General features: G+C 39.2%; 4 protein-coding genes across 4 annotated transcripts; all 4 read left to right on the top strand.

The window, feature by feature from the left end:
- The first annotated feature begins 15538 nt into the window (after window positions 1-15538).
- Window positions 15539-22995, top strand: LOC127180828 (extracellular calcium-sensing receptor-like). Its single transcript, XM_051135133.1, has 6 exons — window positions 15539-15750; window positions 16024-16312; window positions 16392-17147; window positions 17235-17462; window positions 21844-21967; window positions 22088-22995. The coding sequence occupies exons 1-6, from the start codon at window positions 15542-15544 to the stop codon at window positions 22993-22995; spliced, it is 2514 nt and encodes an 837-aa protein (XP_050991090.1). The 5' UTR covers window positions 15539-15541.
- A 6585-nt stretch (window positions 22996-29580) lies between these two features.
- On the top strand, window positions 29581-34321 carry LOC127181144 (extracellular calcium-sensing receptor-like). The gene is made up of 6 exons (XM_051135692.1): window positions 29581-29820; window positions 30107-30395; window positions 30474-31229; window positions 31328-31555; window positions 33207-33330; window positions 33408-34321. The coding sequence occupies exons 1-6, from the start codon at window positions 29612-29614 to the stop codon at window positions 34319-34321; spliced, it is 2520 nt and encodes an 839-aa protein (XP_050991649.1). The 5' UTR covers window positions 29581-29611.
- Window positions 34322-50040: 15719 nt separating this feature from the next.
- LOC127180826 (extracellular calcium-sensing receptor-like) lies at window positions 50041-58510 on the top strand. Its single transcript, XM_051135132.1, has 6 exons — window positions 50041-50264; window positions 50540-50828; window positions 50911-51666; window positions 51765-51992; window positions 57365-57488; window positions 57597-58510. Exons 1-6 carry the CDS (start codon window positions 50056-50058, stop codon window positions 58508-58510), a joined length of 2520 nt encoding a protein of 839 aa, XP_050991089.1. The 5' UTR covers window positions 50041-50055.
- Window positions 58511-65073: 6563 nt separating this feature from the next.
- On the top strand, window positions 65074-69736 carry LOC127180806 (extracellular calcium-sensing receptor-like). The gene is made up of 7 exons (XM_051135112.1): window positions 65074-65096; window positions 65726-65935; window positions 66142-66430; window positions 66509-67264; window positions 67378-67605; window positions 68567-68690; window positions 68823-69736. The coding sequence occupies exons 1-7, from the start codon at window positions 65074-65076 to the stop codon at window positions 69734-69736; spliced, it is 2544 nt and encodes an 847-aa protein (XP_050991069.1).
- The last annotated feature ends 2353 nt before the right edge of the window (window positions 69737-72089 follow it).

Here is a 72089-nt window from a genome sequence, read left to right as displayed (position 1 = left end):
TATTATGCACCGTACAAAACAGTCTTAATACTTTAATGGGGAGAGACCAAGTAAATTGCTAGCGTGACGGATTAAGCAGATGGACTCTAGAGCAAATATATGTGCTATAAAGACGGATGGCATCTTACCGACCCAAACTAAAGATATAAATCAGATCATTAAATCTTACTATGAACAACCACATACCTCTAATTCTTCCTCTAGTTATCAGCAAAATGTATCTTTTCTTCAGCAGCTTCCCCTCCCCAAATTTTACGAACATCACTCAGAGATGCTAAATGGGCCTCTGTCACTAGATAACCTCTGTAACTGGCTCTAGACTCCATGCCAAAGAATAAAGCTCCTGGCAGTGATGGAATTCCCCCTGAACTAATTTCCGCCATCTGGGATATAGTATGTCACTTATTCTTAACTCTTTTAATTATGGGATAGAAAATGGAACCCTTCACAGGGATCAAAACACAGCTCTCATAACCCTTTTACTCAAGAAGGGCAAAGATCCCTTAGAATGTGCCAGTTATCGGCCTGTCAGTTTAATAACTACAGATGCGAAACTCTTTGCTAAAACTTTAGCTGATAGACTAAGTAATTGTATAGATAAAGTTATAAACTATGACCAGTCCAGTTTTCTCAAAGATCGGTTTGCCTCCGACAACATCAGGTGACTTCTACATATTACTCATAGGTCCAGCTCCTATCTGGCCTCCTCCACAGTCATTTCGTTGGACGCGGAGAAGGCCTTTGATAGGATTGAGTGGAGTTTTCTTTGGGCGGTTCTTGATCATGTAGGGGCTGGAGAGGGATTTAGCAAAATGGTTAAAATGCTTTACAACTGCTGTTTACCGCGGGTTCTTACAGGCTCTTTAGTATCTTCCTCTTTTTCTCTTGGCCGGGGCACCTGTCAAGGATCCCCGTTGTCACCCTTGCTCTTTACTTTATCAGTGGAACCTTTGGCACAGGCAGTACGGCAAACCTTAACAATACAATCTTTTATCTGCGTATATATGTCACATAAAATCTCTCTCTATGCTGACAATATTCTATTCTATGTTTCTAATATTTCTGTGTCCGTTCCTGAGTTAGAAAATAATCTAATAGTTTACCTTCCCTGATCCCTATAGTCAAAGAGTTCACATATTTGGGTATTACTACATTCCCCTCATTACATCTCATTTCTAATTTTAATTATAAAACTCTCCTGAATAAGATCAAGGAGGACTTAGACAGGTGGTCCCCCTTATGTTTAGCTCTTCACGGAACAATATCCACAATTAAAATGAATGTGCTCCCCAGGGTTAATTTTTTATTCTCCATATTGCCTCTTTAACCACCTGAAGGTTTTTTCAAGGAGCTCAATACGGCTATTTCTGGATTTATATGGATGAAGAAAAAACCCAGAATTTGACTTAAAACGATGCAGTGTAAGAATTAGATGGAGGTCTGTCATTTCCTAATTTTGATTTATATAATTTAGCTTTTTAAATAAGAGGAATCAAAACCTGGGTTAACTCCCTATAGTCGATGGCCGGCGTGACCAGCTCACTTTTTTTAAGATCAGTGCGAAAGACACTAAAAATACTCTGCCGATTTTGGTCACTCAAATAAGTGTTATACATCAGTAGAAACCAAGTGTATGCTTTTATTTGTGCACACTCACAATAAAAATTTAACTGTGTGGTTCTTTAAATTAAAGAAAATAGACAGGGTGCTTTCTCAGTCTTCACTGTCTCTGCGAACGGCTTTTAGAAATGCGTCAACAAAATGAACCTAAACTCAGCAAATACTTGGCACAGAGACAGGAGAGATGTGTCTATAGAAAGCTTGATACTTTCTATACAGGGGAATCGCTCTCTCGAGGACCACACCAAAGACTTTATGTTCCTCGCCCCCATGACACACTACCTGGACAGCAGCCTTTGCTCGTTTTTCCGAACTGGACTTAACCCCACCACACGAGCGCAGCTGTCCGGGGATGGTCCTCGAGAGAGCCTCGCCTGTTGAGTGGGTGCTGGTGTCCAGCAGATCTTCGCCGACCGTGGAGGACGACACCAGCCCCACTCCAGAGCCAGAGCCCAGCCAAACCACACCTAAACTCGTGGAGCCTGAGCCCGAGCCCACCGCAGACAGAGAACCAGAGCCAAGAGCGACAGTGCCATCGCCAACGGGAGCAACAGCGCAAAAGATCGCCACGGAGCCTGAGCCTATCGAGTCCGACCAGGTGCGAGAGTCGGCCACAGAGCCCGCGACGGTGGATGTTCCTGATGGGCGTGAGGGTGCTGAGGACAGCACCGCCCACTGCACCACCGCTGAGGGTGAGCAATGCCTGGATCTGGGAAAAATTAAATATGGAAGTGGATTTGAATTTTTCTAGGGATATAGAAATGGAACTTACTGCCTGCCCTGAACTGTCTACCTACCTGAATTTCCCACCCACCCACCCTCCCACCCTCTGTTATCTCCAAGCAACCTTGCTGCTTCAGCCCTGCCACCGTTGTCTCCTGACAGCCCCTCAGCTCACCCTCAGCCCACCATCTGTGCGGTGGGCTCGCCGCGGGTCTGCCAGTCTCCATCGGCGTCATGGCTGGAGGATCCCTCGTCTTCGCCTCCAGCCTCCAGCCTCAGAGTCCTGGACTCCGCCTCGGCCCTCCGACCCAGCGGCTCCACCCCGGCTCTCAGCTCCCTCGTCTCCACCGTCGCCCATCGGCCCACCAGCTCCACCGGGCACCCTCGTCCCTCCGGCTCCACCTTGGTCAGTCGTCATCCCGCCATCGCCTCAGGACTCCGCTTGCGGACCTCCGGAGCTCGGTGTCGCCCAGGATCATCGGCTCTCCGTCTCCACCTCAGGCTCCACCTCCACCTGCTCTGCCCAACTCTCAGTCCAACTCCACACCGAGAAAAGAGATCCTTTGCACCGGGGAGAGTTTGCTCCATCTCCTGGAGAGCAGATCCTCCCATCTTTGGGTCGCTTGCCTCTACGCCTGCTGCCTGGTTTGGCGGGGGGCTGGACGGGCTGGGCGCTCGCCTCCGTCTGCTTCTGTGCCGCTGAAAACTGCTGGGCGAAGTTTTCAACGGCGTCGCCGAAGAGGCTGGCCTGACAGACAGGGGCGTTGAGGAACCGAACTTTGTCAGGCTCATGCATATCTGCCAGGTTCAGCCATAGGTGGCGTTCCTGGACCACTAAGGTGGACATCGCCCGACCCAGGGAGCGTGCAGAGACTTTCGTCGCCCGTAGGGCGAGGTCCGTTGCTGCCCGCAGTTCCTACATAACGCCTGGGTCGGAACTACCCTCGTGCAGTTCCTTGAGCGCTTTGGCCTGGTGGACTTGCAGGAGCACCATGGCATGCAGGGTGGAGGCGGCTTCTCCACAAGCTGTGTAAGCCTTGCCTGCCAGGGAGGACGAGAACTTACACAGACGCGGATTACCCCGCCAAGAGTTAGCGGTCTTGGGACACAACTGCATCGCCACAGACCGCTCCATTGGGGGGAGCTCCACGTACCACCGCCACTGACTCCGCCATCGAGGGTAGTGAGGATGGAGAAAGGACCAGATCGGCTTCGGGCAGAAAAAGGTGCAGTCCACGACTTGGTCACTTCCTCATGCACGTCTGTAAAGAAAGGAACTGCGCTGAGAACCAGCCCGGGCCGCCCCAAGAAACCAATTGTCCAGCCACGAGGGTTCGGGACACGGTGGAGGATTCCACTCGAGCCCGACACTCATGGCAGCCCGGGAAAGCATAGCAGCCATTTCTGGGTCTGACTCGGGCAACGCTGCCACACCCGAAGGGGGCAACGCAGCCAAATCTTCATCCCCGGAAGACATACGCTCACCCTCCGATGCAGCGATCGACATCTGGTCGTCCGGAGGAACCCCAAAAGTGACGACTGGTACCGCACAAGACGGATCAGTACGCCCTTCTGGAAGCTCCACAGGTTGCAGTGTCATGGAGGAGTGAGGAGCCCGAGGAGGTTGACCCGGCGGGGTGTTCCTCACTGTAACCCTCAGGTCACCTGGGTTATTAACCGAAGTAGGCTTCTTCTGAGCTGGCCCAGAAGATCACCTAGATAGGGGAATATACGCAGGGGCTCCAGACCTCTCCAGATACTGGAGTCTCGACCTTAACACTGAGACGGTCATATTTCCGCAGTGAAAACATGAACCATCCATGAGTGCTACCTCAGCATGTCCGAGGCCCAAACATGTGAGGCAGTAATCATGACCATCACCCGGGTCCAGATAGCGACCGCATCCAGTATCACACGGTCTGAATGTCATGACTGACAAGGACGCAGCGTCAGACTGTGTATTTCTCTTTTAGGAATGCTCCCACTGGTGATGAGGCGCAAAGGGAAATGGCCGTGGCCACACAACAGTTCGTTAGTGCAAGCCTGTTGTGAGCACTCCCACTCGTCTTCACGACCCGCTGTTCGCGCCATCACACCCGCACCAACACGCAGAGAGACCTCCCACAAGCTCGTTCTCCGCCACTCCGATAAAGAAAGCACACGCAGCATACAGCACATGTGCTCGGCTCCAAAGCGAAAGGCAAATATGCGACGCACCTGCTGCTCGTTAAATACTTGTGCTGCAGCGTAGACCAGCTGGTGCAATTATCGCATGCCAACAGACACTGGCTCGTTTTCTTACACTCAAAGTAGATTGGTCTCCCAAAGCGATCCCCAATTTGTCGGTCAGTTCCGACGTACGTTGAACGAGACCGACTGAAGGGGAACTTATGCATCCACTGAGAGAGAGAGAAAGAGAGAGAGAGAGAGAGATAAGGTGTTGTGAGCATTAGTGAGCGCACACATGCAATGCAATGTCTGTTTCATTCTTACTGGTAGCCAGAGGGCACCCTTGCACAATAAATCCATAAATGAAACTCATAGAAATCATAGGATCATATAAGATGTTCAAGGAAATCCCTAGCATGGTCAAAGGCATACAGTGTGCTATCGCTGTAGCTGAATAAAACGCATAGAGACGTGAAAAATGACAGTAAACATACGATTGCATAAAAATGGTTTATCTCTGCTCTTCAAGCTATCTCGGGTATTTTTATATGAAGAAACTATATTTATAATGCAGTGCTAATCAACATAGCCTTTATCACTGTATAGAATACTACAGTTGCAAAATTATTCAACCCCCTTGACCTGCAAGACATTTTGCTGCCGAGAACAAAATTTGTGAAAACAATTGAACAAACGCATCAGTACACTATTAGAGAAAGTTTATTAATACACATTTGAGTAATTCTGAGAACGCAAGTTGAGGAATAATGGAAAAAAAATAAAAATCTAATTGGCTCTAAACGTTTATGTTTAAAATGATTTAATCCCCAAAAGTAACATTTGGTGAAGAATGTTTTATTCTTTATAACCACCAATAAATGCTGCTTGGAAGTACGTAGAAGCTTCTGTCACCTCTCTACTGCAATCTTGGCCCATTCCTCACCTGAAAAAAAACTTTCAGATCACTGATAATATTTGGTTTTCACTTCGCCACTGCTTTCTTCAAATTCAACCAAAAAAATTTCAATGAGAATTAAATCAGGAGACTGAATGTGCCACTCAAGAACATTCTATGACTGATTCCTGAACCAAGCATAAGCAGATTTTAGATGTATACTTTGGGATGATTGTCCTGCAGGAAAGTCCTTTGATCATTAGCTTCAGTCATTGCACCAGAGGCATTACAATTCTTGCCAAAATGCCCTGATACTTCAAAGAATCTATGATATCCTTCATACGGTCATGATTTCCACTTCCTGTTTGACAATGGAGTTTGTGCTTCTGCTTATAAGATTTGCCTTTTTTGCACCAGATATACTGCTGGTCCACAGGTTCAGAAAGTTCCAGTTGGGTCACACTACTCCATAAAACATTCTTCCAGAACTCAACAGGTCTATCCAATAGAATTTTAGCATGTTCAAGTTGGCCTTTTTGTTATTTTTGTCAAGATGCCTCAACAAGGTGGCCATACTTGTCTACTGTTCTTTTTATACACTGCAGTGAAATGTTTCTCCTCCTTTTGTCAGGTCATCTTGCAAGTTTTTTGCTGTACATTGCAGGTTTTTCTCTGTTGCTCTGATCAACCATTTTATGATATTGTGCTTTTTTTTTTGTTCAACACCCTCAAAGGTTTTTTGATACAACACACTTTAAACCAAGTAAAAATGCTGTCAGCTGTGTCTCTAGGAACATTTAATGCCTTTGAAATCTTAGATTGCCTTAGAAGCCTTAGATTGTCTAATAAAAGCTTTATAGCTTTATAGCTATAGCTATAGTTCGCTAGAGCTTTCCCTCTATTCCTCGATTTTCAATAGCTTGTAAATGCATGTGCGCATTTTACTTTCACTTTCAAATTAGTGGTAATTCTGCGTCAATTGATAAAACAGTGAGACAAACTCACTTATATTAAACATAGAATGATTCATTTATTAACAAAATGAATAAAAATACTCCATGCTATACATTTTGTCTCTAAAGCGCATGTTTCGACCATTCACGTTCGCTCACAACATCAAATGGAGTATACTTCATACATTAGTGTAAAAGTACAAAGTATACTTTGGGCTTAACTCCGCCCACCAACATTTCACAGGGGTAGTCAGGTATACAAAAGATGGTAGTCAAATGACAGCTTCAGTGGCGTAAGTGGTAAAGCGTGTGTCGGAGTCAGTGGAGGGTAGCTTTATTACGTTGCATCAAATTTATTTTTAAACGCGGTCTGCAGCATTGAGCATTATAACCAATCCCGTTTTTTTTTAAGCATATAAATGCAATATCTAAGCAGAGACGTTTTGATTCGTCACCGCAGAGAACTCCGGAGTTGCTCACTGTGCGCGCTCATTGACTGAATTCTAATGAATATGCATTTGCATTCTCTCATCAGCCTAAACAATCTCAGTAATTATAACAAGAAAATGTGAAAATGCATAACTCACAATCACAGTTTTAGACCGTAGTCATGGTGTGCTTCTGTGTTTCTTTACATCATTTACTCCCAGTTTGAATAACAGTTTTGTTTTTCATGCTACTGAAATAACAATATGTGAAGTCTTGATTGTCTAATCTGTAAAAAGGCATTCATAAACCATTCATGATTTCCCCCTTTATTAGGCCTAATCGACATTAATGATCATTATTACAATATTACAACAATCAGAATTGTTTTTTTTTTTTTTTTTTTTTTTTTTTTTTTTTCCATGACATCGCAGCTACACCCTTTAATGAGAGATGAAGAAATGCCCCTGGGGAAATCAGTTAATTTCAGCTATATAGGCTATACATCCAAAGTAACTAGTAACTCAATACTTGAGTAGATTTTTCATTGGATACTTTTTTTACTCTTACTCAAGTAACTATTAGGATTGTTACTTTTACTGGAGTAATTATTTATATAAGTACCTGCACTTTTACCTGAGTACAATTTTTGGCTACTCTACCCACCTCCGGTCATAGTCTTTTTGATGCGATCGACCCGGGTTCAAATCCACCTTTTTCCTCCCTTTTCAAATGTCATACCACATCGGAAAGGCATTTATGTTCAATAAAAATGATAAAAATACTGTTATTTTCACTTAGTGTAATGTCAGGGAACAGGGCAGTAAAAACAACAGTAAAGGAAACTCAATGTAGATTTATTCAACAAAAGGAGTCCAGCAAAACAAAACAGGCAAGTTCAAAAAGCAATCATCATCATAACTAAACTGAGGAAGATATAATTGAAAGTCTCTGATTAATTTTCAGGAACGGAATAGGACGAAGCCAGGGGCAAACAAAAACAAGATGGTTTCACTTATCCTGATGATCATTTTTATCTCTTTTCCAGGTTTATGGAGTTAAGGGCAGACAGGCAGAGTGATGGTAGGCCAGGTGAGTACACGGGTATCTATCCACAGAGTCCTATTCTTTCAGAGGGTAGAAGGCGGGTGAAGAGATGGGCTGGAGGACTAAAGACACGTGACCAGAAGGGAGACCATAAAGGCACTGGCCACTCAGGTGGACATGGAGGCAATTCTGGAGTGAGCTCCGGAAGGCGCTCTAAAGGAGTGGACGCTGGAGGGCATTCAGGAGTGGACAACCACAAGAGTACAAGAGTCAAGGTTTGGGATTTGAATTTTATGGAAGGAACTAGATTTACTGGAGCAGGGAACAACACTCCTGGCCGTGACGAAGGAAATGGATTCATGGATTTTTTTTTTGTCAAAATTAGGTTTTCATTAAATTATTATTCTCTGAAATCTCTGAAAATATTTCGGCAAAATTCACTTGTTTAGTGCAGAAAAATAGCCATTTATTGCAGCAAGCAGAAATGACTGTGTCTTTCTCTTATGCTGAGAACACGCTGCTGAGGTTAACCTATTAAAATAAACCACTTAACATATTTAGTAAAGGCTATCAATTCACATTCTCCGCCAGTCCTGCAGTCCTGTGTAAACTACGGAACGCAAAGTTTTTTATTAATTATTTATTTTTTTAATATCGTGAGATGGCGGAGCACAACAACGCCGTCTAAAGTACTGCAGCTGCTCACTTACTCGTCTCAATCTGCTCAATCTTGGTGATGTCAGTGCCCTAAACAATGTTATAACGGACTATTTCACATCCAGAGATGAAGAATCGGATGATGAATTTACTTAAGAGGAGGCGGAGTGTGATGACAGTCTGTTTTATGCACAGTGCGCGAACAGTTGCGCTGCGCTCGCTTTTACTACAAGGTAGGCTGCATTATTCGTGCCATCTAAACATAAAATGGGTGATCAGATGTTCGGAGACTATGCACATGATAAACAACGGAAAACAGACGTTAGTCTGTTTGCATAATGATGTAGTATAGCACTCCGAACTTGACAGACAGCTCTCATTAAACCCGTAAACTGAAAGTGAAAGCCGTCTCACTTTATAGCCATTTGTCTCGAAATTCCATTCCTGAAAATCATCGCTATCAGCCAAATTAAGATAGCCATAACTTTGGTTACGTTCAATCTATGAGCAAAATAAAAACAGTTTTGGATGGAAAGGGCTTGAATCCAGCTTTCGTATGGTATCAAAACCTAAAAAAGGTTAAATTTCACCATGTGTTGGGTTTTCCTAGATCGCATCACATATAAGCAGTCACTATTCACTCCCTCGTCATCTGGTCTCGCCTATGGTTTCCCCTACACCATTCCTACTGCCATGTACTTTCCTGTATCCTCATGTCTGGCAACCCTCTTCAGTCCTCCAGCCCATCTCTTCACCTGTCTTCTAACCCTCTGAAGCAATAGGACTCTGTGGATACAGACCTGTCTACTCACCTGTCCTACTATCGCTCTTCCTGTCTGTCCTTAACTCCATGAACCTGGAAAAGAGAAAAGAAACATTATCATCAAGATAAGTGAAACCATCTGCTCATCCAAGTTCCTGAAAAGTAATCAGAGACATTCAGTTATATCTTCCTCAGTTTAGTTATGATGATTATTGCTTTCTGACCTTTTTGTTTCGCTGGACTCCTTTTGTTGAATAAATCTACATTGTTAATTAATATTTAATGAATAATTGCATTGTTAATTCCAGTCTGTTAATAAATGTGCATTGTCCCTTTTAAAATAAAAATAAAGAATAAAGGATTGAATTACCTTACCTGTTTTTTCTACCAGTCTGTTCCCTGACAGAAGACCAGACCGAACTTAAAACAGTATGCGAGGACAACGAGCCTTCGTCAACATAATTCCTTGGAGTAATGACTGCAACCAGTCTACCATCACCCAGTTCCTCTTTCAGAATGGCTGGGATCTGGAATTATATGTCCAGAACTTCCTCAACTGCTGCAGCTGGGCAGCCGGTGATGACCTTACTTTAATGGAGGGATTTTGGTACGCGCGAGCTGAAATCTGGTTCATCATGCCTATGGCATTCACTGTAGATGTAGTGGCTGACGATGTCCAGTCTTCACCCATCACGGTCGCCAGTCCTGAGTCTGCATACAACATGGCCGCCAACCTTTAGTCATCACTCAACAGGGTCACCAATCTCTGGTCGTCAATTTTGGCTGCCGGTCGTCAGTGTACATCTATCATGGCCGCTAACCACCAGTCCTCACCCATCATGGCCGCCGATCCTGAGTTTTCACCCATTATGGTCGCTGAACTTCAGACATCACCCATCATCTCTGCTGACCATCAGTCATCACCAATCATGGCTGCTGATCGTCAGACATCACACATTATGGCTGCAGCTTCCAATAAAGGCTCAAGCCCCTGACCATACTGTAGAGCATTCTCCAGCCCTTGTCCAGGATTCAGAGTTGGCCTCATTCCCAGAGCTAGGTCTAATGCCGGCTTCCGCCCCTTACCAGTCAAGTGTCGGCTTCAGCCCCTGACAAATGTCCTAAACAGGCTTCAGCCTCAGACCAGAGTCTAGTACAGGCCCCAGCCATTGACCAAGTCTAGTGCAGGCACAAGTCCCCGACCAGAGTCCAGAGCACATTCTAGCCCTTGACCAGTGTCTGGCATTAACTTCAGCCCCTAACCAAAGTCGAGTGCAGTTAAGGCTTCAGCCTATGACCCAAGTCCAAGACTTGCTCCAGCGTTTGGATTAGTTCTAGTTACCCTATTTATTAATTCTAGTTCCCTCATCACAGCCAGGAGTGCCGCTATGTCTTCAGTTGGATTAAGTTCCCACGTCACGGCCTGGAGAGCCGTCCCTTCTTCAATGGAAAGAAATTCCCCAGTCACGGCCAGGAGAGCCATTCTGTCAATTTCCCTCATTGGGGTCCATTAAATTTTGGTGGTCGAGAACTGGATTCTGTAGTCCAGAAGCTTTGAGACTATCAAAAAGTCTACTAAGGGAATTGAACTGAAACTGAGGCCACAACAACATCACTGGGATTTGTTTTCACTGAAAATCAAAGTGCCCTGAAATGCCTGAGGTGGCGGCCGGGTTAACAAATTGATTTCCTGAGGGCCCCGCAGAGTGTTGCTGCGACCCCAAGGCTTGTGATGAGGCAACACTTTATTGTTGTTGATATGAGTTTGATGTTGATGGCTGGAATTGCCCCCTGGCAGCAGGTCTAGAAGCCTGGGGACTGTGGGTGAAGAACCTTACAGCTTTTTGGCCTCCTGGAACCTCTTGATGACAGAACTAACAGCGTTGCCAAAGACGTCAGGAGGAATCAGTGGGGCATCAAAGAGGAAGATCTTATTGCTCTTTTTCATGCCAGATAGATTTAAACAAAGGTGTCTTTCCATGGCCACCAGAGCTGATATGGAGTGGCCAATAGCGCAGAATGTCTCCTTGGTGGCCCAGAGAGATAAGTCAGTAGCCCGACACAGTTTTTTAATAGTGTTGGCCCTGAATTCCCTGTTTTCCAGGTCCCTAAGCAAGTTGGCTTGGTACATCATGTAAGCCGTGTGCACCAATAAAGATGTACTACGGCAGGGTTTGGTAGACAGGGTTAGGGACTTGAGGAAGGTTGCACCCTCAGGGGAGAGATAGTGAGCTAGCGACTCTTCAACCCTGAGTATTACCCCATAGCCATTCTCCTTCAGCCCAACAATAGAACAGTAATTAAAGACTGTGGAGCTTGAGACATGAGAATGGGTTATTTCAGGACCTCAGTGTAGAGGCCTGGAAAAAACGGAAGTCCCCGATGTGGAGACTGTGATTTACTTAGCAGGAAGCACTCATCTTATACCACACATCCTGCTTCTTGGCCGGCCACTCGATGTAAAGCTTAGACACGTTGACTACAATTTTATTAGTCATTTAGTCGCAGAAAGAAAAAAAATCCACAAGAAGTGGAAATACAAACGCTCACCTATCATTCATCAACCTCAAATATGGCTTATCGTTTGAAACACGTAAGTAGTAGCAGCTTTACACGGCTGCTCAATCTAATGTTAACCTAGTGCGGAGTGTGGACACTGAATAGTAGCACGCTCACTGCATGACAGATGGAGCCACCGGTTGCTCGTAAAGGAGAAGTCCATTTCCAGAACAAAAATTTACAGATAATGTATTCACCCCCTTGTCATCCAAGTTGTTCATGTCTTTCTTTCTTCAGTCATAAATAAATTATGTTTTTGGAGGAAAACACTTCATGCTGTGTAAATGCAGCTTCAAACGATCCCAAATGCGGTTGTAAATGATCCCAGCTGAGGAAGAAGGGTCTTATCTAGCAAAACAATCTGATATATTCATTAAAAAATACAATTTAAATACTTTTAATCTCAAACACTCGTCTTGTCTTGCTCTGCCTGAATTCTGGTTCAAAACAGTTAGGGTATGTCGAATTTATTTGTAACAGCAAAACAGCAAAAACGTTGCGCCTTTGTAAAATAATGAAAGAAAACAGGATGCACTTTCTCCCGTCTCGTTCTCTGTGAACTTGAGCGCAAAACTCAGAAACTCTGTGTAATCTCACTTTACAAGCATAAAAAATATATCTATAGAGTGAAATGTCTACTTTCAAGTAAACCAAATGGAAAACAAATTCTAATTCTAAGTAGTGGTTGACCGATATTGTTTTTTTGACAGCCGATGCCGATATCTCAGAGAGCACGGTGGCCATTGGCCAATATAACGTATATATATATATATATATATATATATATATATATATATATATATATATATATATATATATATATACACACACACAGATGTCACTGTTCAGTATGTACCTCGGTTCGGAGGCCACAGTGTTCAATACGATTTCGGTACAACAGAAATCGTTTTAAACAGACAGCAGTATAAATTACTGTTACAAATTAGCCTATATTTGCTGAGTTTCAGTTCAGTTTTGTGACAGAAAGTATACTCAAATGGCAGAACACGACATCCTATTTGTTTTTTGTTTAAGTTGCTTTTGCTGGTATGGGGAAAGTTGAAGTAATCGCGCCCAGTGCACACAAACACAAAACATATCAGTTCTAGGCTTCCAGCATTGCTAACTTGGCAGCGCATCAAAATAAAACACAGTTTTCAACTAAAGCTAAGGTAACATTTATTTTACATGCAGCACACAGTAAAAATGACATGAATATGACGGTGTGCAAATGCATAAAGTGCAGCATAGTTTGAAACCATTGATCGTGCATTTCCAGTGAAGCTGAACAATGGCTTACAAATGGCTTACAATGGCCGCCGCGTGCGCGTGTCCGTTAAGTCCACAAGACTGCAGGGTGTCCCATTCGTCATTTTAGTGTACAGAAGGTTTCTCGCGAGTGCCCCCTTTGCGGCCATTATGCGCCCTCGATGCGCACTTCTGCAAAACCCGCACTGGTGCGAGCTCCGCAGCAGACTTCTAGCCGACAGTCAAAGCGATATTACATCATCAAAGTGCTGACTCAGAGGAAGACCATGAGGGTTTAGGGTACCATTTGGGACAGGGCCATACAAATGCACACTTCACAAGATCTTACAGCTGGATTCGATTAAGTCTGCAAGGTCTGTGAAATTAAATGTTCACCAGTCATTCAAAGGTTTGTTTACATGATATGCGTATTTGCTGAATGCTGATGGCAAACGAGAAAGCATTATAATGTTTGCCTTTCTATTACTAATAATATAAAAGCAATCATTATAATACTTTTTGTATACCTTTTAATTAATTTGTTCAACAGTTCTATCTGATTAATAGACAGACTTCTATCTGTATAAGGCACAACTGTTAAATGATGACAGCAAACAATGAAGAGGGAGAATTTGAGCACTGTGTGCTCTGGCACTGCAATTCTTGAAGTCCCATCTTGAACATATCAGCCAAACAGAAAAACTTATCGGCGGATGCCTTGGCGATATATTGGTTGACCGCTAATTCTAAGATTACGCAGGGCTCGACAATAAGGAGTGCCCGATGGCCCGGGGCCAGCATGAAAGACGCTTGGGACAGTTAACGAATTTGTCACATTGGGCCACTGGCGCATCATCTCGAAAGTTTATCATTATCACGTATTTTTAAGCCTTGTTCATTTAAAATGTCAAGCGATCACAGAGAGACATGTCTCTGACGGACAAATAGCCTACTAAAGTATGTCAAAATACCCGCCTTGACGATTAACTTTATAGCTTTAACAATGAATAATCTATATTTAAGATGCATTTTAGCCGATCTCTGTTCCGGGCTTGCACACAAACTGCATGCAATCATTTTTCAAAATGTCATGTGTGTGAAAATATTACGAACTCTTTAAACATCCGTTAGCAGAGGCCAGAGAAGCTGAAGACAAACACAAAGAGGAAAAAGTACTGTAGCAGGCAGCGCAAGATCACGGTTCACAATGCGCAAAATACTGGAAATATTATTTTAAATATTGAAACGGGGGTTATATGAATGTATCTCTGAGGGGAACTGACTGTTTTAAAAAAAGTTTACATGGCGTTTTCTTTTCATCTGCCTCTGTATGACACATTTAAAGTAGCGTTCATAAGCACCGGGCTGCTTTGTTTACAGCGGTAACCAAAGAAACGTAAGATCACTGTTATTCCATTAGCGCCACCTGCTGGCAGAGACGGAGTTTGCATTCTTTCAGTCTGTCTGTCTGCTGTTTTTCCCTAAAGCATCTTTTCATTTGTAATAAAATATTAATAATAATTGAAGAATTTTTGAACAAACAAATAATGTTTGAACTTTATATTTGTTAGGCTAGTAGGTTTTACTGTGGTATCAAAATACAAAGAAACCCACACAAAAACAAAGAAAGCAGAAAGGTTTATCAAATAATTTAAATGTTAATGCAACCTCCTGTTTTTCCCTGACACATTCATAACCATTAATTTTGCCGGTGTGCTGTGGTAAGTTTTATGTGTGCGCTTGAGCAATTAAAGGCTCATTTAAATGGTTTATTAAAAAACGTGTGATTAATCGACTAATGCTTAAAATGAACGACTACTAGTCGACCAGAAAAATCTTTAGCTGAGGACAGCCCTACTATTAACTACGACTTCTGCCTCAGTAAACTCCTAATTACTGCGTATTAATAGCTAATAAGGTAGTTGGTAAGTTTAGGTATTGGATAGGATAAAGATATGTAGAATATGGTCATGCAGAATGTGCACTTTATAAGTACTAATAAACAGCCAATATTCTAGTAATATGGATGCTAATAAGCAACTAGTTACTAGTGAGAACTGGTCACTAAACTAATGTGCTACTGATGTGAGTAGCTGTAATTCATAATTTCCAGCACAGCAAGGTGTAGTTGAGAGTAAAACCAGTTTGCACTACAAAATAGTTTACGATTACAATAATAATGAATGAAAATAAATGATGACAAATTCCAGTTTACTACATCAGTCAACCTAATGAATTGTTTTTGCACTGCTAAACAATCAATCAATCAATCACTACCTACTGACAGCATGAAAAAAAAATCTAACTCTCTCAAATTACTGTAACTTTATTACAGGTCTGCTTGACTTGGTTCATCTTCTTTCCTGTGAGGTCATTGGCTATGTTCTCAATCATTCAACCATATCAGTTGTGTCTATAAGAGTACAAATGCTGTATCAGATCATTTGCATTTGGTATTTACTGTGGAGCCCAATCATTGGGATGCTTCTCTTTCTGTACGCACTCCTGCTTTTCCATCAGCATCATGCAGAGGTGGAAAACACTCCTTGTCAAACAATGGGGGACCCTAACTACCCGCTGTTTTTCAAGGATGGAGATGTAACAATTGGAGGAATATTTCCTATCCACAGAAAGGAAACATTACCTTCTTTTGAGTTTATGGAAAAACCTCAACTTCTGTTATGCTCAAGGTTTGTCACAAAATTTGTATAATTATTTTAAATGTAAAATTTTGTAAATTATTTAAAATGTTATATTAATTATTATTATTATTATTATTATTATTATTATTATTATTATTATTATTATCATTATTATTGTTATTATTGTTATTTAAGTAAGACCTCTAGAAGCATCATATCTAGGAACTTATTTTCACACATCTACTAACATCTGGAATTTTATCAAGTTTCAAATTTGCTAAAAAAAGTTTCAAAAAATCTGTAATTTGTTTATTTTCACAGTGTGAATCTGAGAAATCTTCTTCTGGCGCAAGTCATGATCTTCACAATTGAGGAGATTAACAGAAATGAAACTTTGCTTCCAAATGTTTCTATTGGATATCGAATTTATGATACCTGTAGTTCAAGACTGTCTACTATGAGTGCAACTATGGGACTGATGAATGGTCCGGATTTTGGATCAGGTGACACATGCAATGGACAACCTCCTTTACCTGCTATCATAGGAGAAACAGAGTCTTCTGCCACAGTCATTCTGTCCAGAACTACAGGACCTTTTAAAATTCCAGTGGTAAGGAGCACAAACACTAACCATTTGGCAGTTACCATTCTGATGACTGCATTATTGTTTCCTGTGCTTTCTTTTTCAGATTAGTCCCTCCGCCACATGTGTATGTCTCAGTAATAGGAAAGATTACCCCTCTTTCTTCAGGACTATTGCTAGTGATTACCACCAGAGTAGCGCACTTGTAAATATAGTCAAGCACTTTGGCTGGTCTTGGGTGGGAGCTGTAAACAGTGACACTGACTATGGAAACAATGGAATGGCTGTTTTTCTAAAAATAGCCCAGGAGGAGGGAATTTGTGTAGAGTACTCTGTGAAATTCTACCGAACAGAGACAGAAAAACTCAAAAAAGTGGTAGACACAATTAAAAAAGGCACAGCAAAAGTCGTTGTTGCATTTGTTTCATTTGTTGAGATGGGCTTACTTATTGATCAGTTAAGTATCCAAAATATTGCAGGCTTTCAAATGATTGGCGTGGAGTCATGGATAGCTACAACAAACTACATCACTCCAAATAGTTTTCATTCGCTGGGAGGGTCCCTGGGATTTGCAGTGAGAAAAATCAATATTGAAGGCTTTGCAGATTATCTTTTACAAGCATTCTGGGATACAGCTTTTCCATGCTCACAGAGCGAGGGGAATTTTTCTCAATATGTCTTAAGTTGCAGCAGATATGAGGAGCTACTTGCACTAAAATCAAACAATGAAAATGTACCTGAACTAAGATATGAATATAATGTCTACAAAGCAGTTTATGCTGTAGCTCATGCACTACACAGTCTTCTAAAGTGCACAGAACTGAAAGGTTGTGAAAAAAGCCTGACAATACAACCACAGCAGGTAAAAGAAAAAAAGAGAGAGACATGTTTTTATTTGACAGTATTTTAAATGCCTTAGTGATAATATCTTCTTCCTTTTTTTTTTAAGATGGTTGAGGCTATGAAAAAAGTAAATTTCACCACAAAAATGGGAGATCATGTGTGGTTTGACAGCAGTGGTGGTGCAGTAGCCCAATATGAAGTTGTGAACTGGCAACAGGACTCTGATGGATCATTCCAGTTTAAATCTGTGGGATACTATGATGCCTCACTTCCCCCTCACCAGCGCTTACAGCTTGATACTAAAAAGATCATTTGGGCTGGAGGACTGCTGGAGGTAAATGTCAATAACCTGCTTCTGTAATAGGGTTATTTTATATTAAGGGTCACAACAAAAATGACACACAATAAAATGTATCATGGGTAGCGCATCATACTTAATGCATTAAATAATGCCTTATTGTACCTTTTTGTAGAGTGTTCCTGAATTGTTTGGAAAACAGATTTTACATTAATTTATAATTAATATCGATGAACATTCTGCTTATTAGACTACATTTCATGACTCCATGACACAAATTGAAGGACAGTACAACTTTAAACTTGTATACCGGTTTAAGGAACATTATAAGTGAAACATAAAAGACAACAAGAGTTCTTACAAATAGAATAGTCTTAATTAATGTATAGTACTACTATATAGTCTTCGGTGTGTCGTATCAAGCGTTTGATTTGTTGCAATGCTGCTGCCTCTCATGGTTACAGTACACCTTTCATGCTTGTGTGTGTGTGTGTGTGTGTGTGTGTGTGTGTGTGTGTGTGTGTGTGTGTGTGTGTGTATGTATGTATGTATGTATGTATGTATATATATATATATATATATATATATATATATATATATATATATATATATATATATATATATATATATATATATATATATATATATATATATATATATATATACATACACACACACACACACACACACACACGTGTATATATATATATATATATATATATATACACGTGTGTGTGTGTGTGTGTGTGTGTGTGTGTGTGTGTGTGATGCGATCTAAGAAAACCCAACATGGTGAAATTGTACCTTTCTTCAAGCTAATTTTAACAAAAAAAAAATTACATTCAACCTATTTTTCGAATTTCCTGAAAACGTCTCAGCACAACATCCGACGGGTTTTTCCAGATCGCATCACATCACATATACATACATACATACATACATATATATATATATATATATATATATACACACACACACATATACACACATATATACACATACATATACATACATACATACACACACACACACACACACACACACACACAGCAGGTAAAATAAGTATTCAACACGTCACCATTTTTCTGAGTAAATCTATTTCCAAAGATGCTGTTGAAATTAGTGAGAAATGATGAGGAATGTCCGTATCTGTGCAATCCATACATACACAGAAAACAAAACAAATAAGTTAATAAGTTCATTAATTAAGTTATATGTAATTAGAGGTCGACCGATATTGGATTTTACCGATATTGATAACTAGGTTGGAGCACACTGGCCGATACCGATTAATTGACCGATAGTTTTTAAAAAAAGGATACTGAACGGAAAATAAATAGTGCTCCACTAAAAAAGAAAAAAACAAACCCTACTGAACCATACTTTGTAAATGAATACAAATATTAATATTAATTATACATTGATAATTACAGTTAGTTCATTGTTGATTAATGTTAACAAAAGCAACATTTTTTTTTTAAAATACATCAGTGAATGCTGAAATTAACACACTCTAACAAGGAACAATACTTCTATTCTACAGCTTTTATCAATCTTAATGTTACAAATGGACTCATATTGTAAAGTGCTACCATTACATCAACAATCAAGCTAAAGATGGCCATCTTTAAATATCTACACAAAGGCCACAGTACTGAAATTGCATACATATGGATATTGTGTACTTTCACAATTTAACTGCTTCTATTCTAGAACATTTGTGGTTATCTAATCAAAATATAAAATATGTTAGTCACACAACAGGCAAAAGTACAGCACCGCGTCTAGAAGAAATCGCAGCTATCCGGTATCACACACACTGGACACGTCGCATTCAATTCAAGCGGCGGTCTACAAGACTTTATTTGATCATCAAATGGGCAAAAGTATACTGCTGTCATTTCTCTACTAATGCAGCATCTAGTCAACAAATTCATCGCTTAGTAATGACATGAAAACATGCACTACAGTACACACCGTTTCGTTGTCGATGTTTTAAATCCGCCTTTGAAGTGTCCCGCTCTGTGCAGCGCGCAGTGTCACGCGTCTAAACAAACAGCACGTGCTGTCAGTGATTTCCGCTACTAGAGTCTGCTCTTGTGCTGTATAACAAAGACTATAGGGACTTTGCTGTATAATGACGATTCTCAGCCGCTCCAGCAACGGACCCAACCTGGACAAAACTATCGGCATGGATTTTTGCTGATAACCGATAGTTCCGCCAATCAACTATCAGTGCCGATTAATCGGCAAAACCGATACATCGGTCGACCTCTATATGTAATAACATCAAATGATATGGGGAAAAAGTATTGAACACACTATGAAAAGGAGCTGCAAAAAGGCATGGAAAGCCAAAGACACCAGCTGAAATACATCAGTAAATAGAAAGCAATCCTGCCCCTTGTCAGTGGAATTAATATTAGCTGGTTGAGTCCCAACACCTACAGCACCAAAATCAAGATGAAACAAGGGTGGACACTAGAGATCGACCAATATATCGATTTACCAATATTTTTCCCAATATTTAAGCATTTCACCATAATCGGTTATCGGTTTGTAATAACGGGTTCACCGATAAATGCCGCCATCTTGTGGGTACTTTGAGAATTGTGTGGATGCAGCGCGCCTGAGGGGAGACCCAACAACAACGGCGTACAAAGGTAAAGCATAGCCTACTTTCTTGCTTTGCTGTAATTAGTAAACTTTATTTAATATAACAGCCATTAATGCTTATATTAGATGTGATACATAAATGCCTGATATGTAGCTAGTTTATGCAGCTTGGCTTTAAGAAATAGAGACAAACTTACAGTCACGTAAAATAATTTGTCAAGTCCTGTCCCAATAAACATAACTTTGCCTGAATTAAACAATATACAGCCATGAATGAGCACATGTTGCAAATGAAAGCGCTGAATTTAATTCTCTCTCTTTTCTCTATATGCTCATCATTAGCCTCGTGAAGTCGGAGTTACGTATAGGCTTAAACCGTTATAAGAAATAGCTTGAACTCACAGTCACGTAAAATAATCTGTCAAATCTTGTCCCAATAAACTTTGCACAAATTCAATAATACAGCCATGAATGAGTGCATATTGAAAATAAAAGCACTTAATTTAATTCTCTCTCTGTTGCTCATCATTCGTCTCGTGAAGTCGCTTTCATTTTGCCGTTCACTCACCAGGTTGATGCTCTGATGGCCACTGCATGTAACTATTAACAAGATTCACTTGTTTAAAACACCCTCAATTATATTAACATTTACTACATAACCATTATTTTTCTAATACACTTCTAAATATATACAACTCTATGGAAATTTTTTATTATCACAGTTTGAGTATACTCAAATGTAAATGCATAGATAAGCCGCGCTGTCTGCAGGCATTTCGTAATAGAACGACGAAAACAATATTAGTAATTCTTATATAACATACCAGTTGAGAAATACAATAAAATGTGATGTTTTGTTTGTTATATTCCAATATTCCAGAGAATATTATTCAGTGAATTAACATTATCCAGTGAATTCTTCACTACTTAGCCTATTAAACAGCTTATAAACTGTAGTTTAAAACAAGTTGAAATAATTCCTGTCCTTTATTTATTTTCTCCATTTGAAAACATTCTACATTCTACATTTATTTTGCTTATTAGTGTTGCAGCTGATGCGCTTTATAAAAAAAACATGTTTTTATTGTTGTAATATGAAGATTAAATTTAACACGAAAGACTGCTAATTTTTAACACTTTTTAAGATGACTTACTTTTTAAGTATGGACTTACTTCACACTTTATAACAGTAACACATAATTATGCAAATAATGGATATCGGTATTGGTTGGTTCTAAAAAAAAAAAAAAAAAAAATCAGTATTGGTCGATCACTAGTGGACATTTCAGCAAAACAACGATCCCAAACAGAGTCAAGGAAACTCTCAATTGGTTTTAGAAAAAGAAAATAAAGCTGCTAGAATGGCCCAGCTAATCACCTCACTTGAAACCAATAGAAAATAAAGATCAGAGTTCATAGAAGAGGCCCACAGAACCTTCAAGATTTGAAGACTGTGGAATAATTGGCCAAAATCACACCTGAGCAATGCACGCAATTAGTTTCTCCATACAGGAAGCGTCTTGAAGCATCATTACCAACAGCTTTTGTACAAAGTATTAAATACATTTCAGTAAGTAAATACTTTTCCCCCCCATGTCATTCCATTTTATTACACATAACTTAATCATAACTTAATTTCTGAAATTATTTGTTTTGTTTTATTTGTATGTATGGATTGCTTGGGTTGTTATCGACATCTCGTGAAAATTCCATGTCAACAGCACCTTCAAAAATATATTTACCAGAAAAGATTGTGACGTGTTCAATACTTATTTTACCCGCTGTGTGTATATACGTGCAGAAGCCAAGTTCTGTGTGCAGTGAGAGCTGTCCTCCAGGCACTAGAAAGGCTGCACAAAAAGGAAGACCTGTCTGTTGCTATGATTGTATTCCATGTGCAGAAGGAGAATTCACTAACGAAACAGGTAACCTTCACCCCATATTAAAATTGTGAAGAAAACTGTTTAGTTGCTCTTTTATTGTTAAAAGAGCAACTTTTAACCCCCCCCTTTTTCTCTAACTAGTGCTTATAAATTCCTTTCCAGATTCAATTAACTGCAAGCAGTGTCCAGGGGAATACTGGTCTAATGCTGAGAAAAATAATTGTGTGTTAAAGACTGTGGAGTTTCTGTCATTCACAGAATTTATGGGTATAGTGCTTGTCTTTTTCTCACTATTTGGAGTAGGAATAACTGCACTGGTGGCCATCCTGTTTTACAGCAAAAAGGACACCCCCATAGTTAAAGCCAACAACTCAGAGCTGAGCTTCCTGCTGCTCTTCTCATTGACTCTGTGTTTCCTTTGTTCACTTACTTTTATTGGTCGGCCCACTGAGTGGTCCTGTATGTTGCGTCACACAGCATTTGGGATCACTTTTGTCCTCTGTATCTCCTGTGTTCTGGGGAAAACAATAGTGGTGTTAATGGCCTTCAAGGCTACACTTCCAGGAAGTAATGTCATGAAATGGTTTGGGCCTAAACAACAACGACTCAGTGTTTTTACCTTTACACTTACACAGGTTCTTATATGTGTGCTTTGGCTAACAATATCTCCTCCATTTCCTCACAAAAATATGAAATATTATAAGGAAAAGATTATTCTTGAGTGCAGTCTGGGTTCGGTTATAGGTTTCTGGGCTGTGCTGGGTTATATCGGCCTGCTGGCTATCTGGTGCTTCATTCTGTCTTTTCTGGCTCGTAAGCTGCCTGATAACTTTAATGAAGCAAAATTCATCACATTCAGTATGCTGATATTCTGTGCTGTATGGATAACATTTATTCCAGCTTATGTCAGTTCTCCGGGAAAATTTACTGTAGCTGTGGAGATATTTGCCATTTTAGCCTCAAGCTTTGGTTTACTATTTTGCATATTTGTACCTAAATGTTATATCATCCTCCTTAAGCCTGAACAGAATACAAAGCAAAATATGATGGGGACTTCTAAGTCCTACTGAAACACAATTTGCATAAGAAATGTGCTGTTTAATTCAATTTAAATATCCTTTTTTGAGCTAATGTGGTCTTTGAGTTTGAAAATCCAATTTATTGATTTTGCCAGCTAATTGTATAACTTTCTTGTGTTTTCTACATATATTAAAAAAAGAAAAAAAGAAAAAAAGAATGAATCAATAAAAAGTGTTGCTGCACTGGTCTGACAAAATAACACTCATGCATCATACAGTCTTTCTACTGTTTCTTTTGTTTTTCTGGAACACACACAGTGAAAACTACAAGAAAATAAAGGTGTACAGTGTGCAAAATATCTGCCTTTCAGTCAGGCGTTATGAGGTTGGTGGGGCAGATACAAGCAGGCTGAACCCAAGTTCAAGCTTACTTGAAAAGGGGCATACAACGAGTAATGAGCCTGATATTAAATTCCTCTGCCAAATTGGGCTACTAATGAGTGCTGTAGAGTCAGTAGGTTCTCCGGGTTCACCGGACACTAGGAACTCACATGGCCAATGAAGCTCTCATTAACACTTTAGAAAGGGGAAGGTGCTGTAATGCAAAAGATATCCCCAGCCAGTTGACTGAAATTTTGCCTTAGCATACAAAATAACACTTAGGACAAAACTGTCTCAACCCAGATATCATAAAATCTTGCAAAGATATGAGGTGTAGCCTAGCCCACTGCTCTGCAGATGTCTGTTAGAGATGCAATGATCTCTAGTGCCCAGGATGATGTGAAATTTCCTATGGACTGTCCACTATGTCATGATGTGCTACTACACACACACACACACTTTCAAGGTGGAGGGGGATAACTGCCTCTCCAACCTTTCCGGCATGAATGAAAGCAATAACCCAACTGCACATCTCTGTGGGTCTCGTAGAGGGGGCTCTGGCTTGAGTGATTGTGTTTTTCAGCACTGGTGATAGTGCACTCAGGTCCAGGGGCCAGATGTGGAGACTCCAGAGGTCTGGGCACCGGTGCCAAATTGTGCCCTGCTCCTTAGAAAGATAGTCTTTCCTCAGGGAAATTTCCAAAGAAAGAGGTATCACAAGGAGCTCCAAGAACCAACTCTGGGTGGGCCAATACAGTGCACCTGGCAAGACTGGGTCTCCATCCTCCCTGACTTTGCAGTGTCTGAACAATCAGACTCAGTGAGAGAGGCATATTTGTGTAAGCCATAGGATACACTGTGTGCCAGAGTATCCATGCTGAATGTAGCCTAAGTCAATCTACCTGTGCTTTGTAGAATCAAAAAAGTGATTTCTTGAAAAAGTGAAGTGATAGGAACGGCCCAAACGGGATGACCTTGGTCTAATGATTGTCCCTCAAAGGCAAGCTGTACTGTGACAACTACAGTGACATTAATGTAAAGGTAAAACAGACAGTGAAGTTTACATTATACATCAAATACAGCATTACAATCTTTGTTTTATTAATAATTTGTATTGTCTTGCACTTGAATGGCTTAAAACACTTTAATATTTAAACTGACAAGGCGTAAATCACGTAGAAAGATAAACTTTCTTGAGGAAGCAGCACTGGCCTGATCGTTCAGATAGGTGATTAGTTTTAGCGTCCTGTTAACAGCATCATTAACACCTTGTATTCAAAGGTGAACATAGAATATTTTACATACCACTACTGGTAAATGTATGTAAGGTCAAAAAACACTTCAGTTTTCTCTAAAAATAGATTTAATTTTACCCCATTTCTAAATGATTCATAAACGACTCGTGCGAAGCAGTTCGAAGAATCAGTCTCTCTAAACCCCTCCTTTCCGTGAGCCCTCACTGCTGTGATTGGTCAGATGGCGCAGTCCTTTATGATTGGTCTACCGCGTACAGTGTGTCGGAAAACAAAACGCCCATTGCAATAACTGACTGACAGCCCTGGATACTTGTCAATACATAGAAAAGATGGCATCGATTTTACCATAACAATTCCAGCCAGAGTCTGATGATGAAACGGCTGAAGTGGCTGATCGACAAGTTAACACGGTCTACCGTGGAAAGTGCTCGCAATTTGCTTATGTACGCGAACCGGGCACACCTCTATGTTGTAAACTTCAACAATGTATAATGCATTAAGGCGGCTTTCACACCTAACGCGGAAAGCACTGCGCTGGCCGTTGGGTTCACTGCAGCCCTTCAGAGCACAGCGGCAAAAGTTCATTTGAACAACTCATTTGAACTTTGTCTGCGGCGTGCGCGCTCCGCGGCGCTTGCACTTTAGTCGAGGCTGAAACAAGCCGTCCTCGCAGGGCGGAAGAAATTAAAACGAATGGGTTTCATAGCACAGCGCTTTCCGCATTCGGTGTGAAAGCCGCTTCGTGCGCCATCCTTTATCATTACTCCAACTAATGAGACAGACAGACAGTCAAGCTGCATCAATCACAAATTGTCAGACTACAGTGGGTCCACAGCTGAACAACAGAACTACAGAAGCGTGATTTAGCCGGTTAGCATGACATGTGCAGGGTTGTTACACAACATAACATACACAACTACTTATTTTTTGAACGATCGCTACAAAATGCAATCTTTGTAGATTCATCATCTTTTGGAAGTGAATATAAAACAATTTTACTCACAGCATAGGATGCAGCGTCTTCCGTATAATGTACGTGTAAATTTGCATGTGACGGAAACCACATGGAAATGTATGAACGGACATTATGCAAATATGTTACTTCATGACGTGTGGCCGTAACAGAAAAAAGATTAGAAATCCTGACGACTCGTTCAGGCAAATGTGAGCAGACTCTTTTTTTTTGATAGACAATAACTTTATTTATCGTGCACTGTCGGCTTCACAACTTTGCAGATAGTTTATGTTCACATACAGCTACATGACACACTACATGAAAGATCATATTTGAAAAGGCATAATAGGGGCACTTTAAACGACTGTAATGCACACCAGCACACCAGTAAAGGTGTGTGTATTGTAGGAGCTAGACAACATATGATAGTAGTGGTGTCCCATTTTTTAGGGTAAGAGGTAGGTGAAGATGTATAAAAAAGAATTGGGATTAGGCCTTTGTTCACATTACGTTGCGCCTTGCATTATGAATACAATGTTCACAATAGATGATGCTGACGTCCCCCTCCATCCTCCCCACCACAACCAGGTCCCTGTCCATACAATGGTGGTAAGCTCTGTCCCTGCCTTCATCTTCAGGCAGAACCAGCCAATTCCGCAACCCCAGAATTTGGACAAAGGATGGGGCCTACGTCAAAGAAATTTTCCATAGAACTAGACTTGAATCATTGTAGCTTGTTACCATCTGTTAATTCTTTATGGAATAAACACCATGTAAATGTTCACCTTCCCTTTCTGGTAGAAACTGCTCTTTTTTTAGCCGTTGAAGTGCCCAGAGGTTATCAGAGGACTCCTAAACCAGGGAGATAGCCTTAACTATCCAACTACTTAATGTATGCATGGTTTCTGGGAACCCTTTCTTGGGTGGACTAAAGTTGATCAGTCTTCCTCCACAGGGCAGCTCTCCTCTGACTGGACACACTAAATTAAGGTTCTCCTGCTCTGGCTCCAGGATTAGGACAGAATGCCTGCAGCACTATGGTCCGTGGAACAACCATAGGCACCTTCAGCACCTTCAGGGTGCAAGTAGGCTTTTATCATTCCTGGTGTGAACACGAGATGTGACAGGGCCACGGAAAGAGCCTGAAGATCACTAACTGCCTTGAGAGATCAGATGGCTAACAGAAACACAGTTAAGGTAAGAGACTTTTTTTGAGACCTCCTCCAGACATTCAAAGGGAGCCTTAATCAGCCACCCTAGGACCATGGCCAAATAATGCGTAATGCAGGCCTCAGCCTCAAGGCACCAAGAAGGAAGTGTGTCACCAACGGGTTCCTTCCCAATGACTGACCATCCAAAAGTGCTTTGTAAGTCAGATATGACTGCTACATATACCTTTAGGGTGGAGGGAGTCAACCCTGCAGATATGGTGGAGATTGGAAAATGGTCTCAACAGCCTCAGTTGAGAGACCAGAATCTGTTCTGCCCCCTCAGAGGCTACACCCATAGTTTCCATAATTCCGGGCGAAAATGTTCAATCATGCCAATCATGCCTGAGTCAGAAGGTCCCTTCTGGTTGGAATCTCCCACAGAGAGCCATTGAGAAGGGACACAAAGTCTGAGAACAATACTCAGGCTGGCCAGAATGGGGTATTGACCCCATCCCAGCAGACTCTCTCCAGAACTCCCAAGAGCAGAGCAATCAGGTGTAATTAGACCAAGCCTCGCAGCCTCGGGCATGTCTGAGGTCTCCTGAAATGCAAACAGGTCTACTTGAGCCTGCCAAATGTACTCCAGTCTGCCTCACTACTTCGGGTGGAGCCTCCATTCCCCGAGCCTCGGGCCCTGCCTTGACAGAATGTCTGCTCCATGATTGAGGTGCCTATGGATATAGACTGTCCTCAGGAAGATCAGCTTTTCCAAGGCCCACAGGAAGATCTTGTCCTAGCTTGACACTGTTCACAGCTGTGAGAGTCTCATCCATACAATCCTTACAAGCACTCTCCTTGCCATTCAACTTTAAACCCAGCTCTTTCCTATGGACATCTCAATGCCAGGATGTCAAGAAATTCCTATGCTTGGGAAAGATGGAAACGTGAAAGTATACATCCTTCAATCTATGGCGACAAACCAGTCCTTTGACCTCATTTGTGTCATGATGTGCGCCAGTATCTTGAATCTGAACATCTTGACAGAGTGGTTGAGTTGGTGCAGATCTATAATAGGATGCAACCCACCATTCTCCTTTGGAACAATGAAGTATTGCCTGCGGCCCGACAGAGCTACTTAATGCCATCAAAATGAAGTCCCTTTCCTTAGTCCAGGTCTTTTAGCAGGTCGGCCTGGTATGCCTGCAACACCACCATGGTGTGCACACAAGACCCAGCCTGACCTGCAGCTGCTTTACCTACCAAGGTCGAAGTTATTTTTAAACAACTGCTATAAAACACAGCAAAAGCATTTATGAAGGCATCAGTTGTTAGATCTTCCAACATTTCTATGCAAACTGCCTTTGAGGAGAAACAGGTAAATATGAGACCATATCTCTTACGCTCGTTACGACCTTGCTTGGAGAGAAATGGTTCTAAATAACCCATTTCACCTTCGAAGGCACCTTTCAGTGCCATTTTACAAGTATGATACTGGCCTTTCCTATATCATTAACATTTAGGTGGTTTACTGTATTGTCTCTTTTTGCTAGTTTCTGGCAAAATTAAACAACATTTAATGATGTTTGCCATTTTAAAAACTGGTTTGTCTAAAAAAAAAAAAGTTTTGAAAAAAAAAAAGCCACTGATGAGCCAAAACATTATGACCAGTCAGAGATGAAGTGAATATTGTTATTCACTTCACATATTAACATCTGAGTAAATTAGATGGTAAGAAAACAATCAGTTCTTATAACGTTTGATGCAGAAAAACTGAGCAGGAATAAAGATCTTATTGGCTTTGACATGGACTAAATTGTCATATGGCAACTGGGTCAGAGAATCTCTGACACCAAATGTGTGGGTTGTGTGTGGTCAGCAGTAGTGAGAATTTGTCAACAGTGGTCCGATGACAAATCATATTAGGCAGGTGGTCATAATGTTTTGGCTCATCAGTGTAATCAGCCCTGACACCTTGAGCCCTCTGAAAGCATGATCCATTAGATTTTGATCAGTGTTCATATAGTGCCACTGTACAGGGTCAGATGCTTCCAGGCCTGGTGTCGGGGGGTGTGGGGGTAGGGGGGTTCACAATGATCTAAAGGACCCACAACTTTTAATTTTTAAATGCGGAACGCAATCTAAACTGAACGCGATTTCAGCCGAGGGGCACCCCTTGGATTTGATTTGTGCCACATCAGATTCAATTTGACCCCTTCCAAGTGTCGATTTTAAACATTTGATGTGGACGATCACTGCTGCATTTAGAACATTCACTGCTAAATTCAAATGTGCTTTGTCTGGTGCTGAGCCAGAAATAGACATGCTCAATGCTTTTCATAGCCTATATCACAATGATTCAGCGTTTTCAACCACATAAAATTTATTTTAGGTTTCAGACATTTAAATTAATTAATTAACGCACTGATCTACACTTTTAACTGTTTTAATGATTTAGCCCTATACAAGTGCCTTGGAGTGTTTCACCTTCTCAATTTAAATTAATTACTGTCAAAAAAGACAAACTAGTGTTAGGTCTATATAATAAAAGAAATAGTTACAAATGCATTTTTCAATTTTTATACTTTTCAAAACAAACAATAATCTACATGGGCATAGATCCAAACCAATAGATGAAACAACGGCTATGTAAAATATAATTTGAGTATTATTTTCAAAGACTTAACTGGATATTATCTAATCTCCACTAGCCCAATATTAAAAATATACGACTGTCTGAAAATGTGAGAAAATCTGGCTAATTAGCTTGACTTTATTCCACCCCATTTTACCTGACTCGTGTCCTATCCTGTGATGCTATTGGCCACATTCTTAATCATTCTTCCATAATAATTACATATATAAAAGTGCAAATACTCTATCATGTTATTTGCATTTGACAGTCACAGTTGAGCTCAGTCTTTAGGATGTTCCTCTTTCTTTACACATTGTTGCTTTTCCATCAACTTCATACCAAGGCAGGAAACACTCTTTGCCGAATAATGGGAGACCCTCAGTATCCGCTGCTTTCCAAGGATGGAGACATAACCATTGGAGCACTTTTTCCAGTCCACAGCATAGAAACATTACCTACATTTGAGTTTACACAAAAACCTCAGCTTCTATCTTGCTCCAGGTTGTTACATTTGTTAAATTTGAAACATTAGATCAGAAAATGTATTTAAACCAAAAAGGCATTTTAAATTAAAATGTATTATCTCTCTTCCTCTCTCTCTCTCCCTCTCTCTTTATAAGAGCAAACTGTTTCAATATGGTGTTTCATATGATGTTTAATTTTTAAAAAGCTTAATGAAAATAATAGTTTACTGTCTTTTCCAATAAAAAAAAAAATAAACGTGTTCCATTGTCTTTTTAAAATGTAGTTTCTATTTAGCCTACTGATTTAATGATTAATTTTGCAGTGTGTATCTGAGAGATTTTCGACTGGCGCAAATCATGATCTTCGCCATTGAGGAGATTAACAGAAGTGAAAGATTGCTCCCAAATGTTTCTATTGGCTATAGAATCTATGATACCTGTGGGTCAAGACTGTCTACCATGAGTGCAACTTTGGGACTGATGAATGGTCAGGAGTTTGGAGCAGGATACAGATGCAATGGACAGTCTCCTTTAAATGCTATCATTGGTGAATCAGAGTCTTCTGCTACAGTGATTCTGTCCAAAACTACAGGACCTTTTAAAATTCCAGTGGTAAGAGCAATAACACTGAATGCTTAGCACAATCACAGATGCAGATGACAATATGACTGTTTCTTCTTTCTTTTTCAGATAAGTCACTCAGCCTCATGTGAATGTCTCAGTAATAGGAAAGAACACCCTACAGTCTTCAGGACTATGGCTAGTGATTACTACCAGAGCAGAGCACTAGCATCCATAGTCAAGGACTTAGGCTGGTCTTGGGTGGGAGCTGTGAACAGTGACAATGAATATGGAAACTATGGAATGGCAATATTTTTGAAAATAGCCCAGGAGAATGGGATTTGTGTAGAGTACTCTGTCAAATTCTACCGAACAGAGAAAGAAAAACTCCAGAAAGTGGTAGACACAATAAGAAAAAGCACAGCAAAAGTGATTATTGCATTTACTTCACTTCCTGAGATGGGCTTACTTATTGATCAGTTAAGTACTGAAAATATTACAGGCTTCCAAATAATTGGAGTGAAGTCATGGATAACTGTAAAGAGTCTGATTACTCCAAACAGTTTTCGAGTACTTGGGGGGTCACTGGGGTTTGCAGTGAGAAAAATCAATGTTGAAGGGTTTGCAGATTATGTCATAAAAGAATTCTGGAACACAGCTTTTCCATGTTCACAGAGTGAGGGAAATTCTTCTCAATATGCATTAAGTTGCAGCAGATATAAGGAACTACTTTTACTAAAACATTACAACGAAGATGTGCCTGAACAAAGATATGCAAGCTACGTCTACAAAGCAGTTTATGCCGTGGCCCATTCACTACACAGTCTACTCAAATGCAAAGAAAAAGAAGGCTGTGAGAAAGACCTGACAATACAACCACAGCAGGTACAGTAAAAGATGAAGGAAAGGTGAATAGGAAGAGAGAAAATGAGTGAGCCATCTGTTCATACCTCTGTGATAATGTCAGTGTCTTTTTTCACTAGATTGTTGAGGCTCTGAAAAAGGTAAATTTCACCATAAAGATGGGAGATCGTGTGTGGTTTGACAGCACTGGTGGTGCAGTAGCCCAATATGACATTATTAATTGGCAGCAGGAGTCAGATGGTTCAATACAATTTAAATCAGTGGGATACTATGATGCATCACTGCCCCCTCACCAACGCTTTGTGCTCCACACAGAGAACATAATCTGGGCTGGAGGACAGCTGGAGGTAATTGGCAGTAATAGGTTTGTCCTTCATGGTTTGTTTAAACTTAGGAATGATGATCACAATCGATCAATCAATAATTCATAAATAAATAAATAAATAAATAAATAAATAAATATTGTATTGCTCACACAGAAACAGCTAATAATAAACGACAAACAATAATACTTTTAATAGACTGTATTAATTTAGATCACTTTAAATTCATTGTTAATTTATGTTTGTTCATAATACATTAAAGTTAGCTGACAACTTAATTACTCTTAAAAAAAAATGTATTTATGGATGTACATGGTTTGTGTAGCGATTTTCACAACGATACAGACATAGGTCTGTTTAAACAGTCAGACTTATTTACGGTTTGTTTTTTATACTTGCATGCATTAAAGGTAGGTCTGCATGATTAATCGAAGACGATCGTTACGTGCATTTTGTCAGTAAAGCCAGTTCTGTAATCAGTAGTAAATCTCCAGCACATGCTTTCAGATGGAGCAGCTTTTACTACACAGAGCAGTAGTTCACTGACAAGCTAATATCACGTTCATTGTCCCAGATGATTTAATCGCACGACAATGAAACCGAATATATCGTTCTGGAATAATGACAGCTGTTTGCATAGCTTCTCAGTGAACTACGGCTCTATGTAGTAAATGCTGCTCCATCTAAAAGCATGTGAAAACACCACATTTAATGTTTTTACTCCAAACTCACTTCATAACATCAGTCGAGTGTGCACACAACATATTTCATTCGAAGCAGTGATAAAAGCACTGTACTATTATATATTTTATTATGAGGTAAAATTATAATAAGAAAAACTCCAAGAAAAACCATATATTGTCACATGTGATTTTTTTATTTGAATGAATGAAAGCAGTTAAATCTTCTGTTTATTCAGCAACCGCTATAGGGATTTCCTGGGTTTCTTCTTTGGGGCTTATTTGGAGTTTCCACATGAGAGCACTCTCTGGCTATCGGATAGAGATTTACCACTTATCACAGAACCGCGCTTCCCTGACATGATGTGCATGACAGTCGCACCTTTTGCTTAATCGTGATTTCATTTCGATTTATCGTGCAGCCCTAATTAATGGGGTCATGAACTAAAAAAACAAAATTCCATTGATCTGTTGACATATAAGAGGTAACTGTACTATAAAAACATCCTGTAAGTTTCAGAACTCAACTTCAAAACTTTGTTGTTACACTAAAAAACGCTTATATTCAAGGCAGTCTGAAAAACTGCAGCTTTTGGAATGTCCTACTCTATGATGTAATAGTGTAGATAAGCACAGCCTCCGCAGAAGAATCAATATGAATGTCTGTTTAGCCAAACCCGCCGATTCACACATGTAGTGTTTACCAGAGAGGTAAATGCGATGGTCTACGCAGAAATCAAATTGATAAACATGGCACTGAAGACAACAAAATGCTGTGCAGTGCCAAGCTGTGGAAAAAGTCTTTGCATTGACTTCCTTTTGATCCCAACATTAGGAAAGCGTGAACAAACTTGATTTTTAATGAAGATCCAGAACTCAGTCTTTTGTTCATTTAATTTGACCATGGATTTGTTCACAAACACGGCTCAAAAATGTTGCTATATCATTATGCATATAAAATGTTTAAACACTATCATTTATTTTTCTACATGCAGAAGCCAAAGTCTGTGTGCAGTGAGAACTGTCCTCCGGGCACTAGGAAGGCTGCTCAGAAAGGAAGACCTGTCTGCTGTTATGACTGTATTCCATGTGCAGAAGGAGAAATCAGTAATGAGACAGGTAATCTTACCGCCTATCTCATTCATGTAAATTATTCTCCTTTTGTATCCTACTAGTAATTCCAACTTTCTTTCCAGATTCAAATAACTGCAAGCAGTGTCCAGGGGAATACTGGTCTAATGCTGAGAAAAATAAATGTGTGTTAAAGGCTGTAGAGTTTCTGTCATTCACAGAAGTTATGGGTATAGTGCTAGTCTTTTTCTCACTGTTGGGGGTAGGATTAACAGTCATGGTGGCCATCCTGTTTTACAGAAAGAAGAACACCCCTATAATAAAAGCAAACAACTCAGAGCTGAGCTTCCTGCTGCTCTTTTCATTGACTCTTTGTTTCCTCTGTTCACTTACTTTCATTGGCCGGCCCACTGAGTGGTCCTGTATGTTGCGTCACACAGTTTTTGGGATCACTTTCGTACTCTGTATTTCCTGTGTTCTGAGCAAAACAATAGTTGTGTTAATGGCCTTCAAGGCTACACTTCCAGGAAGTAATGTCATGAAATGGTTTGGGCCTGCACAACAACGACTCAGTGTTCTTGCCTTTACACTTGTACAGGTTCTTATTTGTGTCCTTTGGCTAACAATATCACCTCCATTTCCTCTTAAAAATATGAAATATTATAAGGAAAAGATTGTTCTTGAGTGCAGTTTGGGTTCTGTTATAGGTTTCTGGTCTGTGCTGGGTTATATTGGCCTACTGGCTGTCTTGTGCTTCATTCTGGCTTTTCTGGCTCGCACATTGCCTGATAACTTCAATGAAGCCAAATTCATCACATTCAGTATGCTCATATTCTGTGCTGTATGGATCACATTTATCCCAGCTTATGTCAGTTCTCCTGGAAAATTTACTGTAGCTGTGGAGATATTTGCCATTTTAGCCTCAAGCTTTGGTTTACTGTTCTGCATATTTGCACCTACATGTTATATCATTCTATTCAAGCCTGAAGAAAATACAAAGCAAAATATAATGGGGAAAACAACATCTAAGCCCTGCTGAGAGATAAATGTGTTTATTAACTTGACTGTGGGCGATGGTTCCATATTGGTGGTGTTAATAATCCATCCACAGTAAAAGAATACAAATGCTTTTCTTGAAATAAATCAAACTGAATTCTGAACCTATTGTTTTTGTAGTCTTAATGTTTTCTTTTTTTGTAAATTGTTATACCTGCTGGAAAAATTGTCTCTTTGTTGTTTATTTCACTCATAAAATCAAGTGATATTTTAAAACACCCCTGACAGACATTGTGTTTCAAATAGCTAGGGGTGTAAGAAAAATATCGATACACACGTGTATCGCGATATTTTGTTTGCCGATACTGTATCGATTCTCAAAAATAGAATATCTATATTTGAAAAAAAAACAATCATACAAGATTAATGACAGTTGCTTCGTTTCGAGCTTATATACTGACCGCTAGATTGCAGTCTTCTTATCTCTGAACTTAAACAGTGACAGGAAATACTAGCATATGGGCACGCCACTAGTGTTAGCATTAATGGAAAATGAAAGAATAGTTCCTGCTCCCGCCTCGGTGTAAAGTGTGGCGTCATTTCAGCTTTTGAGGTAACGTTCGCTCCAGGACGCGGCAAGCAGCGGAACCGCCGCACGCTGCCACCCATCTGTACAGCAGAAGCGCCCCATCCAGCCAAAAGGACCTTCGCGCCGGGCGTGGTGGGGTAGCTACGTGGCTGCCAGCTGCTTTCTCTCGTGGTGGGGCTGTTTTGTGCAGATGAGGCGGTGCTCGCATCGCGGTCTCTTCGATTCCACACGGAGCATAATTACAAATTGAAAAACTTGCGAAATCCTCAGAACAAAAAGGTTCTCATTCTTTTGTTTTCTTTAGGAATCCTGCAAGCACTTTATTTTTTATTGATAATGAGTAGATGTAATTCTTAAGTTCAGATCAAAATGATCTGGCATGGTTACAATTGTAAACTTAAATTGTAAAGCAGGGTCTAAAAATATATATGGTCTGTTTATAAAAGCTTACATTTTATACATTTAATAACTAAAGAATCTAAAGCACTTTATTTTCCCCCATTACTCGTACTGCACAAAAAGTAACACTGAATGGTTTGCGTATGGTGGTGTGTTCTTAATTAAGCTTTCCTAAAATTATATCCTATTCATAAAATAATATCGCAATATATCACCTTGTTTACAGTATCGCAGCCCCTGTATCGTGATACGTATAGTATCGCCAGATTCTTGGCAATACACAGCCCTACAAATAGGCCTGTGCTAGAGACTTTTGCAGAATAACCAAAGCCTCAAATATTACGCTTAAATCGGTTGTAAGTTGGGGGAAAACTCGCTTCTCAAATCCACTTTTAAGTTTCGGAGAAAAGATGGTACATTTTGAACCATTTTGCTTCCCGTACATCCAGTTGTGCTTCATGAGTAAGTTAGTTCTGATAATACGTATGGTAATTTGGCAACTATGATTGCGTAAACATGTCAGTAGCTGGGGGGGGGTCCGGGTGGTTCAAACGACCCACCCCATATTGCTAAAGGTCCATAATTTATGTTTTGTTTTTGTTTTTTTTGTTTTTTTTTTTAAATAAACAAGTGTTCTTTTAAATAACGACATTTAAAGTCATAAAAAAATGAATTGAGTATGAAAGGCCTTATTTAGTATAAGAAAAGTCTTAATTATATTTTCAAGAGGTCTTAAATTTGTGGACGGAAAGACGAGAATCGCGTTATGGATAAATGAGCTAGTCATTTGAAGCGCGCCACACAAACTATTTATCCGCTCGGATCACAGTTCAAACTGTAGCGGAGTGCAAGTTTACTAGAGCAGATGCATTTACTTGCGAGCACTAAACAGCGCTGTGAGATCCAGAATGAAGCGCTTGAATTCGGTGAAGAACACAATGACTCGCGATTTTAAACAGGTGAAACAGCGCTGACAAACAGGTGAAACACTGTGCACAACGATACAGTCAGAATCATTTACCGTGGATTTACTTTACTGCTGCACCATGGTATTGCGGCAGAAATGTGGTATATTTCGAATTGTACTTTATTATTAATGTAGAAATTAATTAAATGTATTAAAGGAGTAATGGAATATAATTACAGTACTTTGTGATTGATCTCTAGTGTTTGTGCATTTATTCTAAGACCACTGTTCTTCATACAAATACCTAAACCATGTAGTTAATTTTTATACCATGGTGCTATAGGCCTATGTGTGTGTTTTTACTGGTTATCATTATGTATGCTACTATGGAAGACCAAGCATAAATTTTAATAACTCAAACAGTCAGTACAATGCAATTTCACCATATGAAAATGAGGTTGTTACAATTTTTACAGATGTTACTGTTTTTGATAATGAACATTATCTGAGCTGTAAATCATGATATTGGTTTAATATGTTACTAGACATTGTCATTCCATATTAATTCTATTTCTACAGGTCTTAAAAATACAAATAACAAAAAGCCTTAAATTCCTGCAGATACCATGTAGGCCTAAATAGTTAAAATTCCTTACTTGATATCTGTTGATATTTGTGTTTTGAAAAGAAGGACAGACTGCATAGGGCCCAGAAGTTGAAAGGGGCCCAGAATGGAGGGTTGTAGCATGGGTCAAGGAAGAACACAGTACATTCTGACCAGGGGCTGTTCTAGACCCTTTTTTGTTTGTTCAGTTTGCACACTGGACATGGTTGGAGCTCTTATTTTTGAACTCTCAAAGTGCACCAAATTAGTGAATTTAACTTTAAAATTTATTAAATTTTCTCCTGGGGGGGCATGCCCACGGACCCCCCCTACAGGGTTACACATCCACCGACCACTGTCTCACAAAATCTTACATCACCATGATGTGAGCCCCCAACCACCACCATTACCCCCTGAAGTTTTGCTGCAGCCATAGATGTTCCTACAAACGCCCCTGGTCATAAACTAAATTGGATGCATGTCAGTATAAAGGATCTGTGCATTTATTGCATTAACCATATCACACACGGCTCTTAATTAAGTAACTTACTGCTTTAGGTATTTGTGTATATTTACTGAAGAAGGTGATACATGATCTTGATAAGTAGTTTGATAATATTGTAGTAAATGTTTTTTAACTGTTTTTTTGGGGTTTTTTTGGTGCATCAAAAACATGCTTCTTAAAATACCAACAGACATCCTAATCTGGCACAAATTGGTGCATGAGAAGTCACCAAAATGAAGTATTTGAACGTCATAATTAAATACAAAATGGGTGGGAACTGAAAAAGTCCACTTTTTGAGAAAATAAATAAATAAGTAAATAAATAAATAAATAAATACGCTAGGCTGGCTACGGGCCTGGTAAAGAGGAACGGAATCAGCCAAGTACTGCTCACTGCAGAGCCGACTGGCCTCCAGCTCCCCCTCTCTGGATGTCCAGCTCCACCTCTGTGTAAACTAATGGGTGGAGTTATGTTTAGGATAGGGTAAGGAGTAAGGGTAGGGGTAGGGTTAGGCGTCTATCTCCGCCCATTACCTCCAGCGAGGGGGAGCTAGAGCTCCAACTCCTCCCATTTGGCTCTGCAGCGAGCACCCGAATCGGCTGCTACACCGGCAAATACCACGTAAAATGCTTTTCAGTTCCTGTTGCAGGCCTGTTTGCTGCTTGTGTTCTCAGAGGCCAAAAAACGCATGGCCGCTTCACTCACTTGAGCCACAACAAAATAAAATAAAATTGAAAGCAGGTACCTGTGTTTACGATATCAGTCGTTTAACTCAGGATCTTATGCAGCCACAGTCAGGTTTCCTAATCGGAATCCATCCCCGCAAAGCACATTCGGCAGACGTCAACGTTAATCCAATCCTCCAGGCAGCGCGGGCGCCTACCGTGGTAAGACCTTCCGAACACAGAATCCTCTCACTCTGGTCAGCGGTAGACGTAGACCAGTAACCACAGTCCACATACGTTATCGTTCTCCTTATCGCGCGATCCTAGACAGTTTATGTGAGATGCATTGGCTCGCCGCCAATAGTTCTCCTCTTAATGTCCGTGACGCACTTTAAATTAGTCAAAAAGCAATAACTCAAAAACGTTCACTCAAGGGCTACTCTAATGTTTTTGAGATGGACTACAATTATCGTAAAATCTCTCACTCTCTTTCTTACGTTCTACCCTCTTGTCCTTGTTGTTCGTCCCGCCCCTTATCATATCCTGATACCTGATTGGTTATCCTTTCCAAAGCGCCCAATTACATTACAAATGAATAAAAAACAGGCTCGTTTGAGATGCGCCTCGCCTGAAATGTAGGCGAGAGTATTATCAACACGTGTTTGTTGCTGATAAACATGATATAATGTGTTGTTTTTATATGAAAATAATTATGATAAACGAGACACTCAAAGTGCTTGCTTTGTAATTCCATTTGAAAGGCGTATTCATCAATTTTTACTTTAATACAAACGTGTATTTAAAATTTGTATAGAAATATGACAACAATCACAAATCTCACACATAGATCGCACTGTCATGGTGTTTGGGAATATTTATTCATAATTTAAACACATAACCACATGATATTAGATTAAAAACAAAACATTTTAGGAGAGAATGGCAACGTCACGGTTGTCTGAACCAATGAGCATTAAGCTGTGTCGTCAGAGAGTCGTTTCGGTGATCACTGGTGATCGGTTCTGCACAGATTTTGCTCATATCAAACAAGCCTAATGACAGGCCCAACAATGGAGGGTATGCATGTGACGTCACCGTCAGCTGGTGTGGCTGCGGCTCCACCCACTGAGTGGCAAAAAGACTGAGTGGTATGGAATTACCTTTGTGCCAATTAAAATGAATGTACAGTTTCAAGAGACGTATGAAAATGTAAATTGAATCTAAATAAAATGTCTTTGAAACTGGAAAAAAAAATTGCAGACAAAATCTTTGACTTCGTTTTTAACACACTGCAAGTTTGTTTTGCAACTGTTTTCTCCTCTTTCATTCACTGATCTGTATTTACAAATGTGATTCCGGAGTTTTCGTTTACGCTTCTGAAATTTTTGTTCGCCATTCTGGCACAAATCTCTCGTGGGGGTGGGGCTAGCAGCGGTGTTTTGTCATTGGCTACTGAATTTTTGATTGACAGATTATTGACCTAGAAGTGAAGGCGTTACTTGCGCCAGTGTGGATGCGAGCTTCTAGGTGTGTTCGACTTCATCTACGGCTACAGACGGCGATCAACGAGAGTAGCCGAGAGCAGTCGGGGGCGGAGTTGAAAACGGAGGCCTCAAGTCGGACACTTTCTGCTCTCGTAAGTGAAGCTCTCGCGGTATTTGCGTGCTCTATCACAGATGAAGTGAATTAAATGCAATATTTATCTAATACACCGACTTTTCAAAAGTGTTTTCATGAGCAACAGAAACACGTTTCATATACTACTTAATACAGTGCAATCTGAACAAGAATAATAAACATAAATATATACTATTTAAATACTAATAAAGTGGGGTTATATATGCTTTCATCAGTGTTTTATGAATAAATCTGACTCAATATAACATTGCGACTACAGTAAAAACACTTTTATTGTTCTAAAAACACAGATTTGTCAGCATTATCGGACTTGAGGATGTTAGAATAAACCCAAAACACATGTGATCGTTGTCATGCGGTGAATCTGGCCAATCGTGAAACAGCCATGTGGTCATCAGAGCTCCTGCAGCCGCTCTGAAGAAACTGCGCCGGCTGAGTCAGCCTGCTGCTCTCGAATCCTATCGCGGTACTTTGATGCCACACGTGACGGTCACGAGGCATCGGCGCCGCCTCAAGAATTGATCATATTTATGTATTTATGTATTTGATCATATATCATATCGCCCTAATTTCATTAAGGGATGAAGTGCAATATGTTTTACTGGATTTAAACTGAACAAATACACGATTTCTTACAAAGAGCTGCTGACCAGTAAATCAGATGAGTTGCTTTATGAACAAGGACAGTGATCGCAACCAGTCATATCACATATTAAATTACATTTCCAAACATGTTATTCATATCGTGAGCACTTACAAATTCATGTGGATCAGAAATTATGAATCTGTAATTAATAAGAAATACAAACAACAAAGCCAGATTTTGAAGTTGTTTATTTTCAATGACCTGCTTTCGCCATTGTGTTGTTTCAAGCTGAAAAGCATAAAATTGCGCTTCACTTTAGATCTGTTCTCCACTCTGGTCATGACAGCAGATATGGCAGTTTATGTCACAGCAAGCGTTCTCCATTCGAATGTGTTTTTAAATGTAATAAATATATATAATAAATATAAATTTTAACATCTACCTCCAATATTACCCAGTGTAGACTGTAGTGTCCGTGTCTCCGAAAGTCCCAGAATGCTGTGCGTTGCTGATGTCACGTTCCCATGCTCTATTTAATTTTAATGATATAGTTAGGAGTTTTGTTTTTTAAGTAGAGATGCACGATATTGGATTTTTGCCGATATCCGATATGCCGATATTTTGTCATCTCATTTTGGCCGATACCGATACCGATATATATCATTTTATTTGGAAAGTTAGTTTTTAACGATAACTTATTCGTTAGGATTAAATAAATAGTAATGAGTGGTTTACATTCAATCCCTTCTTTTTCATCAGTAGACTAGCATTATTTATGATCTGAATTTTGTAAATTAAGTTCACTTTTGCTATGTTATAAGCCGAACTTCGGATGCTTTCACTTTCGAATTCGCAATCTGAATACAACATTTCAAAACGAAAACAGAAAAGTAGAACTAAACTGGGTGACTGTGAGGGTGCTTTGCGGGACATGAACAGGACATAATTCATTGCTACAATTTCTTAATTCGTTCCTATGATTTATTAATTTATTAATTTGTAAAATGAGGGAACGAATTAATATGTAGTATTAATGAATTGTTAATTTATTCCCACGAAATATTTTATTTCCCACCCGCAATTTATCACAGTAAGAGATACGAAAACATGGATTAAAAGTGAATGACAAGAAAATAAACCTAAGAAATTAAAGGGTGAGACGGTGAGGATTTGGGAAAATAAAAATATTAAGTTATGTGGCAATTCGTGACCAACTGGCAAAACAGTACACTTTTTTTTTGCACAAGAATACCAACATGTTTACCTTCTCTGGTTTAACAAGCGGTCTTTTACCCTACTCGAAAACCAAATCCTCCGTCCGCCATCGTTTCCAGAATAGTCGCGTCCTTTTTGCCGTCACCACCTGGCTCGTGCTGACACTACAAATACAAACCAGGCTCTACACCCGAAGCGCTCACAACGAAAACTACTCTTTGCGTGATCAGTGAAATCCTGAATATGCCACGGCTTTGTAACTCTGTAACCCGCGCTGTATGGAGCAGTGCGACCACGTCAAATTTTAACTTGCACATTTAAAAAAAAAAAAAAAAAAAAAGTGACAGTTTTGATCATTCTAGAGCCCTGCAATACAAAGGCATTCAACATGGAAAGAAAGTAATAGAAATGTAGTCACTAAGTCATGTTTAATTATAATTTCTAATTATTTTATACGGTGCACTGCGCTCTGACAGGGCTGCGGGACACGAACATAATTATTTCCTACAACTTGTTAATTCGTTCCTACGTTTTATTAATTTATTAATTTGTAAAATAAGGGAACGAATTAAAAAGTCGTATTAACGAATTCTTAATTTATTGCCACGAAATCTTTTATTTCCCACACGCAGTTTACCCGCATAAATGATCCGACAACATGGATTAAAAGTAAATGACAAGAAAACAAACCTGCGAAATTAAAGGGTGAGACGGTGATGATTTGTGAAAAGAAACTATAAATATTATTAAGTTTGTGGCAATTCGTGACCAACCGGGAAAACAGGACACACAGCCGCTTATGGCTTTAAATGTATTGGCTCGAACTGCATGAATCCAAAAGTATGGTCGCTACTAACATTTGCCTGCTAACCAATTATTTAACTTATAAAGAATGCTTTGTACCTCACTTGTGTCATATTCACGAAAAATGTTTCATATGAGCAACAGTGTGTTTTGCCGTTGCGCCGCCGAAGAAAGAGAATTCACTGACCGCGCGCCGTAATTACTTTTTATTTTAAATGCAGATCATGTCATGTGCAAACACAGCCATTGGGTTTCAAAATACAACAAAGAGCACCATAAAACCATTTAAAATGTGCATTTAGCGATCTAGTGACTGGATATGAAACAGGCAACAGTAAATTATCCCAAATGGAACAACGGCGCGCTTTCTCCTATAGCCGCTGCTGCCACTGCACGTGCTATTGCTATGCATCATTCTGTATGTGTATTCTCAGTTTAAATGCAGCGATACAAAACAGTGAATCTACTCCTCATTCAGTCAAAACTTTGCTTCAAGAATGAGCCACACTGCTGACATGATCTAATCCCTAGCACACCCTTAGCACATGTGAGTTAACATATTCATCTTATAGGCAAAACATATCGGCATAATTTTTCATATCGGGCCGATGCCGATATTTACATTTGAAGTCATTATCGGCCGATTCCGATATCAGTCCGATAATATCGTGCATCCCTAAATTTTTAATTCAATCCGTATTTATCTGTTGCTACTATTGTCAACATAAGCTTTAAGGAGTGCGGGAGATCAAACGCGAGAGAAAATAAATATTGTCATATTGAGGTTTAAAGGGGTCATCGGATACTAAGTTCACTTTTACATGTTGTTTGAACATTAATGTGTGTTGGCAGTGTATGTATAAATCTACCCTATAATGATAAAAATCCATGCAGTGGTTTTTAATTAATCTGTAAAAATAATATCCCCTTTTTCAAATCAAGCTATTCTCAGATGCCTGTCTTTGTTGCATCACACCCACAGAGGCCGCTCCCACAATAGTTGATTGACATTAGCGTGTTACAGCGATCAGCTGTAACAGTCCAACCTCCATGTTTTGATGCCAGAGCAGGGATGTAAGTTAGACAAGAATTGAGCGATTGAGGTGTTGTGTTGCTGGATGTAATAATGAATGTAGTGGTCGTCATTTACTCCCGCCATCTGAGCTGCTGAAGATGCAGTGGATTACGTTTGTTTATGAAGGGAATGCGCCTCCCGATCTACATATATCCATCTATGTTCGTGTGAATCATTCATGATCCATCTTCACTTACAGCAGAAGTGAGTATAAGGTTGTTTTTTTTTATTATTATTAATCTTTGCGATCGCCTTTCCTAATAATGTGCTAGTTAGCAAGTTTAGCAGCTAAATGCTGCTAAAGTAAACAGGCTCATCAATCCACAGAGAGAAGAAAGGGGCGGGGTGAGCAGAGCTCATTTGCATTTAAAGCAGCCTCGACCAGAATGGGATGATTTTTGCAGAGCTGATTTTGGCAAGGTAAAAAGGGTCTTGTTTTACACTACCATTAAGAATTTAACCAAAGTATATTATAGACTTTTCATTAAGACCCTAAAGAATCATATCAACTTGTGGAAAATGGGCATCCGATGACCCTTTTAATTAATAAAGTACTGTGTATAATATTGTCCCTTACGAAAACCATGGTTTTATTATAGTAAAAGTGTAACCATGTTTTTTATTTGTAGTAAAACCATGGTTAATTTTCGTAAGGGGTATAATGTCCAATGTTCTCATAGGATATTTGTTTATTGCTCATGATTCTTTTGCACTGTAGGGTCTGATTAGGTTGAACTGTTACATTTGAAAAATAATACTATCATATTCAGAGGTCAAGAAAGTTTCACTCCAACCAGGCAATCAAGCTCACTTCATTACATATTCCACACAAAGAATGCTCTTGCTGCCAGTCGTTTTTATCGTGCTGATAATTTTATTTTATTTAGAAAATTATTATCTAACATTTAAAATTGGAAATACATTTTTAACAATCATCAGCTCTTTCAAGTGTGACTTTTATCATTTGAATGAATGTAAATGAAAATATGAATTTATTTAAATAAATTTACATTCTTTTTGTCACTATAGCATATACACAAGTATCAAAGTGAAAGTCTTGAATGCAATTATGTTGCAACAGGAAAGACCAGAATCCACAAAACACTTACTGCAAAGTATACATGTAATGCACAGTATTCTCCTGTAATACAATATTCTCATAATTTACATTACTATACAAATTGCACAAGAACATAATATAAAGAATGTTTAAAATTCATTATATGTTTTAAACACTGCAATGAACCTTTCAACAGTTCCTGTTACAGTAAAAGTTACAACCCAGTGTATGTTATGTAGTGGAGTGCAATATTAGTCTTTACAGGGATAATCCGCCCCAAAAAATGTTTTTTTGGGTTATTCACCTTCATGCCATTCCAGATGTATATGACTTTCTTTCTTGACATAAACACAAAGATTTTTAAGAAAGTAATCTAGCTCTGACAATACACATAACACAAGTGAATTATAACCCATGCATGTATGACAGCTGATCGGAAGCACTATTGGTTCTTGGACCTCCTGGAGGTGTAGCCTCCAGAAACCTTAAATGTGTCTGATGAGCTTCTTCTCTCTTCTCTTTTTTTCCCCACTCTCTTCTGCAAAATCTTCAGATTGCTGCCTGTGTGGAAGGACTCACGGCGAGCTTGAGCCGGCACAGGGCATGCCCGGCAGGCCCCAACATATAGAGCTGTGTGTATCTCCCTCCAAGCATACGCAGGCACAAGTGGCTTCCATACTACTGGTTTATTTGATGGCTTTTCCCCCAAATCCACCGTGAAAACTAAGGAAGACAATACAAAACCACATTAACCTAGTACAACCCAAACATAAAGAAACTTCAAACACAAAATACAAACAAAGCAAATACAAAGCGAAATACCTCGTTGGCTGCATGCTATATGAAAGAGAAATGATCTTAAATACTCCTTAATCACCCGTTCAAGTCCTTTGCAGAAACACATCCATTGACATACACTCATGCACAACCTTCGTGTTTGCCGCTTGCTTACTTACGGGAACTGAGAACCGTACAGGCAGTCAGCCATTACATACAACCATTGATATTTCAAAATAAAAGTCCCAAACCAAATAACAAGAAATAAATTCACCAATAATAAATTAGCTTGTTTTCTTCATTACAAAATCTTAGAAAAAAGTAAACATATACATAATATACACAATATAACAACAAACAGTTACACTGTGGCTCTCGAACACAAAGTTTTGTGCGTTTTCTTTTTTTAGTTTCTTCACTCGTCTCACATGAGTGTCTCGCCTCAGTCAGTCAGTGGTTCTTTTAGAACCTAAGAAGATGAGCTAGAACTCTTCGGGACTTCTCTAAGCTTGCGCCAGGCCTTGCGGCCCTGTCTTTCCATTCCTCAAAGATCACAGGGCTTCAGCTGGGTCCCTCTCAGCTCTTGGTTCTTCTTCACTTTTCACATGGGAAGAAACTCCCAGTCACCATCGAGCCAGAAACATCTTTGGAGTTCATCACTCTTCGGACCCGGAAGAATGTGATCGCGATTCCAAAACCACCACTGCTCCAAACCTCTAATGGCTTTTCACTGACCCTTCCCCCATGTATGAGTGATTTCATGTTTGTTTGTTCAAATTAGTTATGTGTTAGTCCTTCGTTAATAAAACTCTTGTGCACAAATTACATGAGTTTTAATTCTGATTCTGCCTTGTAAATTAATGTTACGATTCCGATCCGAGCTACATGCTCTAATGCAATAGTACTTTAAGAAAGTTATTTTGTGTGGCCAAGAAAATATAATTATAAAATTATACTGAATGTTCACTGAGGTAAAGTTACTTATTTTCTAATTCTGTAAGTGAAATTACATATCATTATCTAATATTTACTTAATTTTTTTTTATGAATGTTAAGTTCAGTAGTAAGTAGATTGTACAGAGCAGTAGCAGTAAAATTCACTTAAAATGTGTTGAAGCAAATTGTTATGAAGATTTTTTAAAGTAAATCCTACAAGTTATTTTTTTCAGTGTGTTCTGTGTGGTTGCTGCTAGATGATTTTCTGTGTCTGGATGTGATTCAAGTGCCATTGCTTCATCACTGCATGCCTTGTTTATGTCATCCAGATTCTCACCAAAACTTCCTTTGAACCTGGGATCTACAAAACTGGATATGTTCAGAATATATTTAATTTCCTTTGTTTAGCTGCATCAACAGGTCTTTTCCTATTACATGTTTCAGTTGTTTAGAGAGAGTGCAGTCTTTCTCTTGATCTTGAAATATCTCATTGTTAATGTCCTCTTGGATTCAGGAAGTAAAGTGTGACTTGTCTCTTTGAGGCCAGGACATCAGTGAAACCACAGAGCTAGCTTACTTTCTCCAGGACAGTCAGGACATTGTCTTTAGGCATAAGATGCCAGGTGCTTCTGTCTCCTGCTAGCACCCCACAGTTATTCCTCCATTCTCACTCATACCTCCTTGTACATTGCTGGGATTTTGTTTGTGGAGAAGTAGCGTCTTGTTCAAACTTTGAAGTGGGAGCACAGGTCACACACTTTGTAAAGGATTTTGCAACAGTTAGCTGTTAACTTGCAGCAACAGAACCAAAAGTCTTAAGCTAAAGTAAATAAGAAAAAATTAAAATAAATAAGCCATACCAAGTTAAACTGTGACTAGACTTGCAATTATGACTTAAGTTGATTTTCAATATTTAATTACATTAGCAATTATATTTCTATAGTAATTGAGTATTATTATTAATTATATGTGACCAATATTAACTTAATTAATTAAATTTACATGTGGAGTAAGTCATGTCTATTATTTTGATTAGTTTTAGTAAAAATTATAGAAAAAAATGGAGAACATCTCTCACGCAGTGTTAAGATTCTGATGTTACATTAAACCTGGCATATTAACCCACAAAACTTAACATTTACTCAACACAGATGGGACTAAGCAAAAATCTACTACTGCATAATGCACAGGCTAAAGTTACATGCTGCTTTGCTTGTTTATGTTACAAGTTTATATTTAATTCCCTACCAACTCAACATTTCATGAAGTAACTTGCCACATAATTAAACTTACCTTTACTTGTATTACCTTTACTTGGGTGTGAAAGCTAGTGGTGATCCTGCAGGTGCTGCATAAAATTTGATGTATTCGCTCCTCTAGCAGCAACATTTTATTTTATTTTTTTAAAGATTTATTTATTTATGCCTTTATTTAGATAGAACAGTGTAGTTTGGCAGGAAGTGAAGAGGGTGGGATCAGCAAAGGTCCACAAGCCAGGATTCAAACTCGGGTCGCCTGCAACGCAATGACAGTATATGTCGACGCGCTATTGGCACTAACCTTTAGCAGCAATATTTTTATAGCCTCTGTGTTTCTGATAAGCACAACAATTTAAGATGGTACACCGCTGGTTTAACTTTGTTTTCATTTTGTACAAGTTGCAACAGTTCCGTTCTGTGCAATAGAAACACTCTGTGTAGCAGAGCCTTTACAATGGATTAACCATGGCATTTTGAAAAGCAATTAATAGTGAAATAGGTAATCACTACATATGTAGTTCACTGAAATCTGTGAAGTGTAGTGTTGATTTGCATGCAGAAGGCTCATCTACTTCTGACATGAAAATAGAACTATTTTGATAACTTTCTAACATTTACAAATGAAAGTACCTGTTATGCAAGTGTAAGTTCATGAAAAAAAACCCACATCTTAAATGTATTATAATATCTGTGAAGTTTCAGCTCAAAATACCCCACAAATCATTAAGCATATCATTTTAAAAATGCATATTTTGAGTGGAGGCGGAAATACGCTATTTTCGTGCATGTCTCTTTAAATGCAACTGAGCTGCTACTGCTCCCCACCCCCTTTTGTAGAAGAGAGCTGTGCCTTTACAGCTCTTACCTCAGATATTCTGCCAAAAAACATCTGTTTGGATCATGTCTATAGCACAAAAATGATGCGTTTTAAAGCCATATCTTAAACTTCTGACATACAGTTTTCTGTGTGCACACATCCGAAGCACGTGCACAGAAAGTGGCCGTGGTATGTGAGTACTAAACTAAGTTCTCTTTCATGTCTTATTGCACTTAAAGTATCAAATACACACAAGTGTATATTAAAAACACATGAGCTACAAAAACAGTCGGTTATGTCTGTGAAGGTAAACAGCTGGGAAAGACATTGCATGTTTATGTTAGATCTGTGTGGCAGCAGCGTAATATACAGTAAATAAATATTATATAATATTATAATAAAATCCCCTTTCTATGTCACAGGGGAGCGAAATCTCATTCTTTTCACAAGCTTGCAGAGACAGGCTTACCAAAAAAAAATTTACTGGGTTGTTATTTTCACGTTTTTTGGTTTAGTAGATGCACAGAGGACCTGATTATAGGACGTAAAGGGGTCCTATTATGCTCTTTTACAAAGTGTTGGTTTTTGTTTTGGGGATCTACTAAAACATGCTCTCATGCTTGGTGGTTTATTGATCCCCTCAGAGCCGTGTGAGGCACTTTTTTATTATGGATGGATGCACTTTATTAAACTTGTTTTGGACTGATAAAGAGAGACACCTGTCTATACCTTTCTATAGCTTGGGAGTGCCAGGATAATTTTTAATATAACTCCAACTACATTCGTCTGAAAGAAGGAAGTCATATACACCTAGGATGCATGGAGGGTGAGTAAATAATACGCTACAATAATTACACAGTAAGTACTAATTTATATAATTATTTACATACTTAGGAACTGGCCGAAACCAGCTCCAGCATAAGGCTAAAAGCAGCCTAATGTTTTAATAATTGCTTAATAAATTGTTTAATAATTCACTCTGGTCAATGCTTGTGTTTACATCAGCCACACCTCCGCATGTGTTTTGACCCCCTATACTGCACACGTCTATGGCACGGCTCCAAGACGGCCACCGGAGATGATCGCGGCCACTCTAGTCAATGCTTGTGTTTATACCTGCTGTGCCGCGGCTCGTTGAAGCATCCCAGAAGTGGCTCTGCATCGCTAAAGTTAGGCTAATCCCCCACCTCGTCCCTACCCACCCCCCAACCATTCGAATTTCAGTAGGTGGGATTTATTTATTTATTTCTATGATATTCTAATGTGACATCATAACATCTTTTAAACATCAACATTTTTAAAAACGAAATATCTCCCTTTAGAGTGGACTTTGAGATTTGTAGCTTTGTAGATCTTTTTAATGCCTAAACATACACACCACACAATGACTAAAATTCAGAAAGTGAAAAAGCATAATAAGACCCCTTTAAACATGGAAAAAAAGAATCAGATTTTTATCATATGTCACTTTTAAACTATATGTGTTAACTATATCTTACAAGTTATTTTAGAGCCCTTCATATAAAACATATCTCATGTTTAGGACAAATTGGATGATGTACATTTCCCAGAGCAGATGACACTGTGTCCTCCATTATTTTTCAGATTAGCTTGTATTAAACTATTGTAGGCCCATATTGACATTGACCGGTATTGCCTCATTCCATATCGTAAAAATATATCATACAAACTAGATATACCGTCCAGCCCTAGTGGAAAGCATAAACTGAATGATCTATTCTTCACCGTTTTACACTTTGCTACCTTCTGATGACATCAGAAAATAAGTTTCATTCTTTCTGCCTCGTGATTGAGTCTACTTGATCAGCCCTGCCCTATGATGTCACTGGCTTTTCATCCATACTAATTATGCATATAAAAATGCAAATACTGTATCAAGTCATTGCATTTGGCAGCCACAGTTGAGCACAATCTCCGGGATGGTTCTCTTTTTTTACATACTCCTGCTTTTCCATCAACTTCATTTTCAGGCAGGAAACACCCTTTGCCGAACAATGGGAGACCCTAAGTACCCACTGTTTTCCAGGGATGGAGACATAACCATTGGAGCACTTTTTCCAGTCCACAGCAAAGAAACCTTATCTTCATTTGAGTTTACACAAAAACCTCGGCTGTTATCATGCTCCAGGTTTGTTACAATGAAAATAATTATTAGTGCAGATAATGTACTTGAAACAGATTTTTAAAATTAAACTGCATAATATTAATAAATTAATTTTATTAGAATAAACTATTGTAACATCTGGAATATTATGATGTTTAAAGTAATTTATAGTTACAATACAGATTTTTTAATGCAGGACAAAAGTGAAAGCAAATAATATTCTTCACTTTTCCAATTTATGTATCCGTTTGTTAATTTAGTTGCTATTTAGCATATTGACTTAAAATTTATTTTCACAGCGTGAATCTGAGAGACTTTCGACTGGCTCAAGTCATGATCTTTGCCACTGAGGAGATTAACAGAAGTGAACATTTGCTCCCAAATGTTTCTATTGGTTATCGAATCTATGATACCTGTGGTTCAAGAGTGTCTACCATAAGTGCTACTATGGCTTTGATGAATGGTGATGTGATTGCAGCAGGAGATAGATGCAATGGACAGTTTCCTATACATGCTATAATAGGAGAAACAGAATCTTTAGCCACAGTGATTCTGTCCAGAACTACAGGACCTTTTAAAATTCCAGTGGTAAGGAACAATTACACTAACTATTTGATACAATTAAGTATTCTGGTGATTGTTTCATTGTTTCCTGTTTTCTATTTTTCAGATAAGTCACTCAGCTTCATGTGAATGTCTCAGTAATAGAAAAGAATACCCGTCTTTCTTTAGGACTATGGCTAGTGATTACCACCAGAGCAAAGCACTTGCATACATAATCAAGCATTTAGACTGGTCTTGGGTGGGAGCTGTGAACAGCGACAATGACTATGGAAACAATGGAATGGCCACATTTCTGAAAATAGCCCAGGAGGAGGGGATTTGTATTGAGTACTCTGTGAAATTCTCCCGAACAGAGATGGAGAAACTCCAGAAAGTGGTAGACACAATTAAACAAGGCACAGCAAAAGTGATTGTCGCATTTGCTTCACTTCTTGAGATGGGCTTACTTATTGATCAGTTAAATATTCAGAACATTACAGGCCTCCAAATGATTGGTGTGAAATCATGGATAACTGTGAAGAGTTTGATCACTCCAAACAGTTTTCATGTGATGGGAGGGTCACTGGGGTTTGCAGTGAGAAAAAATGATATTGAAGGTTTTTCAGATTATGTTACAAAAGCATTCTGGGAAACAACTTTTCCACGCTCACAGACTGAGGGAAATTCTTCTCAATATGCATTGGGTTACAACAGATATGAGGATCTACTTGCACTAAAAAACTACAATGAAGATGTGCCTGAACAAAGATTTCTAAGCTATGTCTATAAAGCAGTTTATGCTGTGGCTCATTCACTACACCATCTGCTCAAATGCAAAGAACAAGAAGGTTGTGAAAAAGGCCTGACAATAAAACCACAGCAGGTAAAAGATAAAAGAAAGAAAAATAGGCAACAATACATTAAATGCTTCAATGATAATGTCAATATTTAAATTATTTTATTTTATTTCCCCCCCACTAGGTGGTTGAGGCTCTGAAAAAGGTACATTTCACCATTAAGATGGGGGATAGTGTGTGGTTTGACAGCACTGGTGGAGCAGTAGCCCAGTATGAAGTTGTCAACTGGCAGCAGGATTCAGATGGAGCTATCGAATTTAAATCAGTGGGATACTATGACGCCTCACTGCCCCCTAACCAGCACTTTCTGCTCAACACTGAAAACATAATCTGGGCTGGAGGACAGGTGCAGGTAACTGGTAGTAACCTTTTTGTCCTTAATGGTTTGTTTAAACTGAAGGAATTTATTCCCATAAAGTAAAACAGTAAATCGATAGATGAAAGGCATGAACTATTAGATTAGGAAAGTGAACATATATTTCACTGCTCAAAATGATTACATTTGTGTTCTTTATGACTATAATTTCGTCTAAAAGAAGCTAATATGCCTTAAATTATGAGGCAAAACCTTTACAATTCAATTCATTAATGCAAGTTAAGAGATCATGTATGGAAAAACAAACTAACTAATATAAATTGCAAACAACTTTTTTACAGCATTTTAAAATTTTGCTTAATTTTTAAATTTGCTTTTTTTTTTGTTTTTAATTCTTGTTTATTATACCTCAAAAGTTACACTTTATTCAGTCCTAGTCCACTTAGACATTCTATTAACTATAAGTAACTTTGCAACTGTATGTCAACTATTAGTAGATTTTTAAGTTAGGTATAGTTGACATGTTTTTGCAAAGTTACTTATAGTCAGTACAATGTCTGGCGACCATCCAAGTGAAATGTTAGCAGATATTAAATGGATGTTTACCCAAAAACTAATTTACTAACCCTCAGGCCATCCAATATGTAGGTAACTTTTTCTTCAGTAGATACACTACTAAAGTTGGTAACAGTAAAAAAGATTATCAGCTGAAACCGCGGTCCTTGGTGATTCAGCTGTCCATTTTTGAAAATCCTGGCAATATGTTGAGATCTTATGAAGCAAAGTGATCGGTTTTGCAAGAAACTAAACTGAAGACTGATAAGCTGGTGATATGTGCATGCGTGAACCAAGTTATTGAATGAAGGGGCAAAATTAATGTTTTTAAGCTTTCTCATTGTTTATGTAAATAGTGAGCTGATGAAGTTTATTCCATTCACTTTATATGCTTTAGACATGTAAAACATCCATGTTACTTATAGTTAGTAGAATGTCTAAAGTGGTTACCATCTAGTGCCGATCTTCCCTGTACACAAAGTATGCAAGCCCCCTGACAAAGTTTTGCTTAGGCCCCCAGACGTCCAGGACCAACACTGGTTACCACATTAACTAATGTTCCATATCTGTCAGTCACTTTGAGGTTGTGTCGATGTACTGACACTAGGGGTTGCACTTGAGAGCCAATAAGAATTGGTGAGTGGAACTTACATGCCACTCCCCAAGACATAAAAGTATATTAGGAGGTGGCCTGCATCCACTCATTCAGATTTGTTCTTTGGAGCTGAGAAGATGCATCTGGGATTCTCTCTCCATTCATGTCTGCCTAGAAGCTCACATAGAAGGCATATTTCAGAGGTTCTCTCTCTCATACACACAGTTAAGTGCAATAGAGTTCCCCTGAGCACTTAATTGAGCAACTAGAAAGAGAAATTTTCAAAAGAGAATTCTCTAACGAGAGTTTTCTATGAAATAGAAAAGAATGTCTTTTTAAAGATGTTTTTTTTTGCTCCATGTACTTTTGGATTCGGTCAACACCTGTCTTTATCAGTAAAAACAGCAACTTAAAGGGGTCCTATTATGCTTTTTTACAAAGTCTTTATTTTATTTAAGGGCGTGTACTAGAACATGCTCTCATGCTTGGTGTTTTTTTTTTTTTACATAATTTACATTATTACAATACCTTTCTCTCCAGCCTGGCACAAATGGCTCGATTAGTTCCGGGTTTGATGAAGGCCTGGCTTCTGAAAAACAAAATGTGTTGTGATTGGTTAGCTGTCCCAGTGCGTTGTGATTTGTGAACAGCTTAGACGGTGTTTCAATACTGCCACTCCCCTTGCCAAAGCAGCAAGTTCTATCTGCTCCATTATAGTTATGGATATATTAAGGTATAGTTGATGCTACAGTAGTGTTGGGTCCTATCGTAAGCCTGCGAGATTGCCGATACATGATATTATCGTGCTGATTTATTGAATTATTTACATACTTAGTTTCCTTGCCCGAAACCAGCACCAGCATAAGGCTGAAAGCAGCCTAATGTTTTTAATGACTTAATTTGTATTTAACATGATAACAGTTGAATAAAAACAACTGTAAGTTACTAATTATAATGGTTACTTAGTTTTTCAAAAAGCAGCTACAGAAAACGAGTAAAGAACATTAACATTATCAAAGAACATCATCACTTGATTACCCTAGCCTAGTCTAGTGCAAGTTTATGCATTTTAAAAAAACACTCATGTTATAAGTGAAGCTATCTACACTGTATGATGAATAAATCTCTTACCAAACACTGCACACATCTACGGTGCATTACGGCTCCGACATGGCCACTGGAGCAGATCATGGCCACTCTAGTAGTCAATGCTTGTGTTTATACTAGCCGCGCCTCAGCATGTGTTTAGACCCTATATAGTGCACACGTCTGTGGCACGTTACGGCTCTGACGCAGCCTGATCTGAGCAGATCACGGCCACTCTGTTCAATGCTTGTGTTTATACCAGTCGCGCCACGGCTTGATAAAGCATCCTAGAAGTGGCTCTCTCCACGCTGCATCGCTAAAGTTAGGCTAATCCCCCACCCCGTCCCTACCCCGTCCTTACCCACCCCCCAATCATTTGAATTTCCACAGGCGGGATTTATTTTAATATTCTAATTAGCTTTGTGACATCACAACACCCAGAAAACAACACTGTAGTCCAAATGAGCCATTCCTTGTAGTTCTTGAAAAGGGATTTAAAAAAAAACAAAAAAAACATAATATATCCTTAATATATCCATAAATATCCATAATATAAACATACACACTGACTAAAATAATAGGACCCCTTTAAACTCTTTAAACTCTCCTTTAAAGCCTAATATTAACAATAAATTAAACATAAGGTGTTAGTTCTGGCAGGTCACGTTAGTCAAGCTCGCATCAGCTGACTCTCAGCTGATCACATCTACCTAAAGGAATACGACACCTATCACGGCATTCCTATTTAAGCTCTATTCAGTATTATTCGGCAGCTTTGTTGCTTGCTCAGGAGCAAAGCAGATAGTCTGCGATTTAGTTCTCTGTAAGCGTTCAATCAGGATTTCTCACCAGATTCGAGTTCTTGACCTCGAATGCGAATTTGCCGTGTTGATTGATATAGGCTGATGCACTCGGAAGTGACCTGAGCAACACTGCTTCTCGCAACGACACATCATGATGTAAACACTTTGCCCACGATGCCCGCAATTTTCGCTGAGTTCTGCTAATGTGCCTGCATCACGAGATCTGCTTTCCCCGCTAGAAGCAAGATATCAAGAAGGGTTAAAAGCATCCACGTAACATCTGGCCATTTCACCCTTTTATTTATCTATGAATATCTTCACGAAGCTAAGCTATTATTCATTTCATTCTCATTGCCTAATGCTATGCTGACAAATATGCTATCGTAAATATTGCTGGTATTTTAAGGCTAGTTATTCAGTAACGTTGTTTGCTAGGCACGCTGTTGCTTAGGCTTATTGGTTGTATTATGACACGCTGGTAATATTACTAGTTAAACTTACCACAGTGAGGCTCGTTTTTAAATCTGTTGTCAAGGCTGTCGGATGTGAAACAGTCTTGCTGTTTTATTGGGAATGCGGTTTCATTAAATGTATCCAACTATTATTTCCAAAACGCTGTGTTTTAGTCGGTGATATGCTGTTGATTAAAGCTGTCTAGTATATTTAGTGTGTTAATATGATACTTAACGCGCTGTATTTAGATTTTGCAACTAAAAAAAAAACAAACTCGTTATTAAAGCTAACGATTATTTGGATAATGGCAACATGCCTGTTGCACCATATGCTGTAATTACTGCATTAAAGGGGCATGCTGCTCTTCTCAGCTTCTTAATAAAGAAAAGCACCCTTCGCTGCTTTTCCACTTCTGTAAAAGGCATGCTGCCCCAGTCTAAGCTATTTCAGAAGGTCTTGCTTTAATGGAATCACGATATTGTGATTTTGCTTGCTTGTTAATGCTTATCTAGTGTTCAGTATCATGTTTGTGCTAGACCTGCTTGTACGTACCTGCTGGTACACAAACAAAATGCTGAGCTTTGCCATTTGTTTAATTTTACCCCAATTTAAAGCAACATTAAAATGGAGTATGTATTTCTGATAAGCAAAATACAGCTTTTAGTAAAAAAATAGGAAATTGGAGTGTCGTAAACGGTCAAATGACATCAAATTACCTCATCTTTTGCTTCAAAACTGACTGCATCCACAACAGCAGTGTGTGTATGATGGGATGCCCACAAAGTATACTGCTTTAGCAAATCGCGCTGCTGTTCATTGTATTTTTAAAGTAGATTTGTAGCACTTAAATAGCATGAAGAACAAATATTGACACAGACTGTAAATAGAGATCGATTTAAGAAACTCTTTGATTCAGAAACATGCCCTGTGCGAGTTTTCATGTTTAAAATACAAGCAAGAACGCAATTTTCTCTGAATATCCAAAAGTTTGCAAATGTTGACTATTTATAACAGTTCAGCAAACGGTAATATTAAGTCAACATTTTAAATGTAGCCTACATTTTAAACACAATATTGTCAATATTTTTTGGTATTTTACAACAAACTATAGTTCCAATGAATAATCCATTCATAATACAGCCACTTCCTTGCTGAATGAATGAATAAAAGAGGCGATGCCTCGCTCATTAAGACAGTGACTCCTTCCACCTACTGCCGATTTTAGTGTAAATCTACAAGTATCATTTAATTTGGCCATCATTTACTGCTTTCTTTCGTATATTAATAATACACTTAATAGAATGTTAAGAATATGACATAAAAGATGACATACAATTAAAAAAAAAATAAAAAATAAATAATAATAATAATAATAATAATAATAATAATAATAATAATAATAATAATAATAATTCTAGCTTATACAGGTTAGAATATTAAATGCCCCAGGCAGGTACCACATTAAAGGGGCTTGCTGCTGCCCCAGTCTCTGTTATTCCAGAAGGACATACTTCTTGCAGATATGCCATCAGTTGTGTTTGGGGGTTATTAACCATGCCACCAAACCAAACTGTATGCTAACTGTCTATCATTTTGACGACAGTGGTCCTGACAGAACAGAAATTATAGCAATAACAATTACAGTCTTTTAACTTACTATATGATAAAAATTCTAAAATTATTTCTGGAGGGAACATGATGCTATGTGAGTGTTGAACAAAGTGACAGTAAAATGCTAAATAATTGTTCTCAGTTTTATAATACCACTTCCTTAGCATTCGCAATATATTAGCTCACAATATATCGCAGTGTTAATTTACATGATTTGAAGTGTATATATATTATCAATGTGTTATTGAGATATTAATCCTTATTCTTCAGAGTCACTATAAATATTTGAATATACACACATGTAGAAGCCAAGGTCTGTGTGCAGTGAGAGCTGTCCTCCGGGCACTAGGAAGGCTGCTCAGAAAGGAAGACCTGTCTGCTGTTATGACTGTATTCCATGTGCAGAAGGAGAAATCAGCAATGAGACAGGTAATCTTCAGCCCATTTTACAGTTTTAAAGAAAAGTTGGTTTCTTATTTTTGTTGAATGGAATTGTTTCCCTTTGTCTCTAACTAGTTAATACAACTTCCCTTCTAGATTCAAATAACTGCAAGCAGTGTCCGGGGGAATACTGGTCTAATGCTGAGAAAAATAAATGTGTGCTAAAGGCTGTAGAGTTTCTGTCCTTCACAGAAATTATGGGTATAGTGCTAGTTTTTTTCTCACTGTTTGGGGTAGGAATAACTGTGCTGACGACCATCCTGTTTTACAGAAAGAAGGACACCCCCATAGTAAAAGCCAATAACTCAGAGCTGAGCTTTCTGCTGCTCTTTTCACTCACTCTGTGTTTCCTCTGTTCACTTACTTTCATTGGTCGTCCCACTGAGTGGTCCTGTATGCTGCGTCACACAGTGTTTGGGATCACTTTTGTCCTCTGTATCTCCTGTGTTCTAGGAAAGACAATAGTGGTGTTAATGGCCTTCAAGGCTACACTTCCAGGTAGTAATGTCATGAAATGGTTTGGGCCTTCACAACAACGGCTCAGTGTTATTGCCTTTACACTTATACAGATTCTTATCTGTGTGCTTTGGCTAACAATATCTCCTCCATTTCCTAACAAAAATATGAAATATTATAAGGAAAAGATCATTCTTGAGTGCAGTTTGGGTTCTACTATAGGCTTCTGGGCTGTGCTAGCTTATATTGGCCTACTGGCTGTTTTGTGCTTCATTCTGGCTTTTCTGGCTCGCACACTGCCTGATAACTTCAATGAAGCCAAATTCATCACATTCAGTATGCTCATATTCTGTGCTGTATGGATCACATTTATACCAGCTTATGTCAGCTCTCCTGGAAAATTTACTGTAGCTGTGGAGATATTTGCCATTTTAGCCTCAAGCTTTGGTTTATTGCTTTGTATATTTGCACCTAAATTTTATATAATTGTGTTTAAGCCTGAACAAAATACAAAACAACATGTGATTGGAAAAACACTACCTTCATCCTATTGAGAAATATGTTTGTTAATATTACAGTGTTTTTCTATCTATCTATCTATATCTATTATTTATAAATATTGAAATTGTGGAATAATGTTTTAATTCTAGTGTTTTCAGCTGAATGACATGTTTTTATTTGCATTAAAAGAAATGAACTAATTTTACCTGAAATAACATCTTGTTCTTTTATATGTGACTTCTGCTGTCAACTCATTTTAAAGGATTACATAATGCTGCAGTCTACACTTAAAACCCTTAAAATGAATAATATATCTGTAATAATTTAACCATTACTTATCATGTAATATTTATTTTATTTGCTTTGGGACACAAAAGCCATTTACTAAGTACAAGCCTATGCTGTGAATGACAATAAAACACACCAAAATGCATCATAATATCACAAAAGTTTTATTTTTGTTATTTTGTAATCTACATCTTTAGAATACATACAATTGTGAATAAAATACTCAAAGTCAAGCCTTTATTCAACAATCTTCATTTCCATCTTCAGCAGCGACCATAAATGTCACATTTATGACAGGTTTTACGGCAGTGATATTAAATGCCATGAAAGAGAAACAAAGCTTTTCGAAACTTAATCCAAGACATGTTTTCCATCCATTTTACTGCAATCCAGATGCATCACCAGTGATTGATTTTACACAGATTTTGCTCATCTTAAACAATCCTACCATGTTAATCAAACATTCCTTGGTTTCATTGTTCATTGTTTTTTTTTTTTTTTTGTTTTTTTTTGTTTTTGTTTTTTAGAAGGGTGTTGTTCCCTTCTAAAATATTTGAATTTTTTTTTTTTTTTTTTTTTTTTTTTTTTACTTTTGAAGAATCAGCTGCTCTGTCTAATAACTTCTCTCTCTCTCTGGGGGTACTGGAATACTCATTTCTAACAACTCTGGAAATACTCAACCACTTTCCTGTATGCAATCATAACTCATTTGAATCTCATGCAATTATTGTAACAGCTCCTATTAAACTCCATGTTGTGGTAATTTACCAACTGGGCACCTTCTTAGAGGAGTTGGATGGGCTGCTGTCCTCATTCCCGGAGAATGGCAGTCCACTTTTAGGCATTGGTGACTTCGACGTTCATCTGGACAAGCCTTATGCTGCAGACTTTCATTCACTCCTAGCTTAATTCGATTTCAAACGCCTTGTCAGTACAAGCACTCACAAATCAAGCAACCAACTTGACCTAAATTTCGCACGCAATTGTTTTGCAGACAACATTTAGGTTAAACCCCTACACATCTCCGACCATTTCTTCATTAAATCTTACCTACTTCTTGCTACTTGTGTGCCTCCAACCACTCTGCCTGTTACTTTTAGACGAAACCTACTCTCCCTTTCACCCTCCCATCTTTACTCTGTGGTGTCCTCCTCTCTTCCCTCTCCAACGCATTTCTCATCTCTGGATGCTAATGTAGCAACTGACACATTATGCTCTACTTTAACTTCTTGCCTAACGATATATGTCCTCTCTCTTCCAGGCCAGCACGGGCCACCCATTCTACCCCCTGGTTATCCGATCCATTCTACCCCCTGGTTATCCGTTCTTTGTGAGCATTGGTCCAAACTCAGGGCAGCAGAGAGAAAATGGTGCAAATCAAAAGATCCCTCTGACTTGTATCAGTCTTTGCTTTCATCTTTCTCTGCTCAAGTCCATACTGCCAAATCTTCATACAACAAGATCAACAATGCTTCAGACACACATAACCTCTTCAAAACATTCAATTTTCTCCTTTGTCCCCCTCCACCACCTCCCACCACTTCTATAACAGGTGATGATTTTGCCACATTCTTTACAGACAAAACTACAACTATCAGTGGTCAGTTCTCAGCTCTACACATACAGGAACTAAAACCGACCAACATCCACGGCTGAAATTCCCCTCTTCTCCTTCTGTCCCCTCTCTGAGGCAGCCATCCTACAACATGCCCACTAGATCCTATCCTCTCACACCTCCTCCAAACAATCTCTCCTACACTCTTACCAGCACTCACACACATCATCAACACATCTCTTCTCTCACAGGCACTTTCCCCACTGCATTCAAGCAGGCTCGGGTAACCCCACTGCTCAAAAAACCTACATTATACACTTCACTTATAGATAACTACAGACCTGTCTCTCTCCTTCCATTCATCGCAAAAACACTTGAATGAGTTTAACCAGGTATCATTATTTCTCTCACAGAACAACCAACTGGATGCTAACCAGTCAGGTTTCAGGAGTGGCCATTCAACTGAGACTGTGTTACTGTCAGTCACTTAAGTCTTGCGGATTGCAAAAGCTGATTCCAAATCATCAGTACTTTTTTTTGTTCTTGTTTTAGTTTGCTTTTGACACTTTAAATCATCAGATACTCCTGTCCACCCGCTCATCACTAGGCACTACAGGGATTCCACTTCGCTGGTTTAAATCCTATCTCACTGGTGGATCTTTCAGGGTGGCCTGGGGAGAGGAGGTATCCAAAACACATTAACTGGTCACTGGGGTTCCTCAGCGATCAGTTTGTGGACCCCTACTCTTCTCCACATACACTACACCATTGGGACCCATCATACAGTCACATGGCTTCTTTTACCACTGCTATGCAGATGACACACAGCTCTATCTTTCATTTCAACCAGATGATCCAACGGTAGCTGCACGGATCTCAGGCTGCCTGCATCACCTGCAGCGCAACCTAGCAAAGACTGAGCTCCTTGTCCTCCCGGCCACTTTCACCATCCAGTTAGGTTCTTCTACAATTACCCCATCAAGTTCAGCCAGAAATCTCAGTGTAATCTTTGATGACCAATTGACTTTTTAAAGACCACATAGTTAAAACGGCTCGATCTTGGAGGTTTGCATTGCACAACATCAGAAAGATCAGACCCTTTCTAATGGGCAGGCTGCACAACTTTTTGTCCAGGCCCTGGTCATTTCTAGGCTGGACTACTGCAATGCTCTTTTAGCTAGTCTTTCATCATGCACAATCAAACCTCTACAAATGATTCAGAATGCAGCAGCACAACTGGTCTTCAACGAGCCCAAAAGGGCCCACACCTTTCTTTATCTCCCTGCACTGGCTACCATTTGCGGCTGGCAGCAAGTTCAAGACACTGATGCTTGCATTAAGAACAGCCACAGGCTCAGCATCCGCCTACCTCTACTCACTACTATGAATTTACACTCCTTCCAGAAGTCTGAGATCCACTAGTGGGAGACGCCTCGTTGTACCGTCACAGACAGGCACAACATCACTTTCTAGAACATTTTCTTTCACCGTTCCTGGCTGGTGGAATGATCTTCCCACCCCTATCTGGAATGCCGACTCCCTGACAATTTTCAAGCGACTGCTGAAAACTCATCTCTTTCAACACTGTTTGGCTTAATCAAAAAACAAATCTGTTTATCTGTTTGTACTTATCTGAGCAATGGCTGATATATGGTATTATGAGCACTTTCTATGTCGATTTGCCTCTTTAGGATGAATCAGTTGATGTATTCCCCACTTGTAAGTCGCTTTGGATAAAAGCATCTGCTAAATGAATAAAAGTAAGCATCTCTGCTTTGCATACCTACAGCAATAATCAGTCAGTAAAAGCAACATGACTAAAAGACATGATATGAGTGAGAGAACTGATGTTCAGCTGTACATATGGGAAGCCAGACACAATGAAAATGGGACAAAACAGCACAATGTTACTGAGCTCAATGGATCGAGCCCTGCGATCGACTTGACAGCGCAGGGAGGACGTGTTTGCTAGTGCCACCAAACTAACAGCCAGTGCAGTGCTGATCAGTTAAAATACTATACTAATGTATGCACACAAATAAGGTTAAAACGTTAGCTAAGCAGTATAACAACTTGACATTCACAAAACAGTCTGGAGTGAAATGATTTGTGTAGACATAAATGTATTTAGGTAGATTTTGAGGTGCATTACCTTGAAAAATAAAAATAATCCACTGTGTGCTCAGTGGCTCAGATGTTGGGGGAAAATGAAGACTCTTATGTTCAGTCTTACATCCAAACACAAAACCCCGGGACTGAATATGAGACATTGTTGATGTTACAGCTGCTCAAGCGCAGAGAAAATGGAGGACAACTGGACAACTGCTGAGGGTGAAAACTATGGCAGTGCAGGACTGTCAGTCAGCTGCCATGGGCCAAGACATCTTCCACTTGTTGACCTGGGCCACGTCCAGCATTGAGCAATGCTGTCAGAGATGGCCATGGTATGGCCCTTCTGATATGAGGTCTATTTGCATAGCTTAAAATCCATGTTTAGAACAATGTCTTTAAGGTTTTTCATTTTCTATGCATTATTCACTTTCCAAACCAATTCCAGATTAACCTTCACATTGTGCTGAAAATATGAAGACCAAACATCAGTGGTTGATGCTGAACATTACAATATATTTCCAATATGTTAAGTTTCAAATCTGCAGTAAAACTCATTCAGGTCTTCGGCAAGTTGTTGATTCACCTCAGTGTTGGGAGATGTCTTGTAGTTTGTGATGTCTTTTAGGCCTTTCTGCACCAAAGCAGGATAATTTGCTGAAAACTGGTTCCCCTTCAGGAACTCGAGCTGCGTCGAAATGCTATGGGGAATGCGTGACCACACTCTGAAACGTGTGCATACAGTCTAATGGAAAAGCGAAACGTCACAGGTGGGGTGACGTAGAGACCAGGAAGCTTAAAAGCACGTGCAGTGTGTGCAGCAGGCAGCTTCTGTCTTTCAGCAAGCACTCTGTGTGTGTGTGTCACTCTGTGTGTTTTTTGTGCCAGTTTGAGAGTGTCACTATGTCCTACAAAGCATTCTTATGAATATAAGCAGCAGCATTTTAGACTGTGTGTCCCTCTCTGCCCGTGCTATTTCAGGTGAGGATACACACAGTCTATTTGTTGTCTGTTTGGGAGCGCTGCATGGGAGTCAGTTATCGAGGGAGCTGACTGCCCACGTTCGCTTTCCCGCAGCTCAGCTCCCGCTTCTGCCAAGACTGGGCGGTGGCTGTGATCGTGGGGATCGCACATAGAAATACAGATGCAGTAGAGACGGGCTAAACACCTTTTCTCTGCTTTACTGCCTAGATCTAGCGCTCTCTCTCTGGGTCGGAGGCCCATGCTGCAGTTCTTCCCCCTTTGAGTGAGCGCTCGCGGCGAAGTTGGGTGGGTTGCATCAGCTCTCGAGAAAGCCGACTGCCCGCACTCTCGCTGCTCACGCTTCGCTCCCAGAGGGCTCTTTTTGAGGAGGGAGTCCTTGTGAGCTTCCCCGCGGCTCAGGTCCTGCTTTTGCCGAGGTAGAGCGCCGACTGTGGTCGTGGGGATCGCAGCATGGATCTGGCAAACCGGTTAGAGACGTGTCGGCCTTCTCTCTGCCTTTCTCCTTAAATCTACCACTCTCTCTCGGGGCTCGGAAGCCCACGCTGAGTTCTTCCCCCTTCTGAGTGAGAGCTTACGCTGATGCGGCTAGCTTTCTCCGAGGAGATTGATGCTGTCCGCATATGAGCAGACTGCATATTAGATCGCTCATTTCTACCTGCCATTGCTTCTAGAAAAAAAACTGGGGCGGGGATTCACACGATTTATGTGTGGTTTGTTAGGGGAGCTGAGCATACACAGTCCACCCTTGAGGACCTAAGCATCTGAATATGGGAGCAGACATCCTGTCGAGGCGGGGGCCAAGGCCGTGGAAAGGATGCTTCACCCCGAGGTGGTGAAGCAGATCTGGAGAGTGTTTTGCCAGGCTCAGGTGGACCTCTTCGTGACTCAGGAGAACGCGCAATGTCCTCAGTGGGTATGGACCCCCTCGTTACACGTTTTCTCCACAGCGCGCTGAGGCTGAGCTTATGCTAAGTAGTGGTCGGGATGCTATTCCATAGCCTCGAGTCCTCTGATCTCCCCTCTCTTGGGGGTCAAGGCTCTCTTTTCTGAAGTTGGTTTCAGGATGCTGCGGAATGTCCACCCCAATGACTTTTTGGTTGTTATCTGGATTTTGTGCCACTCCTGGCTCTTCTTCTCTCCCCCTAGCTGTGCACCCACACTAGGCAGGGATTTGAAGTCTGGTGGTGTGGGCATCTCGTTCCCTGTAGCGTTTCGACACAGCTCGAGTTCCTGAAGGGGAACGTCCCAGGTTACATATGTAACCATGGTTCCGAGGGAACGAGAAGCTGCGTCCCGTAGCCATACTTCCGGCATCCCTGCAGCACTTGCTTCCTTATTCAGAAGCTGCCGACTGCACACACCGCACATGCTTTTAAGCTTCCTGGTCTCTACGTCACCCCGTGCTTGGATTAAGATCTGGGGAATTTGGAGGGCAAGTCAATACCTTGAACTCATTGGTTTGCTTCTCAAACCATTCCTGAACCATTTTTGCTTTGTGGCAGAGTGCATTAACTTGCTGGAAGAGGCCACAGCCACCAGGGAATACGGTTTTGTTTTCTGACACCAGGGAATACCGTTTCGTTCTCTGACACCTTTCCACCACAACCAGCACTAACTTCTTGTGCAATTTGAGCAATTTGTCAGTGGTCATAATGTTATGCCTGATCGGTGGGTCATTCTATGGAGATGTCAATTTTTTTTAACACACACACATGCGCACACACACACACACACACACACACACACACACACACACACACACACACACTTGTTTGTTTTTGTGAATTGTGGGGACTTTCCATAGACTTCTATAGTTTTTATACTGACCAAACGATATTGTCTATCCCCTAACCCAACCCTAACCCTAAACCTAGCCCTCACAGAAAACATGTTTGCATCGTTACACTTTCAGATAAACATCATTTACTATTTTTAATAATTTTTTAACAATGTCAAAAATTTCAGGTTTTACTATCCTTTTGCTACAATGTAGCAAAAACAAGTATAAACACACACACACACACACACAGACAGACATACATACATACATACATACATACATATATATATATATATATATAGAGAGAGAGAGAGAGAGAGAGAGAGATACATTTTAACCTATGCTCTTAATAAATAAAGTGTTTTGCTAGTTAATTTAATTGCAATTAAGAACATTACATTAGTTTGACTCTATTCCACTCCTACTTGATCTGCTCTTTGAGGTAATTGGTTATGCTCTCAATCATTCATCCATATTAATTTTGTCTATAAAAGAGCAAATAGACTATTATAGGTCATTTGCATTTTGCAGTCACAGTGGAGCTCAATCTGGGATGCTTCTCTTTCTTTACACACTCCTGCTTTTACATCAGCTTCATACAAAGGCAGGAAACACTCTATGCCGAATGATGGGAGACCCTAAGTACCCGCTGATTTCCAAAAATGGAGACATAATCATTGGAGCACTTTTTCCAGTCCACAGCACAGAGACATTACCTTCATTTGAATTTACAAAAAAACCTCAGCCTCTTTCATGCTCCAGGTTTGTTACATTTATACATTGAAACATTACAGGAGAAAATGTTTATAAAGGTAATATATATTCAATCTATAAGAGCAAATATTTAATATAATAATAATATATAATAAATCTCTATTTTATTATTGATTGACTGACTAATGGATTGTTTGATTGAATGTATTATACAGTTGCTATTTAGCCTACTGATTTAATGTTTAATTTCACAGTGTGAATCTGAGAGATTTTCGCCTGGCACAAATCATGATCTTCGCCATTGAGGAGATTAACAGAAGTGAAAGTTTGCTCCCAAATGTTTCTATTGGTTATCGAATCTATGATACATGTGGTTCAAGACTGTCTACAATGAGTGCAATTATGGGACTGATGAATGTTCAGGAGTTTGGAGTAGGAGACAAATGTACTGCACAGTCTCCTTTGCATGCCATCATAGGAGATTCAGAGTCTACTGCCACAGTGATTCTCTCCAGAACTACAGGACCTTTTAAGATTCCAGTGGTAAAGTACAATAACAGAAGTGTTAGACACACTCAGCAATGACTATTTCACTGTTTACTGTGTTTTCTTTTTTTTCAGATAAGTCATTCAGCTTCATGTGAATGCCTCGGTAATAGAAAAGATTACCCTTCATTCTTCAGGACTACGGCTAGTGATTATCACCAGAGCAGAGCACTTGCATATATAGTCAAGGACTTAGGCTGGTCTTGGGTGGGAGCTGTGAACAGTGACAATGACTATGGAAACTACGGAATGGCAATATTTCTGAAAATAGCACAGGAAGAGGGGATTTGTGTGGAGTACTCAGTGAAATTCTACCGAACAGAAAAAGAAAAACTTCAGAAAGTGATAGATACAATTAAAAAAAGCACTGCAAAAGTGATTATTGCATTTGTTTCATTTCTTGAGATGGGTTTACTTATTGATCAACTAAGTATTCAGAACATTACAGGCCTCCAAGTGATTGGAGTAAAATCATGGATAACTTCAGAGAATTACATCACTCCAAACAGCTTTCGTGTGCTAGGAGGATCACTGGGGTTCGCAATGAGAAAAATCAATATTGAAGAGTTTTCAGATTATGCTACAAAAGCATTCTGGGAAACAACCATCCCATGCTTACACACTGAGGGGAATTCTTCTCAATATGCATTAAATTGCAGAAGATATGAGGATCTACTTGTGCTGAAAAATTACAATGAAGATGTGACTGAACACAGATATTCAGCCAACGTCTATGAAGCAGTTTATGCAGTGGCTTATTCACTACACAGTCTGCTCAAGTGCAAAGAACAAGAAGGTTGTGAGAAAGGCCTGACAATACAACCACAGCAGGTAAAGATACACAGATGAACAGAAAGGGTAAGAAGGAGGGTAACAATATTTATGGTGAACAATGTGTTAAAATGCCTCAAAGATAACAAAATTGTGTTTTTTTTTTTCATTAGGTGGTTGAGGCTCTGAAAAAAGTAAACTTCACTGTAAAATTTGGAGATCGTGTGTGGTTTGACAGCACAGGTGCCACAGTAGCCCAATATGAAGTTGTAAATTGGCAGCAGAATTCAGATGGATCATTCCAGTTTAAGCCAGTGGGATACTATGATGCCTCGCTACCTCCTGACCAACGCTTTGTGCTCAACACTGAAAACATAATCTGGGCTGGAGGAAAGTTGCAGGTAAATAACATGTTGGTAAAACAATTAGGTTTGTTACTTTTATATAGAGTGCCATACAAAAGATAATGTCTAACAATATAAGGCTTTACAAAATCCTGCTTCTTATGTATAGGCTCTTAATAATGTAGTTCCTTTATATCTATCTGATTTTCCTCAGATATGCTCTCCTGTATGTACTCTTAGATCCTCTTTTTCAGTCTCTTTAGTTCAACCACATGTTCATCTGAAAGGTATAGGGTGCAGGGCTTTTAGTTATGCTGCCCCTCATTTGTGGAATGCCCTTTCCCAGGACATCCGTAACAGCGACAGTCGTCACACTTTTAAATTGTGTCTTAAAACTCATTATTTAGGCAGGCATATCTATGAGTGTATGTGTTGATTATTTTCTTATTCTTAGTGTGTTAATGTGTTTTGCAGTTTGCCTGGTTTGCTGCTGTTACATTGATGTTGTAGGGAGAATTGTAAGGTGACCCTGAGTGTCATAATAGGCGCCTATTAATAAAAACCAATGAATGAATGAATAAATGTAAAAATAAGGCTATTACTTTTTTAACACATTCTTGTGAAATAAAAGTATTACTTTCTTAATAAACAAACAAACAAACAGACAAATAAATAAATAAATAAATACATACATACATAAGAGAGAGAGAAAAAAAATCTTAGGAATGGTATGTTCGTACAAAAGAGTTTTATTGTAAATAAATGCTGTTATTTTTAACTTTTTGTACACAAAAAAACAAAAAAAAAACAAAAAAAAAAGATTTCTGATACTGTGATACTTCTGGTACATGTAATAATGAAGACTAGAGTATTGAGTAAAATTCAGCTTTGCATCGCATATAATAAAATAAGTATAATAAAAACAAGTATAATAAAATATTGTTATTTTAAATTGCAATGATATTTCACATTACATACCCCGCATCCCACCATCCACACCACCCCAACCCCCATGTAGAAGCCAAGGTCTGTGTGCAGTGAGAGCTGTCCTCCCGGCACCAGAAAGGCCACACAGAAAGGAAGACCTATCTGCTGTTATGACTGTATTCCATGTGCAGATGGAGAAATCAGTAATGAGACAGGTAATTCTAAAATCTGTTTTCTTTTCCCCCTCTTACATTACACTTTCTTAGCAAATGATTTAAATACTTTTTTTTTTTTTTTTTTTTTTTTTTTTAAATCTCTAACTATAATGATTACAACTTCCTTTCCAGATTCAAATAACTGCAAGCAGTGTCCAGGGGAATACTGGTCTAATGCTGAGAAAAATAAATGTGTGTTAAAGGCTGTAGAGTTTCTGTCATTCACAGAGTTTATGGGTATAGTGCTAGTCTTTTTCTCACTGTTTGGAGTAGGATTAACTGTGCTGGTAGCCTTCCTGTTTTACAGTAAAAAGGACACCCCCATAGTAAAAGCCAACAACTCAGAGCTGAGCTTCCTGCTGTTATTCTCATTGACTCTGTGTTTCCTCTGTTCACTTACTTTCATTGGTCGGCCAACTGAATGGTCCTGTATGCTGCGTCACACAGCATTTGGAATCACTTTTGTTCTCTGTATCTCCTGTGTTCTGGGAAAAACAATAGTGGTGTTAATGGCCTTCAAGGCTACACTTCCAGGAAGTGATGTCATGAAATGGTTTGGGCCTGCACAACAACGACTTAGTGTTCTTACCTTTACACTTATACAGGTTCTTATCTGTGTACTTTGGCTAACAATATCTCCTCCATTTCCTAACAAAAATATGAAATATTATAAGGAAAAGATCATACTTGAGTGCAGTTTGGGTTCTACTATAGGTTTCTGGGCTGTGCTGGGTTATATTGGCCTTCTGGCTATCTTGTGCTTTATTCTGGCTTTTCTGGCTCGCACACTGCCTGATAACTTTAATGAAGCCAAATTCATCACATTCAGCATGATAATATTCTGTGCTGTGTGGATCACGTTTATTCCAGCATATGTCAGTTCTCCTGGCAAATTCACTGTAGCTGTGGAGATATTTGCCATTTTAGCCTCAAGCATTAGTTTACTATTTTGCATATTTGCACCTAAATGTTATATTATCCTCTGTAAGCCTGGACAAAATACGAAGAAACATGTGATTGGGAAAACACCAGCTAAGTCTTATTGAGAATTAAATTAATATTATGTTAAAATTTTTGTTGTTATTGCTGTAGCTGTAGTTTGCTTATTAAGATATATATATATATATATATATAAACCAGCCTTTATCCTAAACACTTTAGTTGTATCCCAAATGATGCACTATATACTATGTACTTGTGCACTATGTAATCAGTCATGTAGTGTATGAATTTTTATAGGTTATTTTGTCATTCAACATTGTATGTAAGTATATCCACCTTATTTTTCCCATAAGAGTGGGTGCAGCCATTTGTAAATTTTGCGTGTCTGGCTTCCAGTCTCATCCACTTCCAGCTATTTTTAGCTGCACAAAAAGCTCATTTTGCTGCTTGATATTGCAAACTGGTATGTCTTACCATATTATTTTAATGTATTATCTTAATTATGAACACACTGGTTTGTAGTGCAAATTGTTTTACCATTTACTGCACTTCGTTATTCTTCTCGTTATTTCCCTATGGCGGATTATGAACCGGACGTCTAACACATTACCAGAAAACAGCTTACTTCCACATTGAAAAATAAGGTGGATATAAGAACGCAAATTGGGACGAACAATTGATTTTTCAGTGCATCATCCAGGCATTTAAAGAAATAAATATTTTTGGAATTTTCAGTGTGAACACAATGGGCTTGTTAAATGATGACGCACTTTGTCCAACAAACTCACCTACAAGCGTTGTTTCCGTGTCCAAACCCCAACTCATTTCACTTGAGAATGCTATCTCAGCAGCCGTTTATGAGCACTGCTTATTCATATTAAACATTTAAGCTAAACGTTTTCAAATTTACGGTGTACACTATAGTCTCCGTGCTCACAGCGTCACAAACACACATAATTTTAATATTTATTTATTAATATTTATATGTTCATTGTATGGCTATCTGAGATTTATGGTAAGGAGTAGGGTAAACGGTAGGATTTTAATTTTTTAGTAGTATTATATTACATTGTGAGTGTATAATTAGTACCGTTGGTTGTTTTCTCGTGTCATCTGATAGAGCGTTTGGACCCAGAAGTCATGGAAGAGGTGACTCTTGACTTCAGACTTAACAAGCAGATACTCATAGGCCTACTATTTATAGTCACTTATATGACTTCAATAAATCATGCTCTTGGGCACAATAAGCAAGCTAAAATGCAGTACAATCTACATCTTTCATTCTAGAAGAAATTAACCAGCCAGAGAAGACTTCCACATTAAAAGAGGGCGGAGCCCTAGAGCACACTTACCATTATGTAATTACCATGGACCAATGTTAGATCAAAGGGGTTCAGCACCTGGATAGAACATTTCCAGCTGTTTTGACATCCTGAAATGAACTCCAAACAAAACTCCAAACTCTTTTTTGAGCTAACTTTGTTCAAAATTACTTCAGAAAACTTTTAGTTAATAATTAGTTATTAATTATGTAAGAATTAAGAATTAGTTATTAATTGTGTATTTTAATAATAATAATAATAATAATAATAATAACACCAAAGGACAAACGTTACATCACACTTTATATTAAGTGGCCATAGCTCCTTTGTACATGTTGTTTAAGAACACAGACTGCAAGAAAGCAAGTTTGATTAAACAAGTTAGACTCCTAAAAAAACAAGGGCTTGCACAACCGCGGATGATTTCATTTTTTTACACTCAGTTCGAGGCTGGGGTGATTTATATCGAAGGATCTGACGATCCTCAAATGCAAACTGTGTGTGTTTTGCCTCAGAGCAACCATACATTTGTGTTGTGTTTTGCTTTCTTTTTATATATCCGGGGCTGGATCCTAATTTTCTGGCATGGGGACCTGATGTAACAAATATATATATATATATATATATATATATATATAGTTTGCCATAATATGTTAAGTGTTGTAATGATGTGCGCCCTGACATTATTGATTATATAAGAAAAACACACAAGAGTGATGTATATACTATGTGATCTAATCTATTAAAACGCATTTAGAATCATCAAAATTCAATACATTCTAAATTGTAGGTAAAAAAAAAAAAAAAAAAAAAACTATCAGCATGATAACAAACGTAATTGTAATTGTAAACTCAGCATTAAGTGACTTACATTTTAGACACAGTATTGCCTGTTTTTGCTCAATTTTGCCAACAAAATTAGTTCCAAACAAAGATCACAGCACTGATTTGCGTCTTCAAGCAACATACATGATTTTTTTTTTCTTATTGAATGAATCAGCTTTTTGAACGAATTGGTTGAATGAATGATTCACTGATTCATTAACACAGTCAAATGCTTTGTTCCTGAATGAATCAGCCATTTCAGTGAATCAGTTGAATCTCAATGACTCACTCATTAACAGTCACGTGCTGT

This window comes from Labeo rohita, chromosome 18 (assembly GCF_022985175.1).
Source record: "Labeo rohita strain BAU-BD-2019 chromosome 18, IGBB_LRoh.1.0, whole genome shotgun sequence".
NCBI lineage: Eukaryota > Metazoa > Chordata > Actinopteri > Cypriniformes > Cyprinidae > Labeo > Labeo rohita.
Note: the sequence above shows the minus strand (reverse complement) of the source record. Positions and strands in the feature narration are given on the sequence as shown.

Coding starts and splice junctions, on each gene's coding strand:
- LOC127180828 (XM_051135133.1), top strand. CDS start 15,542: ATGCTTCTCTTTCTGTACGCACTCCTGCTTTTCCATCAGCATCATGCA. Junction 16,313..16,391: donor GACCTTTTAAAATTCCAGTG/GTAAGGAGCACA, acceptor TTTCTTTTTCAG/ATTAGTCCCTCCGCCACATG. Junction 21,968..22,087: donor AGAATTCACTAACGAAACAG/GTAACCTTCACC, acceptor ATTCCTTTCCAG/ATTCAATTAACTGCAAGCAG.
- LOC127181144 (XM_051135692.1), top strand. CDS start 29,612: ATGTTCCTCTTTCTTTACACATTGTTGCTTTTCCATCAACTTCATACC. Junction 29,821..30,106: donor CAGCTTCTATCTTGCTCCAG/GTTGTTACATTT, acceptor TTAATTTTGCAG/TGTGTATCTGAGAGATTTTC. Junction 31,230..31,327: donor TGACAATACAACCACAGCAG/GTACAGTAAAAG, acceptor TTTTTTCACTAG/ATTGTTGAGGCTCTGAAAAA.
- LOC127180826 (XM_051135132.1), top strand. CDS start 50,056: ATGGTTCTCTTTTTTTACATACTCCTGCTTTTCCATCAACTTCATTTT. Junction 51,993..57,364: donor GGGCTGGAGGACAGGTGCAG/GTAACTGGTAGT, acceptor ACACACATGTAG/AAGCCAAGGTCTGTGTGCAG. Junction 57,489..57,596: donor AGAAATCAGCAATGAGACAG/GTAATCTTCAGC, acceptor CTTCCCTTCTAG/ATTCAAATAACTGCAAGCAG.
- LOC127180806 (XM_051135112.1), top strand. CDS start 65,074: ATGGAGATGTCAATTTTTTTTAA. Junction 65,097..65,725: donor GAGATGTCAATTTTTTTTAA/CACACACACATG, acceptor AGCTCAATCTGG/GATGCTTCTCTTTCTTTACA. Junction 65,936..66,141: donor CAGCCTCTTTCATGCTCCAG/GTTTGTTACATT, acceptor TTAATTTCACAG/TGTGAATCTGAGAGATTTTC.